Source organism: Podarcis bocagei (assembly GCF_964188305.1).
Source record: "Podarcis bocagei genome assembly, chromosome: 1".
In the NCBI taxonomy this organism is placed as follows: Eukaryota; Metazoa; Chordata; class Lepidosauria; order Squamata; family Lacertidae; genus Podarcis; species Podarcis bocagei.
In genome coordinates this window covers 118,522,186-118,593,487 of record NC_138125.1, presented here as the reverse complement: position 1 = coordinate 118,593,487, position 71,302 = coordinate 118,522,186, and the positions used below count along the sequence as shown (strand labels likewise).

General features: G+C 43.4%; 2 protein-coding genes and 1 long non-coding RNA gene across 16 annotated transcripts; 1 reads left to right on the top strand and 2 right to left on the bottom strand.

Moving 5' to 3' along the window:
• Nucleotides 1-19,308: 19,308 nt before the first annotated feature.
• Nucleotides 19,309-23,475, bottom strand: LOC308582125. Its single transcript, XR_014005498.1, has 2 exons — nucleotides 23,203-23,475; nucleotides 19,309-19,678 (listed from the first exon to the last, which is right to left on the bottom strand). It is a non-coding gene; the product is annotated as an uncharacterized lncRNA (long non-coding RNA).
• Nucleotides 23,476-23,525: 50 nt separating this feature from the next.
• HNRNPA3 (heterogeneous nuclear ribonucleoprotein A3) lies at nucleotides 23,526-42,025 on the top strand. Of its 14 annotated transcripts, XM_081181984.1 has the most exons (16): nucleotides 23,794-23,948; nucleotides 27,712-27,811; nucleotides 31,771-31,893; nucleotides 32,063-32,209; nucleotides 32,366-32,576; nucleotides 33,244-33,333; nucleotides 33,415-33,507; nucleotides 33,603-33,686; nucleotides 35,482-35,631; nucleotides 37,001-37,126; nucleotides 37,211-37,285; nucleotides 37,372-40,125; nucleotides 40,210-40,274; nucleotides 41,026-41,089; nucleotides 41,552-41,623; nucleotides 41,884-42,025. In XM_081181984.1, exons 2-11 carry the CDS (start codon nucleotides 27,749-27,751, stop codon nucleotides 37,264-37,266), a joined length of 1,143 nt encoding a protein of 380 aa, XP_081038110.1. In that variant the 5' UTR covers nucleotides 23,794-23,948; nucleotides 27,712-27,748; the 3' UTR covers nucleotides 37,267-37,285; nucleotides 37,372-40,125; nucleotides 40,210-40,274; nucleotides 41,026-41,089; nucleotides 41,552-41,623; nucleotides 41,884-42,025. The 14 variants fall into 14 exon arrangements, with proteins under 14 accessions (XP_081038112.1, XP_081038110.1, XP_081038103.1 ...); XM_081181977.1 differs by lacking the exon at nucleotides 37,372-40,125; XM_081181982.1 differs by having other exon boundaries at nucleotides 40,210-41,089.
• Nucleotides 42,026-43,583: 1,558 nt separating this feature from the next.
• Nucleotides 43,584-67,701, bottom strand: NFE2L2 (NFE2 like bZIP transcription factor 2). The gene is made up of 5 exons (XM_081181134.1): nucleotides 67,483-67,701; nucleotides 49,442-49,711; nucleotides 48,765-48,857; nucleotides 47,650-47,847; nucleotides 43,584-45,469 (listed from the first exon to the last, which is right to left on the bottom strand). The coding sequence occupies exons 1-5, from the start codon at nucleotides 67,501-67,503 to the stop codon at nucleotides 44,273-44,275; spliced, it is 1,779 nt and encodes a 592-aa protein (XP_081037260.1). The 5' UTR covers nucleotides 67,504-67,701; the 3' UTR covers nucleotides 43,584-44,272.
• Between the last annotated feature and the right edge of the window lie 3,601 nt (nucleotides 67,702-71,302).

Below are 71,302 nucleotides of genomic sequence, written 5' to 3'. Positions count from 1 at the left end.
ATTTTTTTTATTAAAGATTTTCTTGAATTACAAAAGTACATACAGAATGTTCACCTACAACTTAACAGTCTCAGTTTTCCGTCCATAGAATCTTTTCTATTTGGTGTGGGACACTGATGTTATAGCCCAACAAGATAACAAGAACCCACCATCAGCATACGAATCGATATACCTGTAGCTAACTTGACCCAACGAGCCCCTCCCTGCTCCCACACACAAGCTTACAAAACTCACTGCAGCCAAAGGAAATCAACCAAACATGCCCTGGACTCACCAACCTCTCTCACCACCATTGAAAGCATATAAATGAAAAGAAAGAGAACTTTCCCACGTGACGCTGACACAGAAACCTTGCACACACACTGTGTAAAAAATGAAAGAATACTACCCCAACCTTCTCTCTCACAGGCATACTTTTGAACTCTCAACCTAAGTTCCCAGTTTTAATTGCTGTGATATTTTATTGTGTATTTTCATTACGGATGTTCATATCTTAATGTCTGTCTAATCATTTGTAAACCACTTAGAAATCTCTTTTAGCATTTAGCAGTTTAGAAATTAAGAAATAGTAGTAGTAATCATAGTAATTATTATTATTATTATTGTTATTATTATTATTATTCCCAAATTCCTAGTCACTTGCATCGGAGGGCGTGTTTGTTATCAGAAATCCAGCATGTCCAGTAGATTAAGAGCTGCCTTTTAAATGTGTGTTCATGTCATGTGCTGATATCCTGCAATATATAAATTCTCCCACCCAGCCATTAGAGGATGCTATGTTCAGCATGGTGCAAATGCACTAATGGGAGCGCCAGGTTGGCTCTGCTGTCACATTTGCACCATGCCAACCTTTGTTGCCACCTGTCAGGGACTGGCTGGACAATGAGGAGTGGTGGGAGGTTCCAGCTGGAGAACCCCCTAGGGAAGCTTCAGAAGAGGAAGGCTCAGGGCCAGGGGAGTGGTGGTGGGACACAGAAGACACGTCAGAGGATGACGAGGGTGGGCAGACTGGTTGGATGCTGAACAAACAACAGGCTTGAGTGAAAGAGAGGAAGAAGAGGCAGAAAGCACTGCAGATGCAGGACAGGCCGCTGAGAAGGAGGTGGGGGCTGAGGCTGCGACAGGTTCATAAGAGCCCGCTGGTCCTACTGTATTCAGCTGCCGCCCTCTCTTGTCTTCAAGGGCACAGAGCAAAGAGTATGTAGCAGAGCAAAGAGTACAGAGAGCCCCTCCCAGATGGAGTTTAAGACTGCTGGGAAAACAGCAGGCCGGGGAGGCCCAGATCATCAGTGCTTCACCAGGGCCAGTCTTGCCCATAGGTTTCTCTGTTTGTATTCTGTTTCCTTGAATAAAAAAAATCAACTTTACTGCTCCTCTCTGAGTCTCCATCCTGAGCTGCAGTTGAACCAGCCCTGACACCACCTCATTTCTACCTCCCGGCACGCAGCGGCAGTGACTTGACTGACGGGAGGTCAGGGGAATGCAACCCCCACACCATCCACTGCTGGTTTAGTCACATGTCATAGCTGACTTGTTGGAGTGGAAAACAAAATAAAGCTTCCCTTCTCTTATTTTCAGACATGGCCTATAGCAGGGGTCAGCAAGGTTTGCCTCGCTTGGGCCAGTTCACTCCAGTGGAGATTCCTCCGTGGGCCAGATCACATGTGCACTCACGATTTCCAGCATCTGCGTCTGTGCATATGTGATTTCTGGCATCTGCGCAGGTGCAATTTCCGGTGCCACGGAAGTGAGTCCCTGGGCCACGCTGCGCCGGTTTAGCACAGCACGCAGGGACTCCCTGAGCGGGCAACTCAGTTCTGGGGTGGCTCATGGGCCAATTAAACGACCCCCGTGGGCCGCTTGTGGCCCATGGGCCTTAGGTTGCTGACCCCTGGTCTATAGCTTCCTATATGCAGCCACCTTTCAGTAATGCAAACACTGTTTGGATCACTCCAGAAATTAGAAACCAAAAGGCAAAGGGAAATATTCCCGAACCCTACCAAAGCTGGGAAAGCTTTTGAACCCCAGTCTCCTCAAGTGACCTTCCCATGCATATGCCATTTGTTCTCCCTGACAGAACTCAGGATATACAAAATGGAAATATTTTCGTTTCCGCTTGTTGCAAGCTGGAAATAAATAGGGCAGCGGGTCAGCCAACCCACTAAAGCAGAATAATAGCTGTTTGAGCTCTATTAAAGTCAATGAGACTTAGACTGGTTTAAACCCAAGTACTTCAGCTTAATTGGGTTGCGAACTGGACTGATAGTTGTTTGGTGTGCGCATTCCTAGTGATGTGATATCATCACTGGCCTGTGAAATGTCGAAAAAGAAGCTGCTTTGGACCCCCGTCTTGTGGCCTGAAAGCAGGATATAGCGAAAATAGGGCAGGTGGGTACCAGAATGGGTCACAGAGAAACGATGCAGGATAATTTTCCCAGTCATTCAAGCCAGCACCACCACATGCTCAAAACTGAATTTAAGTCAAGAAGCACTTTTGCTCACATAAGGAATTAAAAGCAGGGTTTTTAAGGAATACCTGCCTATTTCCCCCCTCAACACTTTTCTTTTGATGGCCGTTAGAGGAAGGGTTGTCATATTAAAAATGCATTAACTAAACCAGCTAAAACCATAAGGCTTTGTATTTGATGGGACTCCATACATGGGAATACACACACACATACAATGAAAACTTATTAGGCATCAGAAGAAATCTGTCAAGCCTTCCCCTCCTCCTGCACGGGGCCATGTACATCAGTTATACGGCACATGTAAATTAATTCTAGTTCTATTACAGCTTTGGAAAAGGAAGGAAGACTCCATTCTCCCTTCTTTGCTTTCTAGCTCTACATAACATTTCTTGCTTCTTAATGCAGGTTTTGCTGAAAAATACTGTGCCATCTTTACAGAGAACAGGTGCTTTTTCAAATCCTATTTAACGTAATATTCAGTGCTCTTTTTCAGCTCAACAAGATGGCAGAGAGGAGGAAACACTATGGTCCAAGAAATTTGGGATTTCCTTTAAAAAAAAAAAAAGGAACCAGGGCAATGTGGAATTCTGGGAGGGAACGTGGTGTTCTCTCAGTTGAGACTTTGTTACCAATTTGGAAGCATCCATTGTATTACTACAGCAGTGTTATTGAGCTAGTTTTATTAAGGCAAATTTATAGCAATGTTAGAAATTAATACCACTCTTATTTCCACCACAGCCTGGCTTTATTGAATGCCATGGGGCATATTAATCAGTAAAGCCAAGCAGTGCATGAAATAAAAGTATAAATTAACCTGTAACATGAATGTAAAAATGGGGTTTAATAAAAGAGAAATAAATAACACTTTAATGATAATCAAGCAGCCTGGCCTAACCAAGCGTAGAGTGTAATAATGCTGAAAACAACCCACTGATACACATTTAAAATGAAGTTTAAAGCCATGACACAAACAAAAAAATAATAAGAATGAAATCCAAAGTTCAGAAAAAGGTTTGAATCATTTCACATTCAACCACTGAGGCATATAAAAAAAAATATGCCCTCCATGTTCAGGAGCAACATGTACAGTAGTACTTCAGATTGCGGGTCTTCCTTCTATGACTACCGGTCAATAACGGAATTGACCGGTAGTATTCTGAGCTATTCCCACAAATAAAAGAACAATCATGGAATATTTCCTCATGGCTTTCTTCAGGCACCTCTATCCCGCTTTTCATCTGCAGCTCACAAAATACGTTTTTTAAAACATCATCCTATATAAACCTGCCTGGGATGGTGCATTATGGATCTTTTTCAAAGGCCCTTTTACGTATTCTTCCACCTTTGGAAGTAAAACAAGACCAGGTGAGAGACTAGGGAAATACCTTTCCCTGTAGTGGCATCTTAGCTATGGAATGCCATCCTCAGGAATGTTTACCTGGCACCAGGTTTACGCACTAAGTGGAAGCACTTCTTTCCCCAGTTTTAGTGCTCCTGCTGCTTTTATGGAATTTTATTAATCTGCAGAGGTTTGTTTATTTATTTATTTATTTATTTATTTAGAACTTTTATAATCCACCCTTCATTTGAAGGTCCCAGGGCGGAGAATACATACACATTAAAACTAATTAATTCACTGAAAAGTATATTTCACCGACAGTATAACCCGTGATATTTTTCTAGGAAACGCGGTGCCAGAACTCACCATGACTGCCCTCCCTTGTTCTCTTAGAATGTCAAAGATGCCCACCTAAAAGGTGCTGGAACCAAGTTCCGGTGAGTTCTGCCTAAAAAAAAAAAAGCCTATCATAAAAAAACACAAAATATATTGTAAATATTTACTTGAATCTGATTTTAGAGTGCCTTAACTGTTTTCCAGATGGGTAGCCACCTTAGTCTGTTCTAGGAAAAACAAAGTTTTGTGGCACCTTAACTACTAAGAAATGCACTATGCTCTCCAGATGTTTTTGGCCTACAACTCCCATGATCCCTAGCTAGCATGACCAGTGGTCAGGGATGATGGGAATTGTAGTCTCAAAACATCTGGTGGGCCGAGGTTGAGGAAGCCTGGCTGTGATCCACAAACTCTTATGCCATAGTTAATTTGGGCACTTCCAGAGATTGGGACTTAATATTTCAAACAGGACATTCTAGATAGTGCAAGCAAGTTGTTGGCAACAGTTTGCCTAGGCGTGAGATATAGGCCATGATTATGGTTGCCATATTTCAAGAAGTAAAAATCCGGACACCCCTCCCCCCAATTTTGGGGAAAGCCTGAAATTCTATGGACGTATGACGTATATTGGTTTCTTCAGCGTTTGCACAATATGCACACAGTCGGAATATTCTGGACAATTTTAAAATAAGTTGGGATGGCCTGAGGGCTGCTGAGTGACTGTCCATGTGTGTGCAAATTGGGGTGGAGTGGGGTTCCTTTATACCCTGCAGAGATCTCTCCAACTGTCATATGGTGCTTGTGAAGAGAAGAATCACGCTCTACATTTTTAATGGCTTCAATCTGTTTCTTAAATTTATCAGGTGCAAAAACATGTATGCCAAGCACACAGAATATAAAGGGATGTGTGTGTGTGTGTAGCAATAACTGCGATCTCTTCAAAGCCATTTGTACCTATAATTGAGATACCATTTTTTTAAAGCACATTTTGTTTGTTTGGATCAGCTCTTTTAGATAAATGCCTGTTTATTTCTATGGCCCCGTTGAAACTAATTAAAGTATCACCTTCGTAATTCTTAATAAGGCAATCAGGGCCTAAATTTCAAGGCTTGCCTTTAGGTATGGGTTGTAAAGTTGCTGCTGACAGGTATCTTAAGGCTTGTTTTTAAAATGCAGCCGTCATATATTCCAAGCCTGAACGCAAACAAAAGCCCAGTGCATGAACATTTGACCCAAACCTTCCGTTATAAAACAACATATGAGCTCCCTCTTCTGGACTCCCAGGAGAAGTTGAGTGACAAAAATCCCAACAAAACAATTTTCACTTGCCTGCTCATCGCAAACAAAAAGTGTAGTGTAAAGATGATGAGCAACCAGTACCTGCTGAATTCTGGCTATATTAAAAAGCTTGAAGTCTTCCTCTAAAAAAAGAAGCTAAAATGCTACTCCGAAACAACCGTACAATTATTAATGGCACTATTGTGAGGAAAAAAGTATAAACGCTTTTAAAAAGGGAATTAAAAGATAGCGCGGCAAGTTGTATTTCGGGCTTTTATAAAGGTAACGTACTCTTGCTGTTTAAGTTCGCCATGTCTGCTACTTTTGATGGAGCGGTGTTACCTCATGACTGCCTTTTCAAAGTACGTCTTGGGTTCCGTTGAAGCCGTTCAGGATCTGACTCCAGAGAAAATGTAATGATACTAAACAGGAGGCAGCCTTCACATTTAGTCAAGTGAGGTCCCAGTACTCTTTGATGCTGTTCACTGGGAGTTCTGTCAGCTAATGAGTCAAGCCATCTGCAGCTATTTCCTGACAGATGTGGCAAACCATACTGAGTTGCATCTCTTAATGGGGAACGCCGCAAAAAACCTCCAGCTCTTCCCTCCAGATTATAGGGCAGACTATTTAACCATCAGATGAAGCAGTTTTCCCTAGTGCACAGTTTATTAGGCTTTTTGTGTGTGTCACAAAGTCTTCCCCACCCAGAATTCCAGGTACCATCACTGTGAGTGCCATCCGCCGAATGGTGGAAGGATCAAAGGATCAGAATGTGTGTTTTACCTGTGTGTGGCACCAAACCTACCATCCACCAACAACAGACAACAAACTGGTCTAGGAAGCTGAAATATACTCAGAGTCGAGTAGTAATTCCATGTTCTTTATTTCAGCTCATAGGAACAGCGATTACATTTCCCCCAAACCTCAGGCTTTATATACATTATTTACACAATGAGTACCATCTGATTGGTTGATTATGTTTCCCTCCTGGAGCCTGATTGGGCTGCCAGTTGTTGAATCCTAGTATCCTACCGGCCTAATAGGCTGATTAACTTCCTCCTGGGGTCTGATTGGGCTGCTCCTGCAGGCCAATCAGGTTGTTGCATTCTAGGATCCTACCTGCCTATTGTTCTAGGATCCAAGCTTAGTACATAACAGAAGTCCTCCTCAGCTGGGATCTGGATGAGCAAATTGCTACCTGCCATCCGCAGTCTGTGAAATGGGAATAATGCAGGCTAACACAGGTTTTGTTGTTGTTTACGGAAATAAAAGCAACACTTTCTGAAAAGCACTTAAGCTGCCGTTCACATCTTCATGGAAGCCAGTGTACAAATGCTGATTTTCATGGCTGCAAACCCAAGGAGTTGGGGCTATCATGAATGATAACCAGCACCAGTCATTCTCATAGCAGACCCACTGAAATCAATGGGCACCCTATAATTATAGTAGGTGATGCTCTCTGGAACGTTGCTTAGGCAGTGTTCGTGTGACTATTGTTTGAATACATGGCAGGAGCTACAATCCATATTTATCCTGTAGTTTCTTGAGAGACACCGCTGTTCACTGTTCACTGTTTCTCCAACCAGCTTCCATCCGTTTGAGAAACATCAGATGCATTCACTTTGCTGTTAAACTGAGGAGTGCACTTTTGAGGCAGCCATTGCACATGCGTGGATGACAGCACATGTGTGGATGCCGGTTTTTTTAATAGGAGTTGAGAGGGCTGCAGACGACAGCTTTGTGAATAGGAGTTGAGAGAGCTGCTTATGCAGGGAAACCAAACAGGCAAGGTGCATTAGGTGAAGACATCCATACCCCCTCTCCGGTGTGTACAATATGATTTGAAACACAGTGGGGGGAATGATACTTCTTCATTTTAAGTCGTGTGCCTCCTCCATGTGCGGTCCGGAGGGTGGCAACACAAGGGCCTTCTCTGTAGTGGCTGCCTGTTTGTGGAAAGAAGAAGAAGAAGAAGAAGAAGAAGAAGAAGAAGAAGAAGAAGAAGAAGAAGAGGAGGAGGAGGAGGAGGAGGAGGAGGAGGAGGAGGAGGAGGAGGAGGAGTTTGGATTTGATATCCCGCTTTATCACTACCCGAAGGAGTCTCAAAGCGGCTAACAGTCTCCTTTCCCTTCCTCCCCCACAACAAACACTCTGTGAGGTGAGCGAGGCTGAGAGACTTCAGAGAAGTGTGACTAGCCCAAGGTCACCCAGCAGCTGCATGTGGAGGAGCGGAGATGCGAACCCCGTTCACCAGATTACGAGTCCACCACTCTTAACCACTACACCACACTGGCTCTCCCCAAGAAGGTTCAGCCTGATGCCTTCACTCTCTGTTTTTAGACACCAGGCAAAAAAGTTCCTCTTCAACCTGGTCTTGGGCTGATTAAGATTCTACAACCTTTTAAATGTGTCTGTGGGAAGGGGAGGGGGTATTGTTTTGCTGTTTTGTTTTACTTATTTACTTGCCTTTATCCTGTATTTTATTCAGTGAACCGCTCTGAGATCTTATGAGGAAGGGCAGCAAGAGCAGTATATAAAACAAACAAACAAACAAACAGATTGTATATAGTCTTATCTTGCTTTACCAACCATAGCAAGATGTTTAAAACATTTAAAAACATTGTGTGAAAACTCCAAACAATGTGATGTGCTTCGTGAAGTGTAAACGACCGGACTTCCTTCAGCACAAAGAATTTTATCCCTTACAAATATCTATCTCCTGGTATCTGAAATCTCATCAAGGGCCCTAGGGCTTCCAAGCTTTGCTCCTCATCTACCCCACCATGGGGGGGGGGGGACCCTCAACAGCAACCATTGTTTTATTTTTATTTTTTTAATACCCCGGAATAATGCCACGCATCCTCGTGTGTTTTCTCTTCGTCTCATTGAACCAGCGAAAGGACTGCGCCAGCTCTGCTTGCTGCTGGTAGCTGTCACTAACACTCAATCTGTCTTCACAAAATGTTATTGCAAGTGCGTTCATCTGGGGTGTCCTTATTCGCGACAGCTGACCTTCATAGGTACATGTGACATTTAAAGAAAAGTTCTGCTTTACAGCCTTCCCTGTGCTTTTGGTTATAAATTATTTGTAGAGTATCAGTAATAATAATTGATTCCAGCCAGTAAGTAATAGAGTTATAAACAGCTCCCACTATTTAACGAAAGTAATGCCTCAGTCCCTGGCCTTATTTATTAGTATTCGAGAGCTCACCACAGCTCCTCTAAAATCAGTTATTGCTTAATTAAACTAGAAAAGATGACCTGCCGATGACTCTTTGTTCTTTCCGTAAAATACCAGCAGTGTAATTTCAGTTTTTCCTGCATGTTTATTTTTCAAGCACGACCCAAATACAGTACTGAAGTGTAAACAAACGTCAGGTAGATGAGAAAAGTGTGTATTTTCCCCCTTTGAAGCTTTAGATCTTTATTTCCACTCAATGTACTATCTGCTTTAAAAAAAAAATAGCCACTGCAGACATTTCCATTTTATTAGCTACTTTATAGCTCTCCTTATGTTCACAAGTGAATCAGTTCGAGAGATGGGATAGATACACTCTCAAAGAGGAAATATTCTCAATGACTTTTTAAAAAGCACCATGTTAAAACTTACTGCATTTCACCGGAAATGCAATATATTTCGTGAAGTGCTACAGTAGTTACATGTTTGGAATATACAGCAAGCAATGTCCACAGACATAAAACCAGAAATGAAAAGACCTCACCAGTAAATGCTCTGATGTATGAGGCAATCTCTCCATCAAATAACGGCATGAAGATTTCAAATAAATAATCCCCAATTAAATCCTATCACAAGAGAAAAAGAAAAAGGATGGCAGGCACCAGATTTCACTCCACTCTCCCCACCCCACCCCACCCTCTGGTACAATGTAGTGATAACTGACAAATAAAACTTAATGCCACATTATCATGATGCAAATAAAAACGTACTGTATTCTTATATAAATGTCAAGGTTGTGATTGTAGCTCTGTATATCATTTCTCCGCCACTAGCTGGCACCCTCGCTTTAAAAATGCCATACACTTCCTTGAATCCGCTTTTGGATTTTACTAATTGGGAAGCAAGAGACAGTGTTTTGTGGAGGCAACAGTCAGTCAAGAAAACATCTGGGGTGAAACAAGCTGAAAGTTTATATTTGTGGGGTTGACTGCTAAGCAAAGGGGCCTAGTGTCTAATGGGCCGTGTTCATTAATCAGAATCCAAGTGTTCTGGAAAATATTAGGACTTAATCCTTGGTGGATCAGGAAGCCGTGCATATAGCAACCAGGGAACGTATACAATACTGATATGGAATCAAATTATTACTATCACAAATTATACACAGTGAATGTTTTATATTTACTGAAAGGGGGGGAATGCTCCAGTGTGCCAGCTGATTTAACAAACATATTCTCTCTCTCTCTCTCTCTCTCTCTCTCTCTCTCTCTCTCTCTGTGTGTGTGTGTGTGTGTGTGTGTGTGTGTGATAGATTTTGCTCTGTTAATTGCTACCTGGCTACCTTTGTTCCCTAGAGCCCAGGTGACAGCTGCCCCAAGAGGCTATTCTGTTGCTCCTCTTTTCCCCAGGCTACATTTTGTTGCCATCAACTGGCTCCAGTAGGATCGCACAGCTGTGCTTTCCAATGCTTGTTCCAGAACCTTCTCTAAAGTACAAGCCATGTAGGGTTCAGAGAAATCAGCCAGAGCGAGGAAATCTTTTGGCCATTCCCTTAAAAGAGTCATCGACAAAATAGATCCAAATCATGACAAATTGCACGTTGATCATGTTGGGACAATGAAAGCACAAGAAATGACACGGACTGGCCCGAAATTCCACTGAAACGAAATTGTCGTGCATTTAAGGGCAAAATCACTCTGTCCCGTGTGGCAACGTCAAGATTTCCGCATTGTGTTGTAAGGTCAGCAATACACCTTGAGATGCTCTTTTGGTACCTAGGAGTTATTTATTAATCTAAAAACTTTTGGTAGAATGTTCCAAAGCAGAATTTAAAACTTATTTTGGTCATCATGCAATATAAACAACATTCATTTAAATAATACTTGCTTTTTCTCATATTGCCTATGTCTACAGCCACTAATTAGTGCATAAAGATATTGAGTTGGATCCAGGCCTCCTCTCAAATTTGGAAAAAGCTGCTTTCTTTCTTCTTTTTCAAGTTAGCTTTCTTCACAGTTTGGCTTTGACCTGTCAGCTGCATAGAGAACAGCTAGCCCTAAAAAGGTTGCTTGAGATACAAGTGTGGGGCTCTCTGTTTTTCCTTTGCTTCAGTTCAGATTCCAGGCACCGTACCCATTTCGTTTCCAATACAAACTGCCCATTTAATTGCACTGTGAGCTTTACGATCTGTGCCCCAGGCAGCATTCTTTATAGGAAGTGCCTCCGTGTTTATATAGACATGCAGGGTGTGCTCACACAAAAGCAAAGCCAGAAAAATCTTCCTTGAAGAGCGATAAGTTTTTTCACAGCTATAACATTTCAGAAATGCTGATAGGCCAGAGGAGCAGAGGTGTGGTTGTCTTTTTGTTTCAATCAAATCAATATACAGTGGTACCTCAGGTTAAGAACTTAATTCATTCCGGAGGTCCGTTCTTAACCTGAAACTGTTCTTAACCTGAGGTACCACTTTAGCTAATGGGGCCTCCCGCTGCCGCCACACAATTTCTGTTCTCATCCTGAGGTAAAGTTCTTAACCCGAGGTACTATTTCTGGGTTAGCGGAGTCTGTAACCTGAAGCGTCTGTAACCTGAAGCATCTGTAACCCGAGGTACCACTGTAGCTCGGTTGGTTTGAGTATGGCGCTGATAATGCCAAGGTTGAAGGTTTGATCCCCGTATGGGACAACAGCATATTCCTGCAGTGCAGGGGGTTGGACTAGATGATCCTCAGGGTCCCTTCCAACTCGACAATCATACACAAGGTTTTTCCCCCTTTAGGCTCCTTGAGTTCCCCTTCCCTCCTTTCGTACTACAAATGTGTACACAGTGCCAACTTAAAAGGCTGGTGGGTCGTTCTTCTACTCAATTTGGATTGAAGCTGGGGAGGGTGGGGCAGGACGTGCATTGAAACACACTATTTCCTAATAAAGAATGATGGAAATCTATAAGTTACCTTGGAGACCACTGTAAACAGTTGAGCTCCTTAGCAGGATTTAAATAACACTTGTAATGTAACAAGAACCAGGAGTAAATGGGATATTTTTAAAAAAAATTTTGTTGTTTAGTCGTGTCCGACTCTTCGTGACCCAGTGGACCAGAGCACGCCAGGCACTCCTGTCTTCCACTTCCTCCCGCAGTTTGGTCAAACTCATGCTGGTAGCTTCAAGAACACTGTCCAACCATCTCGTCCTCTGTTGTCCCCTTCTCCTTGTGCCCTCAATCTTTCCCAACATCAGGGTCTTTTCCAGGGAGTCTTCTCTTCTCATGAAGTGGCCAAAGTATTGGAGACTCAGCTTCAGGATCTGTCCTTCCAGGGCTGAAAGTAAAATCTCTCACTGCCTCCATTTCTTCCCCTTCTATTTGCCAGGAGGTGATGGGACCAGTGGCCCTGATTGGAGTCACTTAAAATATGCAGCAGAAAATGATTAGTGACGGAACCCTTGGAGGGGTGAGGGGAAGTCCAGAGATTTGGTTGATTCTTTGCTTGTTTATATTTTTATTATTGATGATTTTGAATGCAAATTTTAATTTGTAAAACTAAATAAAAATTATTTTTAAAAAAACACCTCTGGAGAACTGCCACTAGTTGTTATCAACAGGACTGGACTAAATTAGGGTTGCCATATTTCAAAAAGTGAAAATCTGGCCACAAAAATTGTTGAGCTTCTCGGGGGGATGGGGTTGTTGAGCTTTTTCATTTTACAATTTGCCAGAAAAATCTACACTTCTGACATGCCATACACCCGGGTTTTCCCGGACATTTTTGCTAATTTCCGGAAATTCCGCCAGGATTCTATTTCCGGCGGACGAATCCCGGCTATGTCCAGGGAATTCCAGGTGCATGCCAGCCCTAGTTACCGTAAATGAACCGCCATGGCTCTGACTCCATTTAAAGCAGCTGCCTGTGTTCTTAGGCCTAGGAGGCTTTGGGAGGCTTTGAGTAGATTCAATATCAGGAAATACTGGTGGTGCTAGAGGTCTCCCTAGTCTGAATTAAAGGACTGAGGGAGATCCCGGTAGGAGGAGCGTGTTCCAACTGGACTTCATTCAGTGCTAAAGTTCCAGTGATGCTGATAAACCACAACAAAGGGGTGAGAAGACAGGAGACTCCTGAGCACACAGGAGAGGATGGTGACAAGTTCTGGTCTGATGCCACATCTCACAGCAGCATCACAAATAGCTCCAAGGGAGCATCTGATTGGCCACTGTGTGAGAACAGGATGCTGGACAAGCTGGGCCACTGGAGAGATGCAGTGTGGTGTAGCGGTTAAGAGCGGTGGACTTGTAATCTGGTGAACCAGGTTCGCGTCTCTTCTCCTCCGCATGCAGCTGCTGGGTGACCTTGGGCTAGTCACACTTCTCTGAAGTCTCTCAGCCCCACTCACCTCACAGAGTGTTTGTTGTGGGGGAGGAAGGGAAAGGAGAATGTTAGCCGCTTTGAGACTCCTTCGGATAGTGATAAAGCAGGATATCAAATCCAAACTACTACTCCTCTTCTTCTTCTTCTGTTCTGGCGTTCTTAGCTTGCTCCAAACAAAGGTTGTGCAAGGCTGTGCATGGAACAGTTGTGGGTTGTTTCTTCTGCCAAGGAACCTGGGCTGAACTTTTCAGGGCAACAGATAAGAACTCATTCATTCATTAACTAGCTACTTGTTTGATCCTGCCTTTCTTCATCGAGTAGCCTTTACATGTCAGGTAAAAGGTAAAGGACGCCTGGGCGGTTAAGTCCTGTCAAAGGCGACTGTGGGGTTGTGGCGCTCATCTTGCTTTCAGGCCGACGGAGCCGGCGTTTGTGCACAGACAGCATTCCGGGTCATGTGGCCAGCAGGACTAAACTGCTTCTGGCGTGACGGAAACCAGAGCACACGGAAATGCCGTTTACCTTCCCACCACTGCAGTGCCCATTTATCTACTTGCATGGTGTGCTTTCAAACTGCTAGGTTGGTAAAAGCTGGGACAGTGCAACGGTTGCTCACCCCTCGCGTGCGCATATTCAAACCGCCAACCTTTGGATCGGCAAGCCCAAGAGGCTCAGTGGTTTAGACCACAGTGTCATCCGCGTCAATGTCTCCTCTTAAGCAATAAGGTTCACGCAATATTCAGAGTTAAAACCACGGTGTATCAATTGCATTAACCTTGCAGTTCAGCTCTCCTACAGAAAGGCAAATTAAAATGAACTTCCCAAAATGGAAAACAATTTTTTAAATGGGAAAAAACACCTTTGTTTTGCTTCCTGCTTTGTGGCTCCCATTGGCAGTGTCGGACTTTGGGCTTTAAAATTTCAGTGGCGCCCTGTGTGACACCCAAACTCAGACCCCCACCCTGCCTCTCACCTTCATTGTTATAGCACCCTCTGCAGCACCCTCTTGGCTTGACGCCTAGTGCAGGCAAACCAATCATGCTCCCCTAAATCCACCTCTGTTGTTGATGGAGCAATGCCAGCAGTCAGAGTTCAACTTTATTCACTGGTGCAATTGGCAAACACAGTTGAGGATCAATTGGTTGAACTCATTGTTAATGAAGGGTTACAGGTCTGTTTGCTTCTAAAACAAGCAAGGCAAGTCCATTTTCCTGTGCCTGGCAGCAACCATCAGAGGCATTGACCTGCTGGGCAGGATATAATGAGCTTCTGCTTTCCCACTCTGCCAAACCAGAATTATTGCATCAGTGACCTGGACTTCTGCTCTCAACTCAGGGTTCGTCCACACTTCCACTTGTTCTGTGCCTAGAAAGCACAGGGCTGAGTGGTTTTCTGCTTAAACTATGCTTTCTTGGCAAGTGCCCAAGTGGTTTTGCCTCTCCTCCACTGCTTTCTCCTGGAAAACGTCAATCCAGAGAAAACCCAGCAGACATTTGCTCTGATTCAGCAGTCAATAGCGGGGGGGGGGGGGGTTCCAGAGGAAAGCAGCAGTGTGGATGAGTCCTCAAGCAGGCTGATGCTCATTGGAACTGATAGGGTGGGAGGCAGGGAGCCCAACAGTAGGTGGCACCAGAGCCAATGATAGGCAGTGCCAGCTAACACTAGCTTTGTCTCCAACCTACTCCCAACAGTGTGACAACACTGAGACTAAGGAGGAGGAAGCTGACAGGCTTTGCTGTCCCATGAACTGTTTGTAAGAAATGGAGCAGGCAGGTGGTGTGGGGCTGAGAGAGGGCAGACTGGGCTTGGGGGGCAGTGCCCCATTTGTCCCAATGCACCAGGCCCCTTTTACTCCAACTGATGTAGCTGGAGAAAGACGATACTTTTAAAGAGAGCTGGAGGAAGTATGAAAGGGACTTCATATTGCATGGGGAGCCCACAGGTTTCTTTTGCCCCACTGTTACTTCTAGCCTTTCCCTGAAATACCAAGAAAAACATCCAATAAATTTTAGCGTAAGGGAACGTAGGGTGAATGTACACACTGCGCATGACATTCCAGTGTGGTGTAGTGGTTAAGAGCGGTAGACTCGTAATCTGGGGAACCGGGTTCACTTCCCCGCTCCTCCACATGCAGCTGCTGGGTGGCCTTGGGCCAGTCACACTTCTCTGAAGTCTCTCAGCCCCACTCACCTCACAGAGTGTTTGTTGTGGGGGAGGAAGGGAAAGGAGAGTGTTGGCCACTTTGAGACTCCTTCAGGTAGTGATAAAGCGGGATATCAAATCCAAACTCTTCTTCTTCTTCATTCAAACCACTTTCAAGACACAGGGTGAGGGGAAAATGGGTTGGATCCACAGGTGGAAGTGGTTTTTATTCAGCAGAAGCACCTATGAAGGTGAGAAAGGAGAGACCATGGGGTTGCGGCACTCATCTCACTTTCAGGCCGAGGGTGCAGGCGTTTGTCCACAGACAGCTTTCCGGGTCATGTGGCCAGCATGACTAAACTGATTCTGTCACAACAGGACGCCGTGACGGAAACCAGAGCACATGGAAACGCCATTTACCTTCCCACTGCAGCGATACTTATTTATCTACTTGCACTGGTGTGCTTTCGAACTGCTAAGAGCTGAGACAGAACAACGGAAGCTCACCACCATCGAGCAGATTCAAACAGCTGACCTTCTGATCAGCAAGCCCAAGAGACTCAGTGGTTTAGACCACAGTGCCACCCACGTCCCCATGAATACCTAAGTGGACTTTTTGCTGGTATGCTTCAGCCCCTGGCTGACCACCAAAGTGACTCTCGGACCCCCAAAGGCTAGCCTTCAACAAAGGATTAACCTTCATTACAGATCTGTAGTTTGAATCAAGCAAAGCTTACCTTGAACCTGAACTTTTCAGGGGTATTTTCACTTTCTCCAAGATCCCTTCCAACTCAAACACTATGTGATTGCAATGGAACTCTTTATCCTGGGTTTCCCCATGTTCGGCAGACACTTTTGAGAGGTTTCATTTGGTATGGGACCACTATGTTTGACAGCACTTCAACAAGGATTGTCATGCCAGTCAAAGACACAATTCTGCCATGGATTCAATTCCATCTAAAACAGCCAATGCTTTTGGTCCCATTGATTTCAGTGGGAGAGTCCAAGGTTGGCTGGGTCATCATAACCCATATTGAAATACATATTTGATGTTCAGTGTGTTTTCTACACTTAAAAACTCTCATCACTGCATGGCACCTGAATTACAAGCGTATTTTGATTGTTTTGCTTAACTTCATATGTTTAAGAACACGTAGAAAACTATTCCACAGCTTCAGTTGCTCAACCTTTTCCTTCCCAAACAAAAGAATCTGTTTTATCTATTTCTTCTAGCTAAAGTTGATCTGCACTTGTTTACCACAAAAGGTGAATGTTACCTCTATAAGGCAGCACCAATCTGAAGGCTATTTCAGCTCCATGAAAGCACATCTCAAAATTAATCATTCAGGTATTATTCCATTTTGTGTGTTATACAGTTGACCTTAACTTAGATGTTTGTTTGTGTAAACTGCTTATATTACTATCCTCCTTATTAGTGTAAGAATATGATTAATCATACGGTCTATGAAAGCAGGAGAACTCAAATCATGTGTGTCCTGAAGGCAGGAAATGTCATCAGGTTATATATTGCCATAAATATTTGTAGTACTCAGCAGTTTCCAACTGTGCCTGTTGCAATGTGACCTACGATATTAAGCACTCGGGTGTGCGTTACTGAGCAGAAACATGAATGTATCAATGACACACCAGTGAATATCCCTTTTAACATGCACATCACTGATCAGACTCCCGTCAGTGTCTGTATTTAATGAATTCAGCTCTTGACAGAAGTGCTTCTCATTTACTCCTACAAAGGTATTATGTTTTATGCTTAAATTCTCACTTCTCATTTGACACAATCTCAAGTAGAGCTCAACTGTGTGAGGCATGTCACACGTTAGTGGCAAATGGGCTATTAATTTGAGTATTATATTTTTACCCCTGGAGGATTACTGAGGCCTTTTTTATGTATTTATAATTTTCTTCCATCGTGCCTCATTTTACCTGATTTAATATTTGATTATTTGATTTGTGTTGGGCATCCCTTAGAGGACTAGGTTAACAGGAAACTAATCCATGTAAATAATAATCACAATGCTTTCAGTTAAACAGTGGTGAGAACAAATGTTTGTCAGCACAGCGGGAAGTCCTCTTAATTCTCTTCCAGCCCCACCAGCAACAAGCAGTGATTGTTGAGACCCTATGGCAGCATGGGGTGGTGGTTAGAACAGTCTTCTCCAGCTTAGTCCCTGCCAGATATTTAAGACTACATCTTCCATCTGCCCCAACCAGCATGGTCAATAGTCAGGGATGACAGTTCAGTCCAAAACACCTGGAGGTCACCAGACAAAGGAAGGCTAGATCTGAGTGTTGGACAGAAGAGACCTGGGTTCAAATGCCCACCCAGTCATGAAGTCCACTGGGTGTCCATAGACCAGTCACCATCTATCTCAGCCTAGCTAACTTCATAGGTTGCTGTGAGGATGGGAGAGAGAATCACTGATATCACCTGAAGTTCTTTGGAGGAATGTGTGTGTGTGTGATCATGGAGGAAGATATGGTGCATGAAATATATCTGAACATGACTTTTCAGTTATGCTCCCTACATCTAACAGGCTTACTGACTCTCTTATTTGAATTAGAACTGTATATCTATCACACAAGTCATGCTGGACATAGATATGAACAGGTTTTTCCTCAACATCTAGGTGTATAATATATTGACCAGGTACTGGATAATGTAGTTCTATATTTTCAGTTCGCTTTTCCAGCAGGGCAGGCTGAACATCTCTTAACTTCTTCCAATCTTTTTCTGCAAGTATATTTTGAAGTGGTTGCAATGAGTCTCATTGTGTCCTCAAAAAATAGGTGGATTAACTGGGTTACTTTTTGAACTGAATATGCACAACTTTGTCATGAATACCAGTTTGTGTTCAAGGGAGATATAGCGTGCTAAACATAAACCCATTCCGTGGGCGATGAAGAGTTTGTGTCACCAGCACTCAGAATGGTAGGGCAAATGCCTTGGAGGCATCAATCAAAGTTGATGCCAGGATTGCGGTCTTCTAATTTTAAGGGTCCATGTTTTTAAGGGCCAGCACTGCAACTACCATTGCCTCCTCTGAAATGCCTTGCTATTTCAGGGTGCGGTGCTGGCTTGGTTATGGTAGCTGAGCTGCCTTTTATTCCTCCTCCCCCCCCCCAAAAAAGGGGTGCAGAGCTGAGACCCCCACCAAGCTAGGAAGCTATAGCACACATTTCCTCTGCTGCTAGCCACCCCATCACAGAGCAAGCTCATGGACGTGGGGAGCTGCCTATGAGAAGGGTACTGTGTTGGAGAGAGCAGCTTGCCTGAGACTCCCTCAAACCTGCCCTGTAGGGATTATCATCATTGTAGTCATGGACCAAAATTTCTGAAGGCTCTCACAGGGCTCTCGCTGCTTGCACACTTCAGCAGCTTATATAGTGCAGGGAGCTGTGATGTCAGTATCGGGTAGGATGTGCAGTGGGCTGGTGTGAGGTGATGTTTTCTTGTCCCCATGTGCAGATTAACTCAATCTATACATTGTTAACATGGGCAAGCATCGTCTTCTCGGTGATTTGTGTGTGCCGGTGGTATTGCCATGGATACTCGGGAAGCAGCTGTTAGGGCTGCTACGCTCTCTTGTTTTGTGTTTCTGTCGTTTTCTTCTCCTCCGTTTTCCTGCTCAGTGAAAGCCAGCCATCACCATGGCAGAACTCGAAAGCTGCCTGTCTAGTCCTACTGGACTGGCATAAATCATAGTACTCTGGTTTAAAGGGGCTATATAGCTTGCAATTGTATAATTAGACCAAAGAATTAGCAGTGTTTACAAGTAATCATTGCTGGTTGTTCGATGAATGCCTGCCAGTGTGCTTAAGAAATTGCTGGGGCTAATATAAAAAGTGATATTTGTTCTGTTTAGAAGCCAGAAAATGGCAACTCAGACCAACAACATATATTTAAATTCAGCCTGAGAGAGTTGGCTGTTATTGGCTGAACACAGACCCCATGGTGTTTGCTAGCAACCACTCCCACAATCAGATCTGCATTGCAGTCATGGAAGGAAAACGATCTATTTTTTTTTTCTACCTTGCTCATCAGGGGTTCTAAGAAGCAAGTCAGAAAGGACACATTCACATCTCTCTAGTTTTGATCTTCAGAGCAAATAATTTAAAAATTAAATATGCATCAAATAATGCAGCTATGTCTCATTAAAATTCTCAAATTAATAATCACAGGAAACCTTACATTCACACTGCAGATTTATTCATCAAACAAAGGGACTTCAAAGAGAAAGAGTGACTGTAGAATTAGAAGTCATTATCACAAAGAGCAACAAACTGAATTAGTTATCCTTAAATAAAATATGGAAACATCTCAACTTCCATTCTCTGCTTCCTCTGGCCAAACAGAGATGGATATTTTATGGTCCAGTCCTAAAATTTATTCCGTCTGTAACTGAGTGCACAGGATGGGTTGAACCAAATCACAACAGCAAAACAAACAAAATAGAAAACAAAATAAACACACCATCTTGCATACTGATGTTGTGGTTATGTTTTGACAGCTCAAATATTTGGAATTTAATGTCTTGTCTCCTTGCCTTCACTTACATATATCTGAAAATTAAAAAACAGTTATGAGAAAAAAGAAGCAATCTCATTTATATTTGCTAATCTTGCATATTATTGAAGAATTACAAGCAACCACGTCAGGTTTTTTGCAGGCACACGTCATGTGTGAAATTACTGCAATGTACCTGCATGTGCAACCATCATTTATTAGTTTCCTTTTTAAGATATTTACATACTGCCCTTCACTATATTTACAAACAAGAAAAAAACAACTACAAAATAAACAAAAGCATTAACATCATTCTCACAAGTTACATAAACAGCATAACTTAAAAACACCATTAAAATGGCTTAATCTATTAGCCACTAAAAACCTGGTGGAAAAGGTGGGTTTTCAACAGGCATATGAAAGAACAGAGTTGTGGGAAGGTAATTCCAAAGATGCGAAACCACCACTGAAAAAGACCTTCCACAGGTCGCTGCACTCAACAGGTCCTTTAATACAAGAATCACTAGGAAAGTCTCTTCCACTGATTTTAGTATGTGGGCAGGTGGATGGATATAGGAGAAAGCGTTTTCTCAGATATTTGGGATCCAGCCCGTTCAGGGCTTTAGATATCAGCTTAAGTCCTTCAGTTAGGCCCAGAAGATAGCTGGCAACCAGTTGCTTGTCTGAGAATGGGTGTTATATACACAACAACCCCGCTACTCATATCAATATTCTCACCATCACATTTTGCGTTAGTTGCAAATTCTGGAGAGCCTTCAAGAGTTGGAAGACCCATATAAAGTGTATCATAAAAGTCCATCCTGGAGGTTATCAGGGTGTGGAATAACTGTAGTCAGGCTATTCCTGCCCAGAAAAAGCTGTAGCTGATGGACCAACCTAAGCAGCTGAGGTCGCCTTAGCTTCAAGTGACAATGATAGCTCTAGACTGAACTCCCAAACCACACCCTTGCTCTTCAGTAAGTGCAAAACCATCCAGAACACGTTGTCTGACCAAATCCCAGACATGGTAACCCCCAAAGCACAGAGCTTCTATCTTGGTTGGATTCAACTTCCATTTCTTGATCCACATCCAGTTCAATACCACTTCCAGGCACTAATGCAGGACCTTCACTTTGACAGGGTTGGTGAGCAACCCAAGTAGGGGCAGCAGCCCCTACCATATTTATACATGTGTTTTATATGCCAACTACATCTTTAGTCTCCTGCTTTCAGAGACTGCTGCCAATGAACGTTTGTGCACAAAAGGCTGTAGTTTTTGCAAAGAAGGAAGCTCCACCCAAATAATTTTTTAAAATTATCATATTTGCATACTGTCCTTTATCTGAAAATTACAGGGTGGTTCACCACATAAAAATATGCTGAATTGGGCTAGATGAAACACATTTGAGCCCTTTTTTATTTTATTTTTTTGCTTTTGCCATTTTTGCAACGTCAGTACAGATGAGAATTCAAATGGAAATGTTAATTTGCATGAAAGCCAATGCAGATTTAGATGGAGATTCCACTCACAAGGTGTCACCAGGGCCGTCTTACCCATAGGCAGTAGGGGTGCGGGGCACCCGGGCGCCGGGCTCTCAGGGCGCTAGGCCGAGAGTCCGGGGCCCGAGAGTTGAGTCTGGGGAAGAGCCCGCCTGTTGGTTGGGCTCTCCTGCTGCGGGCGGCTCTGCACCGCGAGTTCGGGGACAACCAAGCCAGTGAGATGCTATCTGCCAATCTCCGATTCCCACCACCCTTCTGAGTAATACCCCTCCCCACCTTCTCTATATATAGAAGGATCTGGCAACTTCTGTTTCAGTGTATCTGAAGAAGTGTGCATGCACACGAAAGCTTATACCAAGAACTAACTTAGTTGGTCTTTAAGGTGCTACAGGAAGGAATTTTTTTATTTTGACTATGGCAGACCAACACGGCTACCCATCTGTAACTGGAACCCTTAGGAGAATTAGATCAAAGCTACAAAGTATTAAGCATGGAGATGGGGGGGGGAATTGATCTATTTTGACAGAATATGAATTGGATGATACATTTTAATGCCATGTAATTTTGTACATGGGCATAGCCAGGAATTCTGTTTGTGGGGGTGTGATAGGAATTTTATGGTCTTAGATATATGGTAATATTCATAACTGCACATACATAGATCAACACAGGAAGACCAACCTGGAACCATTTTGATTCCTAAACTGACCAAATCCTTTCTCTGCAAGGTTAAACTGGAAAAGCCTCCCCATTGTCTCTTTCCTCACAAATCCTGTCTCAAAGATATGAATAAGGTGTGAGCCTGTGACCTGGCCCAGGAAATAAGTATTTTACCACTACAAAAGAATGGCCAGGCTCCCCAGGAAATCCAATCAAGCAACCTGCCAGACAGGAGATAAACAAGGACAAGAGAAAAACAACATTTAAATTTCTGTGATGTAGGTGGGATGTATCTGAGGGGTGGTCTTAGGTTACACCCCTTCTGTGATGTATGCATAATGTTTCTGGGGGTGGTCTTGATCTAGAGGATGGGAATTTCAAAAGTCTTTATAAGCCATTGCACAGCATTTTGGGGGGTCCTCTTCCTCTCCTGCGTGTGAGGGGAGCACCCTGTTGCAACAGATCAATAAAGATCAGGCTTACTAGCTGCTTTGCTTCTCAATATTCTCTGGTTGGCCTCTGTTATTTTCTCCTACCAATAGGGAACCTATGTAAGGACTCTATATGGGCTCTTGGATACCCCATAAGGGAAAAGGGCATATTTTTATTTACAACAGGGGGCAGGGTATTGTTAAGGGGAGACAGAACCTCCGATTTGTATTGATTTAAGGGAGGCAGCTGCACCCCCACAGATACGCCCATAATTTTGTACACCTCGAAATTGTGTTTTTTGGTATAAAGTTTACAGGTTTCTAGTCCAGACAGGGGTTAGCATTGCAGAGGAACCGGCCAGGCCCAGCGACTCTGGAGGGCCCCCGGCCAGCTGAAGCACCCCAAGGAGATCGTAGCATCTCTTGGGTGGTGGGAGACCCTCCTCCGCGCTGCAACCGCATGCCTTCTCCTCAAGACAACTCCGGGGCAAAAGCGGCACAACAAAGCAGCTGCTGCTGCTGCTCGCGTGCCCACGAAAAACAGGCAAGTTAGCGGCTGCAAAACACTTGCAAGTAAACAGCTACCGCTGCTTCGAATCGTTACTCTGGGAGGCGCCATGGCTGGATCTCCCAGAGCAGCGCGGGGGGGGGGGGGAATGGAAGCGGCGGCGGCGGCGGCCTCTTGCTCAGCTGCGCTTATTACGTTATTATAGTGTTCTCGAAGCTACTAACATGAGTTTGACCAAACTGCGGGAGGCCGTGGAAGACAGGAGTGCATGGCGTGCTCTGGCCCATGGGGTCACGACGAGTCGGACACAACTAAACAACTACAACCATTATATTATGATGTTATTTGTGGGGAGCCATCAGGGCCGAACGAAGCAGCAGCTAGGTTGAGCAACCTTCCTCCTCTCTTTAAATTGTATTAATAAAGGTGTGTGGGTTTTTTGTGTGTTACAAAAGCGCATCCATCGCCTATATTTCCAGACCTTTCTACAGATCAATTATATATTCTAAGTGAGTGGCCTTAATGCAGCGTCCCCGTCCCAGCTTCAGACGCTGTTGAACTACAACTCCCATCGTCCCTGGCCGCTGGGCCAAATCTGGCGGGAATGGGCGAGTTCAACAACAACTGGCGCCCCCACCGCGAGGCTCCTGCGTCCCTGAGGTAAAGAGGCAAGAGAGGCTATGCGGGTGCGCGCGCGCACCCCGGCCCGCCTACGCGCGCTTTCCCTCGCAGCCACGTCAGCTGTCACTTCCTCCCCACCCGCCACACACGTCAGCCCTCCCTTTCCCACTCGCCGCCGCCGTCGCCGCGCGCGCGATCCCGTCCCACGTGCCAGCGCGCTCTTTGTCTTGGCCGCGGCGGCGCCGTTGGGGAGGACTGGGCTGAGGCAAAGGGAAGGTGGGTGGTGGTGGTGAGGGACCTTCCCTCTCACCCATAACCCGGAATCGGCCCTCACTCGTGGTCAGGCACGAGCACGAAACACGGCTTTCACCCCACCCTCCCCCCGCGTCTCGAGCGCCCTCATTAAACGCTCCGCGCTCGTGCACGCGCGCCCACCTCCCCTCCCCCTCCCGCTAAACGCCCGTTTATTTGCTGTTCTCCCTCCCGCCCCCGCGAGCCCGCCTTCCTCTCACGTGCCCCGCTTTTCCTCTGACCCGCCCCGCCCACCCTCTTCCTCTCGGCTCCATATTGAGGCTGAAGGAGGCTAAATCCAGTCACAAAATGGAGGTAACGTTTGTCGGCGCCGCCGCCGCGCGGGAAAGGCAGGCAGGCAGGCAGGGAGAGGGTCCTGCAACGGCGGTTGCGGAGCGGGCGTGAGAGTGGGTGGGTGGGGGTTGCAGAGGGAGCGGGCGCGTGGCGCGGCGTATGAGGGGCTCGCGGGAGGGATAGCGATTGGCTGGCTCGGCTCCTGGCCTTCTCCCCATCCACCCCCCCCCCCTTTCCAACCACCTCGGTTCTTGCTTTATCCAGCTGCAAACAGCTAATTATCCGAAATGGCGCGAGAGGGCGGCGGCAGTTGGGCGGGAGAGGCTTCTGTTGGGCGCCATTGTAACCCTGTGGAGAAAGAGGCTCGAGTTTGAGCGAGAGCAGCCGCAGGAGGCCCTTTCCTAAGTTGAACCCAAACCAAAATCCTTCCCTCAACTCTATAGTAGGCTTGAATATATATATATATATATATATATATATAGATATAGATATATAGATATAGATATATATATGCAAATTACAACCCGTGACTTGATCCAAGTGCCTATCACTCGATGGTCTCGCCGGTTCTCATTCGACTTCCCGAGCCACTTGTGCAGCTTTCGCCTTTTTAAAGTTTAAAAGTATAACCTTTCGAGTAAAATCCCACTGACTTGAGCGCGACGACGAAACACATCCTGAGAACCTGGCTGAGGACAACCCCCCCCCCCAAAAAAAATATGTATTAGAATTTGCTATATCTTTTAGCTGCATAACCGGTGTGGTTTTTTTTAAATGAAAATAAAATAGTTAACAAAAAAAGCACCCAGTTCCTCCTACACAGCAGCAGAACAGCTAAGACTAACTGCCTCCCATAAATCAATTATTCGGGTGCTTTCAGTTATAATATTATGGGATATCTTGCACTTGTCCACGTGGCCCAATGGTGCTTGAGATAAAACACGTTCTCTTCCCCCCCCCCCAATAGTTCTGAATAACTGGTGGTTTGACGTTGATTTTGAATTGTAGCTGTTCCTAATTCTGTCTGTCTTGCTGAGTATTTTGGTGGCTGTCACTAAAGCCAGTGACTGGAGTTTTCTGGTTCATGCAAACAACCAGGCCTTCAAATGCCTCTTTAATAACATTATCTAGCTAATTATCTTTCTCTACCAGTATGATCAAAAGCCTGGCAGCTGAATTCTGAACGAAAGTAATGGATTCAACACCCCATTGAGTGATTAGTTTTGTAGATGAGTCCCCTTTATAAATTCATTCTATCCTATGCTTTTGATAGAATTACTTGTGAGAAAGCTCCATAAGGTTCCAATTTAATTTTTATTATATCCATTCTGTAACCAAAAAATCAACATAAGGATGTGAATAAAATATCTTTTTAAGATTGGATGTGAGAAGACTTTCCAGACCTTGAAATCTTAAATTAGATTTAATTAAAACTGAACCTGATTGTGTAGCTTCAATGAAAGTCCTCCTCAAACCAATGCTGAACTAAAGTATAACAAGCATTTTTGTATGATGACATGCCAAATAATATTTTGCAAATCTGGAGACAACTATCCATGATTAAAACCTTTGCACATGTAGACTTGAAATGTCAAACACATGTTGCTTCAAAAAAAACTATAACAATGTTGTGCTCTACATTGCATTCTGGTTTTTGTTTTTTAAAATTTCTAGCTGACATACAGATTTTATCTGTTATCCTATTAAGCTTCAGAAACACTTAATCAGGCACCCCCAACCTTCGGCCCTCCAGATGTTTTGGACTACAGTTCCCATCATCCCTGACCACTGGTCCTGTTAGCTAGGGATCATGGGAGTTGTAGGCCAAAACATCTGGAGGGCCGCAGGTTGGGGATTCCTGCACTTGATGGTATATAACACTTGTTGTTTTGTACATGAAAATTAGAAATAACCTTCTGGAACATCTAAGTATTATTTATGTGACTTAGCAGTCTTGCCTAATCCTGTTTACCTGTAGCAGGAAAAGGGCTTTGTATTGTACCTGTAACAAGAACTATATGCTGTTCATGATACTAATGTTCTCCTTGGCCTTCTTGCTGAAACGAGCTATGCAGGGTGTATTGGGGCTTGCTTTTTTGCACTGTTTCAGGGTTTGCATTCTCTCTATAGCTTTGCTTATCTAAGCTGAGTGTTAGGGACCTGGGTCATAGAATCGTAGAGTTGGAAGGGACCCCAAGTGTGAGGTGTTGAACCTCTTCAGTAGAAGCTACTGTCTGTCTTGAGTTATAAAAGGATTCAGAGAAGGCCTCTTGAATTTCTTGCTTTAATTGGCCATTTCTTTCTTCCATTATTTATATGTAACTGGTTTGGCAACAGCTATTCCCTGCAAAAAAGCAAAATTTAGAAGGATAAATGTCCCTGCTCAGCATAACAGGTGGGGGCTGATATTTTTGATCAAAACTACACCCCCTCTGCATACAAATAAATGGAGGACATAATTGCTAGATTTGACCTAACACAGCCCCGCAACTTGCAATAGTAGCATAATTGCAATGAACTACATTGCAGGCCTGTTGTAAGCCACTTCTTCTGTCCAACTTGGGCTGTATCCACCACCCTGTTTTGCAACACCACCAGACCACACTGCAGGGTTGTTGAAAACAATGCAGCCTTCAATTATGAGGAGTGAAACACTGGAGGGTTGTCCTAAATCACTCTCCCAGCCAGCCCCTCTCCAACCTGAATTATGGGGAGAATTGCATTGGCAGGGCTAATTATTTAAATGTAGTGTTTCACAGGAAATAGGTCGTGAGGCTAGAAAGATAAGCAGCGCCTCTGTTTGCTGGCACTTTGTAAGGCAATGCACATGCTAGTGCCCGAAACTGGGGGCTTCTCTGTTGAGTTGTTATGGGCACCTTTATCCTGCCGAGGGATTTTTAAATTATTGCTTCTCTGTGAGAAGCAGGAAATGGCGCATCTAGGCAACAACATGGCCATCGCTGTGAGATAGATATCTGAATCTATATCAAGGATCAGAACTGTGGGTTCAGTGATACCCCAGCTGAAAGCAGGGAAACAAGGACGTCAATCCCTCCCACCCCTTTCTTTAAGCCGCTGGCCTAGTAAAAAAGGCCGCCTCTGCTTCAAGGACCCGGATGTCTCGCAGGAACGAGAGGCGCCAGGTTTGAAGGCAAAGTAGCTGTGACGTAAGCCTTGTATGGAGAGGCAGGTTTGGTGGACTCAGACAACACAATGAGGAGGAGAGGCGGAAGAGCCTAGGCGCTGGCATAGGGGTGAGAGAAAGGGCGCTGGCTGGCTGTTAAAGGGAGACTGGGCTCTTGATTCCTTCCCGCTCCTCCACCAGGCCTTCCTTCAGTCAGTGGACTATAGGGGTTGAAGCACAGAGACCTGCCTTTAAACTAATCTCGGGTACTCTAAAGCATGTTTAAACACATCTGAACAGTGTCTGATTGGCTTGCTATTGAATTGGCTTCCACAATAAATAAAGATACTGTCGGGTTTTTAAATAGTAATATATTTCCAGTGATACTGTCAGGTTATATGCCTGGCTGACCTATTCAGGCATTTGTTCCCCTTTTTTGCTAGCTACTGCTTTGCAATTCAGGGTGCAAACAGATGAGTTCCATATTTCAGGATAAATGGCTTGAGATTAAAGACATTGTTTCATTCTCTCATACAGTACCATCCCTTTAAAGTGGCTCCCATATGCTTGCTTCACTAAAATAAGCCATTTATTTGTATGAGAGTAAGAAAGTAAAAACTTTTAGGAACGGGTAAATTACTCGTGCTACTTGTTATCTAGGTTAAAAGGAGCAACTGAGTCAGAACGCTCTCCAAAAATGGCGTGTAAAGATGAGAGAGAGGCTGAAGATTACAAGAGGAGGGGAAGAAGATCTTCACAGGTGGAATACTTTATTTTTTCCTAGTTCTGTTACATGGGTAAACAGAGAATTCTTGCTTTCTGCTGCTTTGGTAACACTGTGTTTGCTCAGACGCTACATTGCATTCTTCTCTTCTGCTTGGCTCTTACGCATGTATTATACTTTTCATTCGCCACACTAGTTGGTGATTTCTATAATAGCTTCTATCTTAATACTTATGCATATTGAGAGTGTTACTATGAAGTCTTGAACTGGAAAACCAGCAGTGCTGTGTCTATAATGGTATAAAAGTGATCAAATTCTATGAACAGGCATTTTACTAAGCTTTTAATGGTTCTCCAGAAATACAATATACAGAAATGAGCAAGGACTGAGTATTGCCTGTTGATTAGGATTTAGAAATTTCGGACTGCATCCATTGTTGGATACGCCTTCATAAAAAGATACTCAGTATAGAAAACTAGTGTGTTGGGGGTAAGGTGTTCAGTAGTCTTCAAAGCAGAGGAGCATTACGTCATAGAAGGTCATGTCTGCAATCTTAAGAGTGTCAGACCAAACATAGGTTTACCATATGACTGAGAACAAGGCCAGATGCTGCCAGGAGTGGGGATGATCAATTTCTGAACGAGTTGTAGTGGGAAATATTTTAGAGCTCTTTAGCAATAAAGCTGTTTTTGAGAATCCATATATTTCCCTTCTCCAGTGCCCCCCATGACTTCTTACAAACTCTGAATGGTGGCTTGTAATGTATGGGGTTATGGTTTTAGTTCTGTGTTGTATAATTGTAGAGTTCCAAAAAACCACAAGATCTTACTGTGAGGCAGCACCATCCACCAACTGCCCACAGATGAATGGAATGCGTAAGATCTAAAGACATCCTGTTTGTGGAAGGCAGGAGGAACAAGGGAAAGCTAGCTGCCATTTTGCAATGAGTCCATCATGACAAAGGTCCTGCTTTATGAGAACTTACCAGTTTTAAGTTTTTTCTAGCTGCCCTCATCTTTTGGCAAGGAAGATGTGGAGCCCGTTCCTTGCTCTGTAGCTTGGATCTGGGGTGGGTATCATCCCCATAAGAGTTCTGAACATAAGAAGGAAGACCCCAACCTTGCTCTCCCAACTCCAAGCATGAATGTTTGGCTGTGGGTGACTTAGATGTAAGAAACACCTTGGATGCTTGCTGTCAAAGCAGCTCTGAAGAGAAATGTTGGGATGGGACACTTCAGTAGTAGAAATCAAGAGCTGCAAAGAGCCTCAAGGCCCCACCCAAATAAGGAGGTTGAGGATTGCCATTTTGTCAAATCTTGCATCTGGAGGTCCAGCAGGAGATCAGAGACTAAGGCTGTAGTCCTGCACAATTTAATCCCCACTGAAAACATTGGGACTTGCTTCCTGGTAAACATGCATGTTTCACAGCAAAGGAGAGACTGAATGACCACAAAGCTTCAGCTTGGCTACTAAAGATAACCAAAATTTGTGACCTTCTGTCTTCCGGTTTGGACCAATTTATACCGTGTCCATTTGGTAACCAGCTTCCATAATTCAGGTTTTACCTAGAAGCCCCCTAGTATTCCAGAATAGTTGCCATAAAAACCATGATGGGAAAGATTAAAGTCTTGTAGAATTGGCGATGTGAGCTATGCTTTTATGCTAAACTGTGTTAGCTAGGCATACATTTCTCCACTAATAATTAGGAATGCTGTGGGCGTCAGTTAAGAAGGCTGTTGCAGAACATTGTACTTGTTTCTCTGAAAACATGTGGCTGTTAAGCCTCTTGTGTAGGGACAAAATAAAATATAATTTAGGGAAATCTGTTACTTAGTTTGGAGTCTCCCCAGAAGAATCAATAGCTTAATTCAGAGAAATGTACTACTTTCAAGGAGCGATGGTTAAAAATACTGTTGATATTGGGGAGTTCCTACAGCATCTAACCTGCTTCTGAGGGAGAAAGTAAACACATTGTGAAGTGAGAGTGTAGTACATAAAAAAAGAAAAGGAAACATTTATATTTTTCTGTTCCTTTGAATTATAGCTCCTCCGTTTGAAGACTTTAACATTAGGCTTTTATTTAGTCTCTCATATACATCACCTGTAATAAAACATGTAATTTCTACCTGCAAACTAAGACACCTGAGGTTGCAGCTTAAAAGAGGAACCATAGGCAAATGAGCCACCATTACCAGTGCCCTGCTGGGATTGTATGAGCAGGGGAGACGTGAGGACAGAGCAGCATTCTTGTGCTTCTTCATCCTTCCCTGAGGTTTTATTTTCATGCCCCATAAAATTCATTACACCAGTTCCAGAGCTGTCAGTCACCTCCCTAGTTTGGGTGTGTGTATAGAGGAACTGGGAAGGGTATGGAACTGTTGGAGCTATAGCCTTCCCCCAGCAGGGACATAATTTTATAAATAATAGCTCTCGACACATTATTTATGCAACCTTAATGCGAAGTTCCTTGGGTGCTCGTCACAAAACGGTTCCCATGGGGGCGCGACATAGCAAAACTGATACAATGGAGTTTGCAGCATAACACAAAATGGTTGCCACATCTAAAAGAGCAGGAAAAAGATGACCACAGAATGAGGCAGGCATGCCCCTCATCAGTCTCTGCTGTGCTCAGTCACGGAGAGAAACTCTTGTTTGAAAGGGAAGGGAGGGGTGAGTGTCCAGCCCTGGCATCTAATGAAATGTGTAATGGCAGTGGAGGGGGGGTGTTCAATGTAGGAGAGACTGAGCCAGTGTAAAGAGGAACTGAGCAGAAAGAACAAAGAGTCTCTCAGGCACTGTGGATTTTTTAGATGATGTTTCTTAAGACCTTTTGCGGGTGCCGTTGGAAATACTGGAAGGCACCCTAGGCTCCATGAGTACCACATTGGTGGTCCCTGCCTTGGTACATGAAGTGTAAATGAGAAAGTGATATAAAATGGGTAAGAACATCTTGTTCCTTATGTTTCTTAGAATTGAAATACTTCATCTACTCTTTGGAATGATTAGGACTCATCTATATGGGGACAAATCCTGTGTCTCCTGAAACTTTTTCACTTATGCCATGCACAGAGGACACCTTTGTTTTGTAGTGCAATGGTGTGTTTCTGAGCCATAAGCAATGCAGTTGGCTATTTAAAAAATGCAGCAACATTCTTATTCCGTTGTGTGCAGATTATTCTGAACTTTACAAAGTTAAGTAGGACTGGATGCTCTCTCGTGTTGTGTAGCCTAAAGTTTTGTTCTTCCTGCAAAAAACAAATAAATCTGGGGGTTGAGATGTTAGGCATGGTAAGTAGAAAATTATAAGTACCGTTAGTTGATGTGTTTAGTGATTAGCCAACTTTTGCTAGAGTTGTATATCCTCTGAAGTTCACGACATGGCATTAAAGGTTTTTGGTTTGTTGCTCCTTTTAACTTAACTTGAAATAGTCAACATTTCTTTATATGCACAGACCAAAGACATCAGTTGATGAAAGTGTTAGATTCTTGGTTGAAGTTTATGTCTTTATCCTAGCTGCCTCTAGCACACTAACAGCACAGACCTTTGCATGTCTGCTCCAAAATCCCATTGACTTAATTTCATGTAAATGTGTAGAGGGTTGTACTTAAGACAGACTTGAGGGTAAGCACTGTTGAACATGATGGGATTCCTTTTCCATAAACTTGCCTAGAACGCATTGGATGGCTACTTTACTGAGTAAACATGCACTGAATGAGGCTGTAAGAACTGTTTATACACTATGTAACAAAATCCTGGATTTGCACCCTTTAAACTTGTTTATGTAGAAGTAAGTGTACCGAGAGCCAATTGAGTTTATTATTTATTTAAATATTTGCAGACCTCACTTTTCATTAAAAAATACAGCAAAGCAGTATAATAGTACCTAATTGTAGTGAAGTGTGATAAAGACAGTAAGTTACTGTGAATTGTGTGGGTGGACTTCACTGCAATAACACAAATCTCATACAGCATATTGAAACTTATCTTCTTTCAGGGCTACGATCCTAAAGAACCCGAACAGTTGAGAAAACTGTTTATTGGTGGCCTGAGCTTTGAAACTACAGATGATAGTTTAAGAGAACATTTTGAAAAATGGGGCACACTTACAGATTGTGTGGTAAGTGATCATAGCATTCAGTTTACTGTTAACAATGTTATGTGTGCTTACTTGGAAGAAAGTCTCACTGTTTCCAGTGGGGCTTACTCCTAGGTAAGTATGCACAGGTTTGCAGCATTCACAAAAGTCAGTGCCTAAATTATTGTTATATGCTTTAACTTTCTTGAAGGTGATGAGAGACCCACAGACAAAACGTTCCCGAGGCTTTGGCTTTGTGACCTATTCTTGTGTGGAAGAAGTAGATGCTGCTATGGCAGCCCGACCACATAAGGTTGATGGGCGTGTGGTGGAACCAAAGAGAGCCGTTTCTAGAGAAGTAAGTGAATATTTAAGTATATATACTGAATTTGTCAAACCTTAATTGTAGGAACTTTTAATCATTTGCAAATCTTTTTGTAAGACAATTGTAAGTATTTAGGCATGGCACCATCTTGGAAGGTTGAGATACTAAATGTAACTTGTTACCTTGTAGGATTCTGTGAAACCTGGTGCTCATTTAACAGTGAAAAAAATATTTGTGGGAGGAATTAAAGAAGACACAGAAGACTATAATTTAAGAGATTACTTTGAAAAATACGGCAAAATCGAAACCATAGAAGTAATGGAAGACAGACAAAGTGGAAAGAAAAGAGGGTTTGCCTTTGTAACGTTTGATGATCATGATACAGTCGACAAAATTGTTGGTATGTAATGCTTTCCTTTTGTGCAGCCTTTTTATATTTCTTTCAAGCTATTGTTGCATGGAACTTTCTCCTAGTGAACAAAAAAATTACTGTAAGAACTAGACTTCCTTTTGCTTTCTTACTAAATTGAATATATTTTAAAAGATTACCCTTTTAAAGCTCAATATAGCGCTGGGGGGTGTGCTTTTCTCTCCTGAACTTTTTTGTGTGGTGGCTTTCCTACAATTTTAGACCATGAGGAGCATGATTTGCCCCCAACCTCTCTTCAATCCCCCTCCCCTGCCTGAATCTTTCTATTATTATTATTAACATGTCTATTATTATTATTATTATTAACATGTCTTTGTAGTTACGTGTCTAGCTAAGAAAGACAGTCCAGTTTCCAGCCTGTACTGTTTGTTGTTGTTGATATGATATATTCTGCCCACGAAGATCTAGGAAACAAACTTCATTGCCCACTGTTTTCCTGACTTCCTTTCTTTGGCTCTTTGTGCTATGTGTCTTTTGTTTTATGGTATTTTTAGAGTTTCCTTTCCTGATTATAAGGAGGAAATAAAACTAAATAATACTGCTGCTCCTGTGAAAATATCTTCTGAATAATATGGCATAAGTGCTTATTCAATTGTGTGCATTTTTATAATAAGGATCGTTTCAAAACTTCTTTTAGTTCAGAAATACCACACTATAAATGGACATAACTGTGAAGTGAAGAAAGCTCTCTCCAAGCAAGAAATGCAAACGGCAACTGCACAGAGAAGTGAGTTTGTTACATAATAGCACAGCCTGTGGCGATAACTGCCTACAAGCATTTTAATAATTCACTCTCTTTATTCTTTAGGTCGTGGAAGCAGTTCAGGCAACTTCATGGGCCGTGGGAACTTTGGAGGCAGTGGTGGAAGTTATGGCAGAGGAGGAAGTTTTGGTGGCAGAGGTAAACATCTGTTCTTGCTTCTCCACCCCCCTCCAAAAATACTACCCTGAATTACAGTGCATCACTGTATCTTACACTTTTTGTTCTGATTTTAGGTGGTTACGGTGGCGGAAGTGGTGGTGGTGGTGGCAGCAGAGGAAGTTACGGGAGTGGTGATGGATACAATGGCTTTGGTGATGGTAAGGATCTAATACCAGTTCAATTATACTTGTGGGGGAGGGTTGTCAGTCCCTTAGATCTGCCTGGTGTATCTTAATGTGAGAAATGTGAAAGGGAAGCTGACAACTTGTGGACAATCTAAGTATTACAAGAAATTGGGTTCTCTTAAGTCATGATTGGGATGCAGGTTAAACCACAGAGCCTAGGACTTGCCAATCAGAAGGCTGGCGGTTCGAATCCCCGCGACGGGGTGAGCTCCCGTTGCTCGGTCCCAGTTCCTGCCAACCTAGCAGTTCGAAAGCGTGTCAAAGTGCAAGTAGATAAATAGGTACCACTCCGGCGGGAAGGTAAACAGCATTTCCGTGTGCTGTTCTGGTTCGCCAGAAGCGGCTTAGTCATGCTGGCCACATGACCCGGAAGCTGTACGCCGGCTCCCTCGGCCAATAAAGCGAGATGAGCGCTGCAACCCCAGAGTCGGCCACGACTGGACCTAATGGTCAGGGGTCCCTTTACCTTTAAGTCATGATTAACTTATCCCATGGGACTAAAAAAAACACCCTTATATCAGACTGGGTGATCACCACACTTGTCCAGGGCAGCTGATGGCAGGCTGTTCATCATTTAGATTCAGGTAGGTAGCCGTGTTGGTCTGACACAGTCGAAATAAATAAAAAAAATGTCCAGTAGCACCTTCGAGACCTACTAAGTTTGTTCTGAATATAAGCTTTCATGTGCATGCACACTTCTTCAGATATATCATTTAATTAGCCAGTGGTAGGTCTTGGAATGCGGCATTCCAATAAAGGCAATAGGACTGAGACAAGCTAGGATCCACTGATCCCAAACTGGTCTCACTGCTGTCATGTGATGCTGTCAGGCCCAATTGCCTTTCCAGCCTGGAATGTCTCCCCACCCCACCTTCCACCTTGGCCACAAAGAGTGGCAGGGCTGCAGATGCATTTTCTGTGTCATTCCACAAAGCCCTGCCACCTGGAAGGACAGTTGATTGTGCCCCAGCCTGGATCTAATCCAGTGTCATGAATCCTAAGTTCCTGTGAACAAAATTCTGCTCATGGGAGTGCCACCACCCCTGGGGGCAGGGAAGGAGGTCCCCTAAAAAAGTGCTCCAGGTAGTTGGGGAATCTCCAATAAAAGTTGCATAGGTGTGGCACAGAGGGCTACTGGTGAAATTGGCAAACACTTCCCCCTTCCGCTCGCTCTTTCTATTAGTAAGAGCTTCCACTGGATCAGATTCTCTTCTGTAAATGGACAGGCAACTCGGGATCTAAACATTATTTTTAGATTTGTGAAATGTATGTAACCTATTAAGAGACTTTGGAATTGCGTTATTGACTGCAGCCAAAATATAGTTGGGTATGCACAAAGCCTTCTCAGAGCAGGATAAATAACCAAAATATGGGTGATCCTCAAGCTGTTTGAATGACCCATGACAGATAGAGCCTCTGGTCCTCGCACTTGGAATACTCGGCAGTTTCCAGTAATCAAGTGATAAATCATGCTCAGTGGCAACCAGTCTTCATCTATGGACATGAAATGGTTTCCATTGATTGTAAACAGCAAATTGTGACTACAAATCCTTAGACAGTCATGGCTAAGTCATTGATTTTATTTGGACTTCTCCATTGGGATGACTTGATTGGTAGTTATTACCAAGTCGTAATAAGCCTTTCATAGTGGTTGGTCTCCATGCAGTATTGGTGATTCTTTGGATACTTCTTTACAGTTCCCAGTTACTTTTGTGTTTTGATCATGTCGTTTCATAACAAAAAATTCACATTTCTGTCACTTCTATTGATCTTTCTCAAGGTGGGAACTATGGAGGTAGTCCTGGGTACGGCGGCAGAGGAGGTTATGGTGGCAGCCCGACCTATGGAACCCCAGGTGGTGGATATGGCGGAGGAGGTGGAGGCTATGATGGTTACAATGAAGGGGGGAGCTTCGGTGGTAAGAATCCTGAAGTATATTGTGTTGATCCATCTGTTCTGCTCATGTTGGATAACAAGCTTGAGGCCTTTAGCCTGTCACTGTTTTTAAAATGTTGTGCAGTGTAAACTTCAGCTGAAAATGAAAACCACTTCCAAGTTCTAACCCCTTGAAATCACAGTGGTATGAAAGATATATGGGAAAGCTTCATGGTTCCCTGCCCCCCAGGCCAGGTTTATAGGATGTCTTCTTTAAACTATAGAGTTGCACTGGTAACAAGACTCCAGAGCAGGGGATCTATAGAAAGAGGGCTTGCTTTCCCACCTGAGCAACCTTCCAGTGGCTACATGTCAGTGGTGGACAGAGCCCAAGGCAAAAGTGTGCAAAGGAAAGTACCCCTGTAGTTTTCTGCACATGCCCTTCTCTATCCCCCAGCCAGGGGCAAAGAGCTCATTGACACATTCCAGCCAGGCAGAACCCTCAAGAAAGGTAGAAAGGAGGGCTAGTGAGCAATGTGACCTGGGCTGAGTCCCAAGGGCTGGATAGAGAGGCCTGAAGGACTGCGTTTTGTGCCCAGGTATGAGGTTCCCCACCATTGCTTCATACAAACATTCATTAAGCCTTAAAACATAATAAGGGAACAACTTCAACTTTCTAGCCAGCTAGTTCCATTGCCCAGAATTTATTTAAGAATCTATGTTAATGGATTCTACAAACTTTCCCTCTCTTACCTGAAACTCATTGTGAATCATTTACTGTTGTTGTTTTCTTTCTGCCTCTGCATTTTATGCTGGCATTGGAGTGTAAAGAGTCCAATCCATCTGTTCAGTGCTCAGATCTGGGGAACTTTGGATCTGTGCTAGTGAATGCCTTTCAGTGTGGATGGAATACTAGTCTCATTTTCTGGGACTGGACTACTGTCCGATAATCATTTTTTGAAAAAGAATAATAATCTTGTTCATACTTCTCTCAAGAAACTTTGAACTTGGTTAAGTTAACACAGCAGAATTTTAAGTATCCAGAGTTATTAATGTGGTTAATTAAAAGAACAGGAACCCTTAATGATTTAGCAAAGGAGTGAGCATTTTTTATTTCTCCAGTATAACAAAGGTTGGCAAGAACTGAACAAGAAATAAATTTTTGCATGTGTATTTTGAATGTTCTTGGGAACAATTGCAGTAACTCAGCCTAGCCATGATTATGTCCAGTTAGCTGAAATCCCATTATGTTCATACAGTAAATCTGGAGTTATGAAACACGTGTTGTATACTAAAGTGTATTTTGTGCTGGGTAGGTGAGTTAATGTGAATGAGTTGTAGTGCACTTGAAATGTACTTCTCAAATAATTCTTGATCTGATAAGCACAAACCTTACATTTTATTATTCTCAGGCAACTACGGTGGAAGTGGAAACTATAATGACTTTGGCAATTATAGTGGACAACAGGCCTCAAGCTATGGACCCATGAAAGGAGGTAGCAGTTTCAGTGGCAGAAGCTCAGGCAGTCCCTATGGTGGTAAGTACATCTTACTAAAGTACACATGTGTCTGTTACACTCCTAAAGAATATTTATTTCAACAGTTCATGTTCCCATTTTTAGGTGGCTATGGATCAGGAGGAGGAGGAGGTGGTGGCTATGGTGGAAGAAGATTCTAAAAATTGTAGCAGAATAATGGTAGGTATGCTACAAATACTTGTTGTATATGAAGACTATACAACGTTTCACTGAGAGTAATCCTTTTCTTATCCTGTATTCAACAGGCTACACAGTTCTTAGGAGAGAGCGAGGAGTTGTCAGGAAAGCTGCAGGTTACTTTGAGACAGTCGTCCCAAATGCATTAGAGGAACTGTAAAATCTGCCACAGAAGGAGCGATGAACCATAGTCAGAAAAAGTTACTGCAGCTTAAACAGGAAACCCTTCTTAAGGACTGTCATAGCCACAGTTTGCAAAGAGTGCAGCTATTGATTTAATGCAATGTAGTGTTTAGATGTACATTCCTGACTTTTTTTTTTAATTTGTTGTTTGTAGCTTTGTCTTTTCTTCATAAATCAGGTATATTGCCCTGTAAATTTGTGGTAGTGGTGGTAGTGGTACCAGGAATTAAAAATAATTAAGGAACTTTTAATTTTTTCCAATATTTGTGTAGTTCAGTTTTTTCTTACTGAAACTTCTTTAAATAAAGAAATGTAGTTTTAGGGTATATTCTTGCTAGGAAAAAAAATCAGTGCATTATAATCTGTATTAATTTAAACTATAGAAATGCTGAATCGTTTAAGAACCTTAGTTTTCTGCATATGTAACCGAACGAAATGAGTTGCACATGCAAAGGGAGAGAAGAGATGTTTGCATTAAAGCTTGTTTAGCTGTATAACTAGGAGTGAGTCATTTAAACTAGTGCTTGTGAATGATAAAAAACTTTACTTTCAAATGAAAATTCCAGATACTTCTGGCTTGTGCATATCTTAATTTGTAGCCTTTGTTTCTTAGCCTAAGACTTATAAGTAAATAAGCATTGAAAGAGATATTTTAAAGCTTTATTCAGTTTGCCTCCCATTTCATTGGTATATACAGGAACTACATTAAGCATTGGCAGAACAGGTTTATTACTGTTGAGGCTTAACACCCCACCCCCAACCTCAAACAGATTTAAGTGTGTGTGCACACACTCTTTTGAATTAAAACTTTGAAACCAATGACCTGGGTCTGTTACTTAGCTTAATTGTATAACTTCATTTGTATATATTTCTTCCCTCAAAACATGGATTCTTCTGTAATGGTCAATACTTCCTACTTTGTGTATTTCTGCATGCTCTCTTATCTGAAACAAACTTACAGCACAGGCACAATCCCTTCAAGTTCCTTGCAATTGGGTATAAATATTCTGACCTATGAACAAACCCAACACATTTCACACACTTTCTAATGCCTTGATTGTAGGCCTTGAAGGTGGTGTGAAAACCAAATGGTTCACAATCTAGCAGCAGGAAATATCTGGGCTGAACATGATATATATTTGTCACTAACAGGAGTATTGTGGGCTATAAATCCATACTTTTATGCATCAGAATCGTGTGGTCAAAACTTGATAAAATTCATAAGCAGAGGTGTGTGGTCTACTCCTTCACTTATCCAAATTTGTGTACAGCCATGTTCCCAGGCTATCCTTCTCAACCTGATCAGACTTCTCTTTTAACTATTGCCAGAGCAGTGCTTTCTGTCAGTACACATCCAGAAGAGTAGGGCACAGTGAGTAGAAGAAACTCAGACACTTGCCAGTATGATGCTGGATATTTTCTTCTGTTACTACTTCTCTAGGCCAATGAACAGTATCAGGTAAACAATTCCAGTATAGGAATGGATTATCAGACACTATAAAACTTTGCTCTAAAATTGTTGTAGGTTCAACCAAATGTGTATGTTGGGCTTGTACAAGGCATACAGTGGTGGTGGTTGTATAGAATTCTATGGTTAAATCTCAAAAAGTACAAGTGTGCATAAACAAGGGTCAAGCACTGATACAGCCTCAAAGTGCTATACAGTGGTACCTCGAGTTACAAACACTTAAGGTTGCAAACTCTCCTAACCTGGAAGAGTTACCTCGAGTTGAGAACTTTGCCCCAGGATGAGAATGGAAATCGTGTGCCGGCGGTACAGCGGCAGCAAGAGGCCCCATTAGCGAAAGTACACCTCTAGTTAAGAACACTTTCAGGTTAAGAAAGTTCGTAACTAGAGGTACCACTGTAATATCATAATAGCATATATTAAGGTGGGAATTGGGTAGTTGGCCAACAGGAAACTAGTGTTCTATAATCCAATAGGCAAAACGTGTAGAAGGGCATCATGTTGGTATTGTGAAATGGAATCCTCCCATTACTAAGCTGCATATGCAGATTTCATCTTAGAAGAGTAGAGTAGATGTAAACCACCCCTTTCAGGCCTACTGTTGATTGTAGGGGCAGAACCTAGAGGATGAGTTTTTTTGTTCTTGTGGGAGAGGGTGGGACCTTGATGGCACACAGTGGGGGGAGGGGGGACCAATTTTATAGTGTGTTAATCTGTTCTGCTATTCTTAATCATGCAATCTGTAAGTTGCCAGTTGTTGGTGCCAGTGACTTAGACCTAGTTCTCTGATGTGGAGAAGTGTAAGCAGAGGACAGCAATTAACCAGCTCTAAAGACTTTAGGATGTACCTCTTAGCCAAAGTGTGGATCAAAGGAGACTCAGACAGGACTTCCAGCAGCCTATTGTGTATGTGGACCAGTCAGCATATTTAAAGAATGACAAGGCAGCGACAGCACCAGCTTCAACTTCCAGAAAAGTGAAAGCATAAAATACTATGCTGATAGTGAGCAGCTTTCCAAAAGCTAGTTAAAACTGCCTATCACTGCTGAAATATCGAAGAAAGTCTAGCAAGAGTTCTTCACCAGTTGGAACCTCCTTGAGTCATAGCTACTTGAGTTCACCCAGTCATAGGTCTAGCATTTAGACCTGAAAGGAAGGGGAATGAGAATAGGTAAGGTTTGTCTCTAACACTTTTAACGAATTAAAAGAGCTACTCTTTCCTGAACAAGGTAAGAAAAATCTCTTTGACTTGCAGATTGTTGAAGAAACTTCTGCTTGACCAGATGTGGATTTCTTGCCTGTTGGAAAACCTGTGGCTTGGTAAGACTCTAGTACAATATAAAACATTGATGTGCCCATGACTGTATTCTTGGCTTTGAAAATCCAGCTTCTGTGATAAGAAGGAATTATGCAAAAACAAGGTGAGTGCCAGTACTTAATCATTGTACTTCCATACTATGAAATGTGAGCAGTGCAGCATTAAAATTTAAATTCTCTTCTGACTGATGTATAGGAAAGCTATAACTGGTGACTTTTAGCACTGATACACCTTTAGAAAACGTTTCGTGTTATTTTAGTAATGAAAGAATCCTAAAAGGTAGGTCAGTGTTATCCAGATTGCTTAAAGGTGGCTGAAGTGTAGTAGCTTGTCTGATGAACTGCTTGCTGAAGCAAGATTTTATCTGGGATTTAGCCTTGCACATAGTGAAATGGTTTCTACTAGATTACATCTTTTGGTAGTAATTTCCCACAACTTAATTGATAAGTAGATTTTTAAAATAAAGACTGTATTTCATGTTCATTAGTACACAGGTAACTCCCTGTTTCCGCAGGGCTTGCGTTCTGGGTCAAAGCACACGTCAATGGAGTGTGTATAAGCCTGCCCCCAGCCCTCCTTTTTCCTGGTCCAAAAGGACTTGTGCGTCAGTTGGATGTGCCTAAAATGATCACTGCCTATAATTGGATTTGGGCAAATCCAATGCATAAAATCAACCTGAATTCTGACCACCTTTGCACACCTTTTGGAACTGCAGGTTTTCTGTTGGTAATATTATTAATTACTGAATTTCAGACAAGAAAATAATTTCTTCTGGAAGTTGAGTACCTGATGTCCCTACCAAATAATTGGTTTTCAGGTAACCTAAATCTTTAAGAATGGCTTCTTAGTACTGTATCTTGGTTGGGTTTTTCCTGCATAATGTCCCATTAGTCTTGAATTTGACGTATCTCTATAAATACATAGAATTCTGCTTTGCCTTATTCTCCATCTGTGCTAGGTCTGTATGCTAATGGATGTAGGATCATGGTTCCATATCTTCTTGCCCTGTTGGGCACCCAGGCTTTTGTCAGCATCACATTCTCACTCCTATTCAACCATGAACTTTGGCAGGGAACATTTATAATTGTTGACTTCTCCCGTCTTCAAACACACGTGTCAAATGTAGTGCAAATGTTTAATGGGAGAGCACACAGTGCTACAAGGCCACGTCTCTTAATTTGCCTCTCCTGCTGCACTAGACATTGCAGTTTGCTGCTGCCGTTGCCCAGCACCAGAGTGGCAAACAGCAGCTCTGCTCATTTTCTCTTTTCTAAAATAGGGACTCAGCCAAGCTGCTTGTGTGCTCATTTTGCACCTTTCCGCCCAACACACAACAGAACGTAGATTTGGGGTGAGTGTATATGCTTCTGTTTTCTTCCTCCTCTAGTAGGAGGGTGCCAGCTCTGTGCCTAGGAAAGGAAGTCCTGAATCCTAGGTGAACTTGCTTATGTACTGTCCCAAAGCAGTCTCAGCTGCATGTTTAGAAGATTTGGGGAGAGAGGAAGTGCTAGCAGAGCAGTGTTCTTCAATAACTAGTTGGCGAAGATGGGATACTCCTTAGCCTTAACATTTTTAATGTGCTAAACTTTCATTTTCTCTTCTACTCTGCAGGGTAGAACAAAGACAACCATCTCCACAAGTTGAAAGATGATGTGAAATATGCCGATAGCCTATGATAGGTGAAAGTGATTAAAGTGTGTCATCTCTCACTCACCTTGTTCAAACACTTACAATAAAGTGTCATAAATTATGAGAGTTGGCCAATCTTTCCAATTGTATGTAGCTATTAGACCTTCATTTCTACATCACTGCCCGTCCATTTATTAAATATTTCCTTCCAGCTTCCACAAAGTTAAAATCGAAGAGTTTTGAATTACTCAAGTGAATATTGGTAACCTTCCTTTAGTTCTATGGACTACACATCCCTGGATACATTACAGCAGATTTGGCTAGCCTGATTTAACTCTAAATAAATCTCAGCCTTTGAAAGAGGGGGGGGGGGGAAATACCTGACAAAATTTTATGAAATCTTTTTTCACATAATAAAAAGTTAATTCAGGGCTCAGCAAGGCAGTGTCCTGATGGGGGTTGCTGTAGAGAGATCTACATGTATTTTGTGTAGTTGGAAATGTTCTGGAATACAATATTGCATGTTTATAATAATATGAATGACATGCATTTGTGTCACTCATGCTTTCCCCTGCAAAAATGTGTATAGCAACCAAGAAAGACTTTGTGTAGGGTGAGTAGGCAATACTATGAACAGCCATCATAACTAATGTTACATACATACTGTTTTCTAATTAGTAACAGGTTCCTGAATACAAAATGGCCCTAAAGCTAAAGAAATTACAGCACTACTTTTAAAGGTTTAAAAGGGTGCTTGAAATCCATGAAACTGAAATACACTTTGCATTTAAATAATAATAATCATGAGTAGCTATAGCTGTAATTTGAAGTTTGGATGCCTATACAGTCATCCTACATGTACTTACTTTGGCTTCATCAAAACCACTTTGGTCTTCAGTTAGTGTTTTTTATTCTAATACAGTATCAAACCAGAGGTAATAGCTGGATATTAGGTAAGGAATGTTATTTCCAGTGAGATTAAGTAACTACTGCCATTTCCAATGATAGCTTGAGCTGCTGCACTGTTTGTTGTTCTTAATAAAATCTGTATCCTGTACTCCATTTCATAATGGGTGACCAACTTTCAGTGTAGGGATATTGCCCAACATGGCCAAACCCATGACTTTTGAGATTTAAGAGTTTTGTGCCATACCATCAGAACTGTTGGACATTTTCTTCTTACCAGTTAGACTCATTGTAGCAGTGGTCTCTTCCAACTCTGTGATCGTGTAAGTAGGCTTCCCTTTCCTAAATACTGCTCCAAAGGGTTGACAGACCCTCTGGAACAGATTTTGGGGGCATGCAGTAGTCAATAAGGGCAAGAAGGAAACATTCCACTAAGTAAAAAGCTGTTGCGCGGTGAGACAAGTTGGATGTCTCACCCACTAGATTTTGAGCAGGGATGTCCAGGTTGATTGTGATCTACTTGTAGATTCACCGTGAGGTTTTGGTAGATCTCCCTAAAAAAAGCTCAGCAACTTTGACCCGAACCCCCACAAAACGGGGCTTTTCTCCTTCCTAAAAAAAGCTCAACAACTGAACCCAGTCCAGGGGGTAGATAGATCATTGCCAGATTTTAATTCTGAAAGTAGATCAGGAGTTGGCCACCCCTGCTCTACAGGTATATTAGCCCAAGTTGAAACCCTTGTGGTAAGGCCACATTCTAATGAAACAATCTAGGCCAAGAGTATATGCCGTTTATTTTTTTAATGTACAAAATCTAAAAATTAGCATTACTTGGAGCATACATTTGTATGCAAAGCAAAATTTCAGCTTTAAGGACACAATCCAGCCCCAAATTAAGCATATTGATACTCCATTCCTTTCAATGAAAGAACAGTTTTAATTCTTGTAATGAGTGTTCAGTTATTTTGGCTGGGCTGAGCCCTAACAATACTCCTTTAGTATGTGTGTTTACTAACACTACATTCAATCTCATATTAAAGCAAAGCAAGTAAAAATTTTCAAGGAACTGCAAACATTTCATTCAGATTTTATCAATGTTCATGAAAACAAGATTGGTCTTGTAAGTAATTAGGATTAAAAGTCTTAAATCACCCTTGATATACAGTTAGGTAAAACAAATTATAGGAACAGTATATAAATAAGAAATTCTGAAATATTTACACTAGAACAGGAGCTAGTTGAGTTGCTACTATATAAAAAAAGGAACTAGTGTCTTATAAAAGTACTACCCATTGTGCATATATTTGCCTTACACCGATTTTAAGTGTATTCATATAGTTTAAAGAGACATTTGTGTAAAGTCACTTGGGGAGGAAAGGAAATATTTTGCATCCTAGGAAGTCCTAGGAGTAGAAAATACAAATTGAAAAAATAGTTGTTGAGAGAACATTAGTCTCCCTGATCTTCATATTTTAGTCTCTGGCTTCTTGCTCTTAGGAATAAGAAAGATGGTGCCATCTCTTGTTTGCTGCAGTGAGTAATCATTAAGTGAATAAGGCTTGCCATCTTCATCCCGAAGCATGCGGAAGACCTCGACGTACAGGGTGCTCAGCTGCTTTTTCAGCAGTTGCAAGCTCTTGTCATTTTCTGCTTTCTCTTTGAGGAGCTTCTCTTTCTCATCCTTGAGATAACCTAAGTCATGCTCCAGCTCGGTTATGTTTTCCAGCTTCCTTTTGCGGCAGTTCTGAGCAGCCACTTTGTTCTTGCCTCGCCTTCGTATGTCACGAATCAGAGTCAGCTGTGCCTCATTGAACTGCTCCTTGGACATCATTTCGTTGAAGTCATCCACAGGGAGATTGATTATTTTTTCAACGGGGAAAGGGATACACAGAGCCTTTGCCCTAAGCTCATCTCTGCTGAAATGAGCATCAAGTTGGCTGGAGGACTTGTCCTTCACAAACGGAGCTTCAGCATGACCAGGGTTTTCAGGCAATTCTTTTTTGGGTACGCTTGTGAGCTGCAATTCAGGATTTGAGACACTCTGTCCTGGGGATGGAGACAGCGGAGCATAGAACTGAAATGAATGCATTTTAGCATTGCTCTGTGGCACGCTTCCAGGAGCACTATCCATCTCTTCCATTTCAGAATCACTATATCCAAATCCTGTATCTCTAGAGATGGAAGATGACCCAACAGAATGAGTGGGAGATGTTGTGCTGGGACTCGCATTCAGCGAAATGCCAGAATCGGAATCGTTGCATTCTGGGGCATTTCCTGAAAGGTCACGGTTAAAAGCTTTGCACTGAGCAAACTCTGAAAGATCGATAGGTTCGTTTAAAAAGCCAGCAATTGCCTGGTCCACAAAATTTGGCGGTGGGGGAGACGTGGTCATATTCACACCAACAAAGGAAGAGTAGAAATCCTCAGAAAAATCAGTGCTTGTGCATGATGTGTTGTTTTGGCTAAGATCTTCCGGCAGTAACATGCTGGAAAAGGAAGCTTCCAGAGGGCTCAGGTACTCTGGACTGCAGTTAGCAACTTCTTTCTCCATAGCAGGTAATGAATCATAAAAGCTAAAGTTCATATCGGCCTCTGCTGATGCGTTTTCCAAGCATGCGTTTGGGGTTACTTCAACCAGGTTATCATTCTGAATGTTAAGGCACTATAAGGAAATAGGAGAGAGAAGTTCAGCAATGATATATACACGTGATGAAGTTTTACCGTGTGACAGTTAGCATTGTGCACCTAGCAAACTCTAGCCAGTCGATGCATTTCTTGTGCTTTGGAGGTGATACATTTGGCTGTCCTCCCTTTTTTCTATTGCTTCTGTATACCCAACGGGGCCAGAAGAGCTGGCAATACAAAACAGGAATTAGGGGAGAAATGGTGGCAACTGCAAACACTCCCTTTTAGCCTGTGTAAACTTATACGATGTGATAAGGGGAAAGGGAGAGGCACCTGAGACTTCAGAAACTATAGGTTGCAGCATTTTGCTTTTTCAGTCACCTGCTGCCTTTCACTATACAGAAGTTGCGTTCTACAAAGATGCCTGCTATATATTTAAAAGGGGGAGAATGTGCCTAGTCCCTTGGCAGGTTTGGATGCACTTCTATCTGATGAGTCCGACAAATTAATTGTTGCAGGCAATCTTCCCTCAAGTAAACACTTCTGTATTAGGAATTTGCATCTTCTCACACTTAAGTTTTTTGGCTTTGGTAAAATGCTGCAATCCCTCCCCCCCCCCCCCCAGCTACTGTGCATGGGATACCTATGAAATATAACTGTTCATTTTGGACAGTTAAAAGACCTGCTGAGCAGCAATAATCCCCCAGCCTCTGTGCCATTTACATTCCTGCCCCCACATTTTAAAAAGTTGCTTTAATTTCCTTGGTAGTTGTGGAAGTCACTGTTGCTTTGGACTACACACACAGTTTTTTAAAAGCTGCATGCTTTCTCTTCCATGTCTACTGTGTTAACATTCCATGGGCTGGATAAAGCTGAAAAAGGGCTTCAGAGAAGTCTTCAGCTGTTTATCCAAAGAAGTAAATGGAAATGGAAGCATAGCTATACCTTGGCAGAAATGCTAATCACCCCATTCATTGTGCAAATTGCATGTTCGTAGAGAAAAGTGCTACATATTGAACTGGGGTTTCTGTTCAGCTTCTTGGAAGTGAAAAACAAACGCTATTCCCCTCCTTGCTGTACAGACCCTGGGAAAACCAGTAAAGCAAACCTTACTAGGGGAGAATAAGCCCCAAGCTTGGTGGAGCTAAATTTACATGAACTCACTAGGCCTCCAGTCAACAAAGTCAGGTGCTTTGAAGACCCAGCCATTCACCATCCTCCCTGCCAGGCTCCCAGATGCTTTTCAGCAATGGGCAACAGTGCTGCTTTTATCAGTCACCAGTTTTCCATCAGGCAGCGGCTGCCCACCATCTTGGTTACACAATATGTAAGACCCCAGCCTGTTGAGCTATAAAATTTAGATCTATTGGCCAGGGCATTGCATTTTGGGTAACACAAGATGGTGGCCTGCTAGAATGGATCAGAGTCAAGCCTAGGCACAAATCAAAAAAAGCGCATCTCCAAGGAAGCATGTTTCGGAGGCCTTCCAGAAGTACTTCTTGGTCCTGGTTAGTTGGGTTGGGGGCATCAGCATACCGAGAAAAGACCCCACCCTGAGTCCAGTGCCAGCCCTGAGACTCAATAATATTAGATTTGTATTGTAAGGCTAGAAACTCAACACAAACGTCTCAAACAGAGCAGGCATTGCTTTTGAATAAAAAGCATGCAAAGGTTTGGACTGAAAGGGAAACTGCCAACACGGGCAAACATTTTGCTTTTCATGTTCTAAAAAATACTGACTGATGAGTAAACGTAACTGAACCTTTCAAGCCGCTACCTTCAACCTCATAAACCCAAAATTTTGTAAATATACAGTAGTTGCAAGACGACAGGAGGACCCGCTGTCCAAGGGCAAAAATGTCAAAAGTGTGGCCTTTTTTAGTATACAGTGGTACCCCGGGCTACATACGCTTCAGGTTACAGACTCCGCTAACCCAGAAATAGTGCTTCAGGTTAAGAACTTTGCTTCCGGATAAGAACAGAAATCATGCTCTGGCAGCGCGGCAGCAGCAGGAGGCCCCATTAGCTAAAGTGGTGCTTCAGGTTAAGAACAGTTTCAGGTTAAGTACGAACCTCCGGAACGAATTAAGTATTTAACCCAAGGTACCACTGTAAATATTTGCCCCCAGTATCTGGCTACTTATTGAAGTGTTATTTAATAGTAATAATAAATTTGATTATTTAGTATTTCGTTCAAGCGCTGACTGCTGCTGTTACCTGCAGCTCTGGAATAGACAGCAGTTCTTCCCAAACTTGTTCTATGTCTTGTGTGGTCTCAGCCTCTACCGCTGTCGACTCTGGAATGGTAGACTGAAGGAGAGCCGGGTCAAGGGGGATCATCCGATCAGATTCAACAAAGACCTGGTTGCTGTCCATCTCAGAAGGTGCCGCTGGCAGAAATTCAGCAGAGGGAACCTGGAATACCAGGCAACAGATTTATTTATTTATTGGTCAGTTATGCTTGAAACCAGCTGGTTCTTAGGTTGGCTGTTGGCAATGAAAGAGGTATTTTGTAGTAGAGACATAGGTAAAGTGACCCCTGACCATTAGGTCCAGTCGTGGCCAAATCTGGGGATGCGGCGCTCATCTCGCTTTATTGGCCGAGGGAGCCGGCGTACAGCTTCCAGGTCATGTGGCTAGCCGCTTCAGGCGAACCAGAGCAGCGCATGAAAACACCGTTTACCTTCCCGCTGGAGCGGTACCTATTTATCTACTTGCACTTTGACGTGCTTTCGAACTGCTAAGTTGGCAGAAGCTGGGACCGAGCAATGGGAGCTCACCCTGTCATGGGGATTCGAACCGCCAACCTTCTGATCAGCAAGTCCTAGGCTCTGTGGTTTAACCCACAGCGCCACCCGCGTCCCTTAGTAGGGACATAGGCAGCTGCTTTATAGCAAGTCCTGTCCTTGTCCATCTAGCACAGTATTGTCTACACTGGCTTGCAGCAGCTTTCCTGGGTTTCAGACCACAATTTGCTAGGCCAACCTGGACGTGCCATGGATGGAACCAGAGACCTACCTGCAAAGCAGTATGTTGGTATGACAATCTGTACATTCAAATGTGTTTGTTGCATAATGCATGCCGTTAATCGGGACACTGCCAACACAGAATTGTAGAGGTGGAAGCTCCCTCAAGGATCACCTAGTCCCAACCCCCTGCAATGCAAGAACCTTTCCCCCCCCCCCAGGGTGGGGGAACCCACAAGCCTGAGATTAAAGAGTCTCGTGCTCCACCAACTGAGCTATCCCAGCACCCGATAAAGAGACAGAAAAGAGTTTTTAATTCTTGTAAAGGACAGGCCAGATTAAAAACATCAGACTTGCGAGATTTACCTGGTCATCGGCAAACAAGAAAGTTTCTGCCAAAAGCTGCATCCAGTCATCAAAGAACAGGTCATCTGCATCTTGTTTGGAGATGTGAACGCTCTGTAGATTGAAGATAAAAAATAGCAAATATGTACCGTAATACTTCTACTAAGTTCAGACAACCTGTTTCTTTATAGCTTTAGAGAGTGAGAGATCTCCATGGAATTTTATTTTGAAATTAAAAAGGCACCAAAAAAAGCACACCGCAATGCAACAAGATCATTAAAGAAGCAAACTCGCTGGTTGCAATCATTAAGATCTCTTGGGTGTGCTTGCGGGAGGATTAGAATAAAGGACAATGTAATCTAAGAAGACTCTCATTAAGTATTGAAAGACTGGCTATACAAGTTCTATGCTGGACAGATAGTAATCAGAAAATATATAGGCATCTGTACTTTCTGGAATTTCATCAGAAGTTTCCAGAGAACCCATGGAGCAATAAATGGAAACCGTAGCACTATGATAAAAAAAAAAAAATGGGATTCCTTACTTCCTGAATAAGTTTGTATATAACCATAGTCTCACAAATTGTATCAATCCCCTGCTGTTCAGATAGTTGCTCAGGAGACTTGCAGTAACCTTTAGGAAAGGGGGGGGGGCAAAATGTAGATCACATGACAAAAAGTCGGGGAGGGTTTTTTTACCTGTGAATAATTATTGGATATGATGGTATTTCCTGATTCAATGGCTGGAGCAGGCTGAATAGGAACAAATTCTCCTGTTTCCTCATCCAGCTGCAGCTGGTCTAGGAAGGCTTTTTCTTGCTCTTTCTGAAGCTGCTCTTGTCTCTCCCTCTCAAGCTTCTTCTGTTTTTCATACTCGTATTCCTTCCGTCTTTGGCTAAAATCAAAAACTTCACGCCTTGCTCCAAGATCTATATCTTGCCTCCAGAGAATGTCGATCAGGTTCATATCCTGTATGTGTAAAAAAAACAAACCAGTATAGATAATAATATTGGATCTTCAAACTTTTTTTTTTTACAGTTTTCAAAACAGGTGCCGTCTCATTTAAGTTGATTTAAATCAGGGTTTTCCAATCTTGGGTCTCCAACTGTTTTTGGAGTACAAATCCCATCATCCCTAGCTAGCAGGACCAGTGGTCAGGGATGATGGGAATTGTAGTCCAAGAACAGCTGGAGAAACCCACGTTTGGGAAACTCTGCTTTAAATGGAATCAAAGGACTGTAAACTGGTGGTCTAAGACCTCTAACTGCACTCTGGGTATTCTCCATTGCATGCTGATACAAAATTCGTGATATATTTTTACTTCCTCCCTGCCCCCGCCCCCCAAAAAGGTTAAGATGTGACTTAGTGGCATCATAATAGAGTTTCAGTCCTGAGCACTAGCTTCAGATTAATGTAGCAGTCCCCACATTGGTAGGATTTATTTGTGAGTAAACATGCACAGTAGCAACTTCTTGGCTGTAAGCACTAGCGATTGTCCCATTAAACCTAATGGGACTTCCTTGTAAGTGAAACCCAGGTTGCCTGCATTGTAAATATGCACTACAAATTCGAAGTAATGGACCAGGGATATGCATTAATTAGCACTGACATACAGTTTCCAAAACGCAATTACAGGATTCCGTTACAGACGAAGAATATTACAGAATGCTTTAAATAAAACGTAAACATCTTAATGTGTCACGTTTCTTCTCCCCCCCCCCAAAAAAACCCCTCATTCTTTTAGAGGTGCTGTTTATTCAAAATCGCAATGGGAAAGTTGTCTTTGAAACCTGATATCTTTTGAGCGCTTCCAGAGGGACCCGTTTATTGAGTTTTTATCAGGGGATTTGTTTGCAGGCGGTTAGACAAACATCTCAAAACTACCAACATGAGTTTGACCAAACTGCGGGAGGCAGTGGAAGACAGGAGTGCTTGGCATGCTCTGGTCCATGGGGTCACGAAGAGTCGGACACAACTAAACAACAACAACAACAGACAACATCGGCTATTTAAATGAACATTCAGCCTGATTTGTTGGGAACCTAGTCCTAGATGGTAAAGGACCCCTGGACGGTTAAGTCCAGTCAAAGGCGACTATGGGGTTACGGCGCTCATGTCCTTGCATCAAAGCACATTCCAGTGCGTGGTCCTGCAAAAGTCTGGTCTTTGGGGAACGCATGTTCATTGCACACGACCTCTTAATCAACTATAGTGGCACAAGCTGAATTGGTCAGTAAGCGACTGAAACCCACCCAGAAATAGCAACAATCTGGAAGCACCCTTGGCCTTAACAGGTTTTTTAAAAAGCACGAAAACAGGAAGATCCTTTATATCATACCATTTGGTCCATCTAGCTCAGTATTGGTCATGCTGACAAGTGGCTCTCTAGAGCAGGAATCAGCAAACTTTTTCAGCAGGGGACCGGTCCAGTGTCCCTCAGACCTTGTGGGGGGCCAGACTATATTTGGGGGGGTGAACGAATTCCTATGCCCCACAAATAACCCAAAGATGCATTTTAAATAAAAGGACACATTCTACTCATGTAAAAACACGCTGATTCCTGGACTGTCTGCGGGCTGGATTTAGAAGACGATTGGGCCGGATCCAGCACCCGGGCCTTAGGTTGCCTACCCCTGCTCTAGAGTTTCACTGACAAGTCATTATCCCCATACTGCAAGTTGCAAGGGGCTATGGCCGGGAAGCAGAAGCCTTGCAGTTTTTATACTGCAGATCAGGTTCTGAGTGGGATACAACAACTCTGCAATGTTGTCTGGGTGAATTAGACCCCCTGTTGCAGGTTGAAAGCTGGGCTGAAGTTGAGATTAACTAACAATGAAAGTGCATTGTTATTCACTGCTTTTACCTCCGTACTGCATGGTGGGCAAAGACAGTAGTGCACGACAGCCCTGAAGTGTAGTGTTCTACTCTTATTGCTTAATCTCCAGTCCAGTGAAGCTTGCTCCCTATTCTGTAACACTGGTTGACCCTAACAAAATCTTTGTTAAACTGTGAATTTCCCCCGATTTGTGAATGGTCCGACACAACTTAATTTTCTTGTATGACTTGGAGAACATTTAAACAGGGTGTAAGGGTGAGCTTAGGGCAAATTACCTTGTCATAAAAGTAAGCCATAAAATGTGCTTAACATGCATAAGACCAGCAGGATCAAAGCAGTAACTGCAGCAATATATTGCTCCCCGTACTAGCAGTTAAAGCTTCAAACACAAAGTCCATGTTGTAGGCACAAGGCAACAATGGAGTGGGGGGGGGGGAGATAAGCAGTTTTAACTTATCCCCTCTGCAGTTTGCTCTGTGCACCCCCTGCCTAAAAAAAACCGCTGTTCCAGAAAGTCAGGGGACCTTCTTGCTGAACACAGGCGGTAGCACTGGCGGCTGCAGGGGGAATTGGCAAATATCACCTCTACTGCATCTTGGTCCATTTCACAAACAAAAGCCTTTCCATCTGCAGAAGGGCAAGTCTGGACCTGACCCACTGAATCTTAAGTTTTCAGATAATGTATTCGCTAAATAACATCTGGACTGGGATTCACATGAAGAAGAAATTAGGTGGAGAAAAGTTTCTCACGAGTAAGAATAGAGTTCAGGGTTGCCCAAGGAAAAGCAGGTGCCCCACGAGGTTCGAGACACAAAAGGAAAGACTTGTGGACAACACAGCAATTCACCATTACACAATACGGATGCTGGCTTACAATGGCTACAGCCACAATAGCTAGATGGGACGTTCACATTCAGAGGCAGCATTCCTTTGGATACCTGGCGCTGGGGACAAACAGGGAAGGGTTATTGCTTTCCTGTCCTGCATTTGGACGGACACTACAGGAAACAGAATTCTGGACCAGATGGGCCATTGATCTGCTCCAACCAAGTGATTGTAATGTTCCTGCGTGCCCATGGCTATATTCACCAAATTCCAGGCTTTCCCTCTAACGTCTATCTTTCTAATTAAAGTATATTTTAAACCTCTTCCACGGAGATGCCAAATTTCACTAGGAAAGGGGTAAAAACAAAGAGAAGCGGAAAGAGTTGTTACGGCTGTCCACAGTAAGGGTTTGGTCCCTCCAGACTGCCATGGTAGAACGAACTAATTAAGTCTGGCAATAATGGAGGATGCTGCAATATGGCAGGGCTTCATTAAAGGCCAGTAGTTTACCAGCTGCTCACCCTCTTCTCTCCTGGCAGATTTGGAAACGGCTCCTTCATCTCTGAGCATTTGCAATATGTTCTGGATAAAAACGGCAGGATCTGGATTTTAGATTCCGTTTCTAAGTTGCTCGTCGTTTTCAGAGTGCCATTGTCTGGGCTGCTGCCTCTGCCAAAGCGAGATGCGCAGATCAAGTGCCTATCGGCGGTCCTCAGCGTGTCAGATTAACTACATGTCTTTCCCAAGTTTGCTTTGAGCTGCGACCAGAGCAGTCTTTCCCAAAGGGCTTAGTGGTGCGTTGCGCCAGCCTCTCAGGGGCGCCCCAGCAAGTGGGGGAGCTGCACAGCTTTGTTGGCGGCCTCCCCTTTCCCTGCACACCCGCCAGCTGCGCCCCGCCAACCATAAGGCTGGCCACCCCAACACTATCCGTGGTAATTTGGGGGCACTGGGTAGATATTTGCACCCCAGCGCCACATCTGCTAAAGACAGCCCTGGCTGCGACAGTAGAAATGAATAGAAAACAATCGTACTGAAAACAGCATTCACAAAGCAGCGTGGCTTTAAAGCCGTAGCCACGACGACAGCTGCTTTTGAAATAGAGGGGACTTGTTGTCATGAAAGTTATTGCACAGCCTGTTTAGAGTAGTTGGGAGGGCGGGGAATAAGCCAAATCTATGCAAAATGAGATGAGAGCAACTCCCTTTTAAATGCTTTATATCTTACATTACATTACATGGCAGGGAGTTGGACTAGGTGACTCTCGGCGTCCCTTCCAACTGAATGATTCTACAATTCTGGTTTTACAATGCAATGACTTTTTCATTAACTAGAATATGCTTAATATGATAATTTGCAAGTGCTTTCATTAATTTTAAATAAAGCTTCCACACACACCCCATCAAAAAAGTATTTAAGGCTATGCTCCAATTAGATTGATTTCTACAAATTTATGTTCATAAATATTTCTTAAGGTTCCTGTAAATGCTTGCATCGACTGCCAAGTTCAGATGAATGTCAAAATGTGGCTGAATGTGTTGATAATTCTACACAATATTAATAAACGGTACATAACACATAACACATGTCTCGCTAACCACATCCTTCAGAAAAATTTACTGCTGATAAAAAACAACGCAATGGTCTATCATGTGACTTGCTCCATAAGAAGACTTTTGTTCTCTTTTTTCGTTGTGCAAGTTCCCACATTATGTCAGAGGAAATAGCTGTTTGGGCAGATCCAAGAAAGGGGAATGCCCAAGGAAAAGGACTAGGCTTTCAACACCTGTGAAAGCAACTGTTTTGGATAAGAAGGGTTTTCAACTAAAACCTGTTTTCCCCCCGTAACTCGGGAACACCCCTTATGCAAGACGTTCACTACTGTCCAACCAACACTGGTAATCAAAATGTATGTTGTTTTTAATCGTGATGGGAACCAACTAACACTTGCAGTGAACAATAATTTGGTTATTAAGCAGTTTAACGCTAGTCTCGGCGGGGCTTGATTAATAAGTATTACTATTTTACATTTTTATCCTGCCCTTCTCCCAAGGAGCTCAGGGTGGTGACCGCGGGTGGTATTCATCTAAACAATGGTGCAAGCAAAACAATTTCTGTTTGCACAATGAGTCTTTCCTCCCATCCTACTCTGGCACCCCAAATCTGCACCAAAAGCTGAGGGGAAGCACAACTATTTGATGTTTAGAGACATCTGAAGGCAGCCCTGTTTAGGGAAGTTTTTCATGACTGATGTTTAAATGTATTTTTAATCTTTTGTTGGAAGCCGCCCAGGTTGCTGGTGAGCCCCAGCCAGATGGGTGGGGTATAAAATTATTATTATTATTAGGAGGGGGGAGTCCCATTGTGCATGCAGAAATCAGTTTGCTAACTCAGTTATTAAGTTGAATACCACCTCGTGGTCCCTTTCTTCTTTTGCACTTACAACAACCATGTTGAGGGAGGTTTAGAGATAAAGGCTGGCCTAAGGTTTCCCAGTGAACTTGATAACTGACTGGGGATTTGAGTGTCCACAACTGCAATCCAACGGTCTAACTCAGTGTTTCCCAAACTTGGGTTCCCAGCAGTTTTTGGACTACAACTCCTATCATCCCTAGCTAGCAAGACCAGTGGTCGGGGATGATGGGAACTGTAGTCCAAAAAAACAACTGGAGACCAAAGTCTAGGAAACGTTGGTCTAACTCAGGCATCCCCAAACTCGGTCCTCCAGATGTTTTGGGACTACAACTCCCACCATCCCTAGCTAGCAGGACCAGTGGTCAGGGGTGATGGGAGTTGTAGTCCCAAAACATCTGGAGGGCCGAGTTTGGGGAAGCCTGGTCTAACTATTATACCACCCCGAGTCTCCACAATGGCCTGTGCAGGACTGGGAAATGGTGGGCTCAGGTCTTTATTTCTCAGAGCACAGATATTAATGTGCTTAAAACAACTACAGTGGAACCTCAGTTCTCGAACATAATCCGTTCTGGAAGACCATTCGAGTTCTGAAACGTTTGAGAACCAAAAACTCACTTTGGAAGCCTCAATTCAATTGAGAACATTGAAAAACACGCAACGGAAGCCGCTCAACTTCCAAGGCGCTGTCAAAAACAGAAGCATTTACTTCTAGGTTTTCGGCATTTGGGTTCTGAACCGTTTGGCTTCCGAGATGCTTGAAAACCGAGGTACCACTGTATAAGGTCCGTTCAATTACAGGTAGGAAACGCAGGCATTTATGCAAGTGTCAGGGGTTAGTTTGAGCGCTCAGGCTTGGAAGCTGTCCTCGGCACCAGCCTGAGCCCAGGAATCTTTGAAACAGCAAGAAATAAAATTGCCCCATGGCATGCACAGAGTGCCTTTGCCTCACCACTGAGTAATCGCTACCTCTCCCCCCACACTCACGCTTACAAGACCAGAGCTACCCAGGCAAATGATATGGCTTCCCAGCAGGCTTAGGGATGAAGCCCTCTCTTTTTCGAAATCAAATGCTGACTGGCATTTGGTGTTTTTACTCATTTACTGATACGCTTTTCCAGAGCCTGTTCCGAGCCACATTGCTAAGCCTAGTCTGGACTTATAAAAGGCAGTTTTAATAAGATAAACATAAATGTTAAACAATTCACATTAAGCAGCCATCTGGACCCCAACGGAAAATTTCATGTTTTAGGTTTACATATCAGCATTTGCCATCTGGGTAGTCAGTTATAGATTTTATGTGAAACTCTCCGTGTGCGTTGTAAAGTTTGGCTATTAACTCTTATTGCGCTTTAGCAAACATATTTGCATCAGGATAAACAAAAGGAGCAAGGCAAGGGCCCCATATTTAGAATTTTATATTAGGTGTATATAACAAAAGCGTTCTGTGGTCCAAATATGTTTTAAATCCCTGCCCGGAGGCCTTAAAAATAAATTAATTATAAAAGATCTTTACAGGAAAGCGTGCAATGAAATTTGGGGGGCAAAAGGAAAACAGGGTTTTTCAAACTGAGTGCCACCAACTCTCTGGCTCTAACGAGTTTATCTTAATAATAGTGATGATGATGATGATGATGATGACGATGATACACGCTCTACTGCATTGTGACCCTAATGAAACCCAACTGACCAAAGTGGGGCTGAAGCAGCTCCTTCAAATTTAAAACAAACATGAAGCAAGCATATTTATCTCATGCCTATCAAGGAAGGCATGTAAGATCTTGAGGTGAGTGGAAGAATCCCTCAGAATCGTATGTCTTAAAACAGCCTCAAAAGCCGATCACACCGTTTACCTCAGAAAGAAGGTAACTGAGCCAAGTCAGAAGGGTTCCTCACTTTTCAAAAAAATAAACAGGTCTTGTTTTAGTGGCAGCGGATGAGCTGTATGGTTCTGGCAATAAGTGTTGCTGTCACTGCCCATGATTTGGACTGTTATTATGCCTCAGTTTTATTTAAGAGTAAAGCCAATAGCTTCTTTCCCCCTTGTTCTCTTTCTAATTCTTTCCCACTTTGCTAGCCAGAACCCAGAGGCATCTGCCCACGCAGCCATTTCGAAACTATCCAAACAAAAGGCTACATGGAAAAGGGGTAACTGAAGAATATCTGCTTTTATACCATCGTGGGATGAGGTTTGCTTTTCACCAGATTGAATACCACCACACACACCCCGAATGTTTTAAATTCCACGTGACCTACTTTCCTTATAATAAACAAATTTTTGAAAAACTGCCTACGGTTTTCATTCTGCTGCACTTGAACACTATTTTGCTACATCTGCTAGCAAATGGCATATTTTTGGATGCAAACCGACGCCCTCGAGCTTAAAATCAGCGAGTCCGTGCATATCTAACATTCTGTTTATATGCAAAAATGGAAATGAAGTATCCCAGCATTCACATCTAAACATTGTGGGAGCAGGAAGCGTACCTGCATGCAAGGAACCTATAAACGCAAGTATTATGGTTTACCTTACATAGTACACGGTCCTTGCCTCTCTCTAAGCGCACCCTACGATTAAAGAGACCGATCTGCAAACCTTCCCACCCAATCTTGCATCAGTGGTGAGTAAAAGCTCAAAAGTACAAGGATGAGGAAGGGGCAGTCTAGAGCTACTTGCAGCAGCTTTGCTCCTCGATAAAAGTCATTTTGATTGTGTTATTTTATTCATCAAAACAAGGGCTTGGCCCTCGCTATCATATTCCTTGAGTGGTTTTTAGCTCGTAATGATCAACAGGCCTCATCACAAATTATATATGCAATGTTCTCAATTGGAAGTTATGTATCACGACCAGCTCTGCATTACCCAACAATTTTGAGTGCTTCAATTTTTTTTAAAAAGGGGGGGGAAGCATAAGACACATGCTCCAATGGTTTTAACTCAAGTATTTTCTGAGAATTCAAGAGGCACATAACAAAATTATAACTAGGTGGCTAAGATAATTTTCATCTGGTGGGAATGCTTCCATAAAACATTCATGAAAGAGCCTTTCTCACTGAAACACCAGCTTTTTTAAAATGCCAATTTTAAACTGTACCTGGTGTAAGTGTTCCATTAAAAAGCTATCACTCAATTCAGAATGGGAAGCTTGAAAACCTAAACATTTTATCGGAAGAGAATCGGTTTAATACCCAACTCCTGGCATTTTTCCAAGTTGCTGTGTGTTTTATAAAAAACAGAGTTTTTGAAGCACCCTTATTTTCTCCATCATCACTGCTGCTGCTGAAGACGACCATCAGCTGTAGCAGGAAAGCCAAAACTTGCTCCTACATTTTCCATCACTTTTGGTCTTTCCCTGAAAGACCTTTAACTTACAGGACCAAAAGGGAGAGGTCAAATCTCTCGAGCTGCTATAACGATAACTTCTTTAAACACTTGAGCATGCCAATGGAAAGGTGGGACAATTCAACAAATGTCTACATGCGTACATCTATTCAACCAGCGATACATACATTCTGGGTTACTGTAACATCTCCAGGTTGTGGGAAAAATATTCAGAAATATTTATTTATGGTGATACAGTTTACCTTTATAAAAGTAGCATATGATATGTGTGATATTTAGACGGACTGTACTTGGGTGCAATGCTAAACTGTGACAAGTTTGTGATCACATTTGGGTATCACTACACTGTAGTTTAGCGTGACATGAATGAGACCAAGGCAAAGCTTGGGCACACTTGGATGATGGGAGTTGTAGTCCATTGGAGAGACCCAAGCTTGCAGAACATTGGTACCGAGGACTGCAAAAGATTGGGGACTTGCTGAAAGTTGGGTGCTCCACCATACGCAAATGCAAGGCTCCCACTGGATACAACCCCATGTTCTTTCTCATTTCAGATGTTTGCAATGTCTGTCCTTGGCACAGACAACCCCAGTATTTGCTGTTCAGCCATGGTCTTCCACACGCCCTTATATATGACCCATTTCCTTCCTGCACGCCTTAAAATGAGCTTCTGAAACCTGCAGAGCTAGCCTGGCCAGAGGCAATAAATCAAAGGAAGTGCTTTCTTCACAGGCAATAAGGGGTCTATCATCTCGCCTTTAACTGTATTTAAAACCGCCTTTACTGACTGGGTCCAGACAGCAGCTTCCCATTTACCAGAGTGTTCCAAACTTTTCATTTCCGTGACACATTTTTTAGACATGCATCATTTCACGACACAGTAATTCAGTTTTACTAGCAAACCAGAAGTTACACTAACCCCTCTCCAGCCCCAGGAGGAACACACCTACACACTGCAGCACAACACATTAATGTGTCACAACACACTGTTTGGAAAGCTCTGCCATATACCAATTTACTGCAAGAAGTGTTAGGAAGGAAGCAGTATCAAGCTGCACAAGGTTCTCCCACAACAGCCACATTTAGGGACAGCGATCCTGCAAGACCCCAAGTTCATTTGGACCAGCAGCAAATACCTATTGTACTGCCCAGGCGCTGAGGTCCAGCACCGAGAGCCTTCTGGCAGTTCCCTCATTGCAAGAAGCAAAGCTACAAGGAACCAGGCACAGGGCCTTCACGGTAGTGGCGCCCGCCCTGTGGAATGCCTTCTCATCAGATGTCAAAGAGATAAACAACTACCTAACATTTAGAAGACATCTGAAGGCAGCCCTGTTCAGGGAAGTTTTTAATGTGTGATATTTTAGTGTATTTTTTAATCTTTGTTGGAAGCCGCCCAGATGGGCGGGGTACAAATAATATATTTTATTATTATTATTATTATTATTATTATTATTATTATTATTATTATTATTATTATTATTTGCATACACACACCCCATGTAGCTTGTCAATGTCAAGTATACGGAACAAGCCTGTTCAACACTGTGAAACCCTGGTTTCAGTCAACAAAGCAGATCTGCAGAAACAAAGGAAAGTGTGTTTGAATTAGCTGTCTGTGTTTAAACTAAACAGAGACCCATATCAGAGGTGACTGCGATATGATAGTCCAAATGTGGTGATTTGCGTCAGGTGTTGCCTGAGCATCCTTTGGGTTTCCGGCTTGATTTTTAGCACATTTTCAAACTTTCTTCCATTTTAGAAAATTGAGGTGCTGTAATCAGGCTCTGTATACTCAAGGATTGAAGTCAGGGCCGTCTTAAGCACATCCGGTGCTGTGGTGCAAAGATCCTTCTGGCGCCGCCACCCCCCACCCCCGTTTCCCAGAGTTGTTGACCTTTTCCCAAGCTTCTGCGGGGATCGCACTCCTCCCGCGGAGGCTTGGGAAGGAAGCTGCATGCCCGCCAGCCATGTAGTTGATGGGGCACAGCTGGTAGGCATGCAGGGAAAGGGGAGGCCGCCGGCAAAGCTGTGCAGCTCCCCCACTCGCCGGGGTGCCCCTGAGAGGCCAGAGCCCTGGAGCAATGCACCAGTAAGCCCAATAGTACAGACGGCTCTGATCAAAGTACACTACAATTGCCTTAAAACTATGAACTGTGTCAGAATGAAATTTCAAAACATTGTGGATTTTTCTCTATTATTATACTACACAAGGTTCTATTTTCTTTCTTAAAAGCCAATTCAATTGCTTATCTTATTAAAACAAGCATGTAATAAAACTATTAAGCTGTGCGGTTCTGTTTTCTTGGCTATATGGACTCCAAAGTCTGACTTTCTAGGTCCTGTTAGCAATTTTTTTCTACGTGCAGGCAACTCTTGCCTGATTATTCTCTGCTATAAAACCGGCCAGTTGCATAAACAGTACAGAAATGTTTCCAAGAGACCGTTAATCTTGCTGTACTTTTAGTGCTCCTAACTACAATTCAAACATTTCAGTATACTTTCTCGTGCAAAAATGAAAAATTATTATGCAGTCATTCCAAGTTTTCAAAGGGCCTTCTAAACTCGAAGAAATAGGCTGCTTTGGGATGGAATGCAATAACTGGGGCCAAAACAAAGTTTAACTAGGCCGTTAATCTGTGGTCTACTTTTTCATTTTGGCCAAATTGCAAAACACGCCTACGAAAGATTAATGTCTAATCAGCGCCAACAGATTGTTGCTCAGGCTTGGATATCACGAAGGTCCTGCATATACACTGCAGCATGGCCATTTTCTTTATGGCAAAGCAGTATGGAGAGGAAGAGATTTCAAAAAGAGAAACAGCAATGGCTGCTTTAACCTTTATCTCTCCCCTGCTTCTCCTGCAGGACTACAAACATTGCAAACCCATGTCTGGAAACCAGGGGATAAGAGGGGCAATTGAGAACGGATGGGAAATGGGCTGAAAAACAGGTAATCTTTATCCCATATCATTCTCTGCCCCATATTGCCCTCATACTATTCTTCCTGGTAACTGAGGTGCCCCATTGAAATCCTTATGCTATATAAAAAAGCAAAAAGAGTTCCCCCACAAGGTCAATATGGGAAATATCCAAAATAGGAAATGCCTAACAAGTGAACAGCAGTACTTTATATTATTATTTTAAAATAGGTTGTTGTTGTTTTTAAGAAAAGAAAAAGAAATTAGTTTATTTCCTCACTGCACAAGCTGCTGAAAGAGCTGTATATTTCTGTGTCTTGGGGGAAAAACTTCCTGCAAGGAGAATTGCTGGCAATATTTACAGTTACACTGTTAGAAAAGGCAAAAATTAACAGCAAAATCAATTTTTTGAAATAGGTCAATTTTAAACAGTTACACCCCTCAGTCCCTTTACCCTTGGTACCCAGTGGATCCTGACTTCAAGAAAAGTCTCATTCCAAAACCAAAGCAGCTGCCTTGAGGGGAAATAAATGATTGCACAACTCCCAACTTCTTTCTGGCTTTCAGAGCACTGAAGTTTGCACGCTATAAAGAACAGAAAGGGCCCTTTTAGGGAAACTATGACAGGCAACTGCCACCTTTCATTAAGTCCAAAAGGAGAATGCAGACAGTATCCTTCAAAGATAAGTAGTTCCATGTTACAGACACCAGACAAATTACTCACATTTGCAATTTGATCAGGTGTTGTCAAAACCGTAATGAATACGAACACAATTTTTCTAAATCTATTCAAGTATTTCATTTCCTCGGTCAAGATCTCCAAAGCTGCAGTAGGCATGCCATTTCTACATGTGCCTTAGAAACGGGGGGAAATAATATACTCTCTCTTTTTCCCACAGAGCACCAAATTAAATCTAATTTAATGTGTTACACCTCCTCCACATACCACCTTAAACTATTACAAACAAAAGGTTTGAGCTTTCAATCATACCCTGCAACGTCTCTTATTTCCTACACCCCATATTTTACTAGCCTGATTAAGAGCTTTGCTGAAAGAATGCTCATTTCTTTCAGCATTTTTTAGATAGATCAAAAATAGTAATGGTATGACGCCACAGTTGCTTTTGGATTCTGTCTCTCCCCCTCCCCCCCCCAAAAAGGAATAAGTTTCTAGGCCAACACTGATACCTGCACTTCTGCTTAGGGATAAAAATTAAGACTGGTTTTGAAATTAGACATGCCTTACCAAGTTTGCTTTTGGCATTATATCAGATTGCCTTATGAGTGTTGGGGACGGGAAACAAAGGGATAAGATAAAGTAAATGTGACCTGTTCCTCAGGATGAAATCATTTTCCTTATTGCGCCAACAAAACAGGGTTGCAACATTAACACAGCCATCCTATGCTTCTACTCAGGAGGAGCCACAGTGAGTTCAATGGGACTTACTCCCAGGTAAATAGGTATACGATTGCTCCCTTAATCAGTGAATTGGTTAATTTCAGAACTTTTTCTCAAATACAGAGACGCCTCAAATAATATATATTTTTTAATATAAACTTTTACAAAATCTCAAGATGACTGCTTCCCATCTGCAAAAAGCCATTCTCCCTGCTCTCATCCTGGAAATGCTTTCCTGCTACATTGAGCGAGTACATTACCGAAAAAAAATACAGAAAATATACTTCATGCATTAACCATCCACTGATTGAGAGAGGAAAAACCAAGAGGATTAATCAATTAAATCGACTTTAATCAGGTTCCAGTTACAGATGGGTAGCCGTGTTGGTCTGCCATAGTCAAAATAAAAAAATTCCTTCCTGTAGCACCTTAAAGACCAACTAAGTTAGTTCTTGGTATAAGCTTTCGTGTGCATGCACACTTCTTCAGATACACTGAAACAGAAGTTGCCAGATCCTTCTATATATAGAGAAGGTGGGGAGGGGTATTACTCAGAAGGGTGGTGGGAATCGGAGATTCCCACCACCCTTCTGAGTAATACCCCTCCCCACCTTCTCTATATATATATAGAAGGATCTGGCAACTTCTGTTTCAGTGTATCTGAAGAAGTGTGCATGCACACGAAAGCTTATACCAAGAACTAACTTAGTTGGTCTTTAAGGTGCTACAGGAAGGAATTTTTTTATTTTAATCAGGTTGCAGCTCTCATCACTGACTTACAACAACATTTCAGATTTGAGTGCTGAGCCAAGGTACTAACTAACTTTCCCAACATCACCCTGCGATAGTAAGGCTTAAAACTGAATCTCAAATAGTGCTGCTGCTGCTCCTACTGAACGTTCTTGTCTTTTTCTCTCCTCCACAGCAGTTGGCATGCTTTCATGCTTCCCGAACCTCTGTTATGTATCTCCCTTTGAAACCACTTGCAACAGCACTGTGCCCCCAGCAGCCCAATACCAGATTTTGCGAGGTTAAACTAGTGCGGTAGTAGTTATCCGAAGCTTACAGAGGTTGTGTTGGCGATGATGATGATGATGTAGCAAACACGCCATAAAAATAAACATAAAACACACACACCAAAAACAGATTTCACTTAATTTTGATAAAGCTAGAACGACCAGAAGCAAAGGAGAACAGGACTCCTGAACCTTCATCAATATTTTTGTTGCAGCGGCATGCAAAATTGCAAAGGGGGAGGGGGGCCTTCAAAGCAAAGTAGCCTGACAAGTTGTTTGCTTGGTGCAGCCACTGCAGAAACACCTTTTCCGAAGTGGCCCCCTTCAGCAGGGAATCATGTACACTGGCCCTTAATCCTTTTTTTTTCTTTTTCCAAGAGGCACTTGAGAGCAAGTACAGTACAGTACTGACATTTAAGTTTGAACTTAATGGAGATTAAAGGCTGGAGGTGCCCATAGAAAGCCTCACACACCTTTGCCACAGACCCCTTTCTGGAGCCTTCCAAAACCTCAAAATGACGCTTGTTTTCTTGTAGTTGTGATATCTGCATGCCAGATCCTCCATTCTGCCTAGAGCGCTGACTTTCAAAATGCCTTAAAAATACTTGGATGACGATATAGATCCATTTGTGCCTGTACAGTGCCCCAAAGCCACAGAACCCTACACAAGCCTTGCAACCTTTGCACTTGTAGATATGCAGATAATTAACAGTCCTGTAAAATGTAAGGCCGAGCCCTGACAGACCAGAAGAAGGTGGGGGAAGAGGGCGATTATGAAAGAGATGTTGAGAGATGCCAAGGGAATTTTTTTTTTTAATCTCTCGTCTTTCGCCCTCTCCTGCTTGCAGTGCCAACTGAAGGTACATCACCCAGAGCCACGAATATACCATGCCCTGAGCTTCAGGAGTCCACACAAAGCAAAACACTTTCATACCACGGCACCATTTGTTTCCACCCTGGGAAAACAAGAGGGCAGTTAGTTCTTCGCTGCTCCCGTTTTTAAAAAGCAAACACAGAAGAGGTGCTACCCAAACGTCAGGTGTTAATCTGAAGTTGTCTGCTCCTGGAAACAGTTAAGTTGCATCAGTAACCATACATTTCAAGCTTTCTTGCACCGCTCCACAGTCCTGGAGAAGGCTGGAACTGTATTTTGTGGAGGGTGATGGGAATTGTAGCTCCATCAACCCCCTTGACGGTTCCCAGGATTCTTTGGGAGGAATCCGTAACTGTTAAAAAGTGGTGCAAGAGTGCTTTTCAATGTATGGTGTGCATGTGGCCTTAGTAAAAAACACACACAGTGCAAACCTATACATATCTACTCAGAAGCCAGTCCTACGGAGTTCAGTGAGGCTTACTCCCAAGGCCTAGTGATATTATACAAGTCCAAACCTGCCACAACTTTCACTCCATGAATGAAGAATTATGTAACATCATGCACTGTGTGCATGGAAACCAGGGAGAGGTATGTGTGCACTTTTCCTTTTGTTACCGTCAACAGGAGAGTCTCGAAAATAGAAATAAATTTCCAAGACTCGGGACAGCTTTGAACGTGTGTAAAAAAAAAACCAAGAAACAACTATTTTGGGTGTGGTGCAGTGCTTGGCAAAACTGCAAGTTTTGTTGCATACGCACCCTTACACTTAAAAGTATGTTGCTTCCCCCCAACGATTCTCAGGAATGGAAGTTTCTTGGGGGCTCTGCCGATTGTGGTTCTGTAAACTACAGTTCCCATGATGATTGGAGTGGGGGTGCTTTGAATTTGTGGTGCATATGCAGCCAGTCTGAGGCCTCATCCAGGAATCTATTATCAGAAGTGAAATGGTGGGTTTTAACTAGGGAGAGGAGCTTTTCAGAGATGATACTCGTGCATCCCAGAGGAAAGAGTCGCCAACACTTTCCTCATTTCGATGGCAGATTAAGACATTTTCATTCCCCAAGGCTTTATGCCGTTAGACTGTATTGCTGCTTGCATGGAACTCTGCTGTTTAAATATTTCTTCTACAATAAGGTGGTTGCGATTTTTTGAAAAATGTTTCTAGATGACCCTCGTGGTCCCTTCCAACTTTACAATTCCAAACTTAACTTATATTTCTGTGATTTTTGTGTGCACATGCAAATTTATTTGTTGCAAGTGGATTTTGGTATTTTAACAGTTAAGTAGCACTGAAGTACGTTAAATAAATGCCCAAAGCATTTGCTAACGGTTATTTTGAGTACTAGCACTGGTAACTCTAGTATGGGCTACAATCCCGTAACCAGTGTGCAAGTCCCATGGAACACAGTGAGGCTTGCTTTTGAGTAAACAAAGCATAGGATTGTGCTGCTAAGTTAATTTGCCACTGAAAAGCGCTTACAGCTTCCTTTTTTTAGTGGCATGATGTTAAGTCTAAGCATGTTCCTAGAAACTACCAAAAACGCACACTTCATGTTTGCACACATACACTATGGCCAAACACCTCACAAAGAACCAGATCCCAAGGTGGGAAGCCATGTTTTAATAGAAAACATCTGAAAACACCACAGCACACGCCTCCTTCCAGACCCATGTCACCACAGCAAAATAAACAAGTGACTTGTATTCATAGGTGACAATTTACACATTGAAAAATCCTTATAATTAGTTATACCATCAGCAACAGTCCACTTTTAAATGGCTCGTGACTTCAGTATCTCAAGGACTGCCTCCCCCAACTCGAATCCCCTGTGATCAGCTTCTGAGGCCCTTCTTCATGTACCCCCACCATGAGAGATCAGGGCCTTTTCTGCATTGGCTCCCCGCTTGTGGAATGCTCGCCCCTGGGAAACTCGCCTGGGCCCTTCATTATATATCTTTAGGTGCCAGGCAAAAACATTCCTCTTCTCACAGGCCTTTGCCTCATTAAATAATCTGTGGTGCTTTAAATTGATGGGGGGGCAGTAACTTTTTTACTATGGTATATATTTCGGAGGGTTTTATACTGTAAACTGCCTTGTGATCCTCAGATGACGGCAGGTATAGAAATTTTAATAATAATTAAAAAATAGTAATAATAGACTAGTAAAGCGAGATGAGCGCCACAACCCCAGAGTCATCCGCGACTGGACCTAATGGTCAGGGGTCCCTTTACCTTTAAAGGGGACCAAGATGACCATAGGCACTAGAGTGGGGGGGCCGACAGTCAACTCAAGTGTTTCCTCCCCTCCTCCCTTCTTCTCCATAGATCTCCTTCAAATAATTTTGGAATCAAAGCTTGCAGCCCAAGCCTCCAAAAGTGTTCTTGTTTTCAAGATTTCAAGACTCAAGCCGTTTCAGAACCCATCATAGCTGTCAACTTTTCCCTTTTCTTATGAGGAATCCTATTCGGAATAAGGGAATTTCTCTTAAAAAACGAGAAACCTTGGCAGCTATGGAACCCATCCGGGGTGCGTTATCTCCTACTCCCAAATTCGCAGGGCCCGTGGTGCGCACACACACACACACACACCCCGCCGACGACAGCAGCACCACTCTGCACATACCCAGAAGCACTCCTTTCTTTTTACAAATTTGCACTCTGCCCCAGGTGGTGGTCCTGGTTTCGTTTTTTATTTTTGGACGGGTCCCAGGCTCAGGGGGAGAAGAAACAAAGCCCCCGGGTGAGTCCCGTGGGTCTTTCCAACTTAAAGCACCCGACTGCCCGCCAGCAGCTGCCCCGGCCTCGCCGTCGAGGCTGGCTGCGCCCGCCAGTGAGTCAGCGCGCTCGTGTGCGCTGCGTCACGGAGGACGGGGCGGGCCGGCGCCGAAGCGAAGCCGGCAGCTGACAGCCGCCCTCGCAAGCGGGGAAGTGGGTGGCGCCGGCTGCCCTCGCCCCGCCCCGAGCCGACGGGAGGAGAAGGCGCAACGAGGCCTGGCTCGCCCCTCCCACGCCCCTTAGGGACCTGCGGTGGGGAAGGGGCTGCCCCTTAGGGACCCTCTCCTTGCTCAGCCAGGTGCCGTCGCAAGGAAGGCGGGGAGCGGGGGCGTTGCGGGTCTCACCTGCGGCGCCTCCACCTCCATAGTGCCGAGAAGGAGGTTGGCGCAGCGGACCAGGCTCCCGGGGCGGCTGGGTTGGGCAGCGCTCGGCTTCTTCCCCGACGGATGGACGGACGGGCGCGCTGGGAAGCTTCTGCTGGCTCGGCCGTCCGCTCCGTCGCGCTTCCCCGCTGTCCCCTTCTCTGCCCGCCCCGCGCTGCCGGGAAAGTCTCCGCCGCCTGTCCTGCTCCGCCCCGCCTTCTCCCGAGCCACTCACGGGCCCCGGGAGGAGCAGGAGGAAGGAGGGCGGAGAGGACGGCCCCTTCTGCTCCGTGGAGCGCAGCCAGGCTTGGGGGAAGGCAGGCGGGCGCGCCGGTGGCGAGATAAGCTCAGCAGGCGCGGCGGGAGGAAAACAAACCCCAGTCCGGCCGGTTTCAAGGAGAGGAAAGGTCCTTCCTTGCTCTCCAGTGCCGGATTGACGTATAAGCTAAACAAGCTGTAGCTTAGGGCCTCAATCTTGGGGGCCCCAAATAAATTTAAAGGAAGAAAAAAACTGGATGTAATTTCCAAAATATAAGATAATAAAACCTACATACAGCAGCAGTGTTTTGTATTGTGTAAGCTCCTGTGATGTAAGTCTTAGGCCCCACCTGCTAGCCTGCTCCCTAAAATATCACTGGTTTGCTCATTTCTCTATATAGGGTGCCTACATTCTGCATGTGCAAATGGCTTTAGATACCTATTAGTTCCATATATTACCATATAGCATATATTCAGCAAAAAATAAAAATAATTTGTTGTTGACAAAGGACAGCTGGACATATAAATGGCCCCATTACCTTCAGTAGCTTATGGCCTCATCAAACCTAAATCCGGCCCTGTCCATGACCGCTGGGCTGCTGCCCGGTCCCTCCCCGCTTTTGTGTCCTTCAGAGTCGCGGAGGGGGGTGTTTTTGCCTTGGCAAGTTCTGGGGTGGGCAGGAAATGCTACAAATTAGATGGATAAATAATGGTGAATTGGTATATTGGTGGAATGCTAAACCAGAGGATGACGTGCAAAATATCTAGGATGTCTTTTTATTTCATCATGGCACAAATAGCGTTCTTAATATGAATACCATGATTTTGACATCCTACAAGGGTTTGCATCCCCGCTCCTCCACATGCAGCTGCTGGGTGACCTTGGGCCAGTCACACTTCTCTGAAGTCTCTCAGCCTCACTCACCTCACAGAGTGTTTGTTGTGGGGGAGGAAGGGAAAGGAGATTGTTAGCCGCTTTGAGACTCCTTCGGGTAGTGATAAAGCGGGATATCAAATCCAAACTCTTCTTCTTCTTCTACAACCTTACTACTTTCACACCCCACTACGATTTGCGAGACCAGGGTTCAAAGCCCAGGTGACATTGGGCCAGTCTCTGCCTCTCTGCCTAACCCAATTTTCACAGGAGGAGGGTGTGCGTGCCACCTTGGGCTTCTTGCAGAAAAAGGTGGGATACAAATCCAGTAACTTATATTAGGGTCTGCAACCCCTGCTTGCCAGCCCCACCTTTCCCCTTGTCGCCACCCCTCCATATCCCCATAGAGCCTCTTTGTGTGTCCATCCCTGCTTTATTCAAACTTCTACTGTTGTTTAAAAAAACATTTTAAAACCTGTCTTTAGCAGTATAAAGCCCTTAACTTATTTGGAACTAGTTTACTTGGAGAATTGGATTACCCTGTACAGTATGTGCCTATTCAACTGCTTTGATTGGTTGAACTGACCCTGTTACAAGTGCAGCACAATACTCATTCTGCAATTGTAAGAAATCAAGCTTTTAGTGTGGCAGCACCCCACTTTGGAACTCACTGCCTATTGATGTCAGCCTTTGCTGTGCTATTTTCAGCACTGGCTGCAAACATTTTTCTTCCATCGTGCCTATTCAGAAATGTAGGCATCGACATAAGTTTTTAGTTTGACTGCTGGTATGTATATATATATATATATATATAGAGAGAGAGAGAGAGAGAGAGAGAGAGAGAGAGAGAGAGCGCTTTGTTTTTGTGAACTGCTTATAGAGCATAGCTGTCAATTTACAGATTTTAAAATAAGGGACCAGCAGCCTCGAAAATAAGGGATCAGCAGCCAAAATAAGGGATTTTCAGAGCACAGGTTTTGTTCAACTTCTGAGCCTCTCCGAGCCAAAGGCAGAAAGCCCAGCCAGCAGCCAAACGATGCCTCAAGCGGTGGTTCCCACAGCACAGCAACCTGGCAAAGGGGATGCAACAAGGAAAACCACCGTCCCCTCTCCGCTGGAGTCCCCAGGCAATGTGGCCGATTTGATTGGCACAAGGCATGCAAGCTCCACCCCCCAGTCATTCTTAGACTCCTTATTGGGTGAGCAACGCAGCCAAGCAACATAGTTGGAGCTTCCCTCCTCCCTGACCGGCAGGGAGGGAGGGAGAGGAGCTGCTTCCTTTGAAACCCGGGAAATTTAAGGGACATCATCAGTAAGGGACAGCAGTGGGACACAGCACTGGGATAAGGGACTTTCCCGCCAAATAAGGGACGGTTGACAGCTATGTTATAGAGCCTGTTTTCAATCATAAGGTATATCCATTTTCTTAAATATGGGTAGCTACTCCTTGCAGGACAGCTGGAGAGGTGGCAAGAAGCAACTGGCCCTGCCTCTGCAAGCTTGTTCTCTCTCACTTGCCAGTGTGGGGCTTGTTGGGACTGAGCCTGCTGCGCTTCCCAAGCGGAAACAAGTGAGTTGGGACAGTGGCTGTGACTAGCTACTTCCCTCAATACACCACCTTCCAAGCCACACCCCTTTCCCCAGGCCCCACCCTTAAGCAGCCCTGTCCCGTCCCGTCCCCTTGAGTACCTTTGCCCAGCTGGAATGTGCCCTTGTACTCTTGATAATGCCAGTTGGTTGCCGGGATAGAAGAGAGAGAGGGGTGTGCAGGAAACCAACCTACCCAAAGAAGGTAACATTGACATTCATTGTTCTGCCCACTTTGGCCCTGCCCAACTGTGGCATTTGCCCCCCAATCCCACCCAATATTCCCCAGATGGAAATTCAGTCCTCGGTTTGGATAAAGGCTCTCCACCCAGTTTACGAGGGAGTTCTCACCATTGTAAACTTATCTGTAGACTGCTGAGCAACCCTCATTCTGCTTGACCCATTCACTCAGAAGAATGGGATTTGCAGTTTAAAAGTCAATGTGAAGAGCACTTTGTATATCTCTGTGAAGGGCAAAGTCTCTTAATTTCGGTATTTAGTAACACAATTTGCACACCACTTAATATATGAAATATTTCTATGGCAGCTAGTATAGTTTTGGTATAACTCATGATCATAGGAATTGTAGACTGGAAGTCCAACCCCCTGCAATGCAGGGAAATGTAGCTGTCCCGTATCAGGATCGAACCTGCAACCTAGTGCCATCTCAGCTGCAACACAAACTTAGGAAACAACCATATGTGATGTGTGCTGGACGATTGGGGAAAGGGCTTGTTTAAAAACAACAACAACAACAACACCAATTTGATTATTGACATCTATGACTGGTTGGTTAAAAGGAGTTAATCTTTGGTTAATCTGAGTTACTTCTGGGAGGCTTACAAGGTCCCTGAAATTACTCTTAGTATGAATTAGTACTCTTTCAGCCAGCCTGTTTTATCCTCTGGATGCACCCCTGGGATTTTAATTTGCCATTAAATGCATGAACCAATGTGCTCTTTTTGTATACATGGTGGTGTAAAACACAGGCTTATAGCACTATTATATCACTTTTAACACCTTCAGTTCCTGGTCTCCTCATCCTGCCCAGAACATCCTCAGTGAGGCATGCCACCAGACTCA

Bases quoted from the DNA above. Each gene is read 5' to 3' on its own strand.
- HNRNPA3 (XM_081181986.1), top strand. From the start codon at position 27,749: ATGGCGTGTAAAGATGAGAGAGAGGCTGAAGATTACAAGAGGAGGGGA. The intron at 33,687-35,481 runs GTAAGGATCTAA...TCACTTCTATTG, and splicing joins ATACAATGGCTTTGGTGATG to ATCTTTCTCAAGGTGGGAAC. The intron at 37,127-37,210 runs GTAAGTACATCT...TCCCATTTTTAG, and splicing joins CTCAGGCAGTCCCTATGGTG to GTGGCTATGGATCAGGAGGA.
- NFE2L2 (XM_081181134.1), bottom strand. From the start codon at position 67,503: ATGGAGGTGGAGGCGCCGCAG. The intron at 49,712-67,482 runs GTGAGACCCGCA...TTACACATACAG, and splicing joins TGGAGGTGGAGGCGCCGCAG to GATATGAACCTGATCGACAT. The intron at 47,848-48,764 runs GTAAATCTCGCA...CTGGTATTCCAG, and splicing joins TCTTGTTTGCCGATGACCAG to GTTCCCTCTGCTGAATTTCT.